Below are 68,816 nucleotides of genomic sequence, written 5' to 3' on the forward strand. Positions count from 1 at the left end.
TTCCCACTCAGCAAACACAGATTTGCCTGCGAGTTTTGTTGAATACTGATTATGTGTGTTAGTCATCTGCCAACAGACAAATCTCATAGTTTGATTGAAACGTATAAACGGGGTGCATGGCTTGAGGAGCGCGCAATGAGAAGAAAGGAGCGTCAGTGCAGAGTGTCGATGCATATGTGGAACTGTCACAGCTTGGAATCGAAGTGAATTTACGTGGAACAGATGTGAGACAATCTCTTTTCCTCAATGGATGCTACAGCTTCGTGTTTGCTTTCAACATTTAGCTGGTAGCAGACGTGCACGCTCCACCATGACGTCCATGATCCAGTGGTAAAAAGGACGCTTTGATCCTCTCTTTTATCTACAACTGCTTCATGTAACAAAGAGGGTACAGAAAGTGCTTAAGAATGCATGACTCTCCGTGTTATATTATTTGTTATTTAGTTTTGTTTGTCCTTTTGACTTCAGGATGGCGCCGCCAGAGTGGCTGACTTTCCAGCAGCTCATATATTTTGTTTTTTTACTTCTTTCATTCCTTTCATCTACCTTTCATAACTTTGCTGCAGTGAAATGTAAATTTCTCCACTGCGAGACTAATAATAATAACAACAACAACAACAACAACAATAATAATACATTACATTTTAAGCGCCTTTCAAAGTTATCAAGGACACTTGACAGTCACAGGCAAGCATAGGTACTATAATAAATAAAATATAATCACAAATACAATGCAATAAATAAAATACAATTATAAATAGAAACAAGAGAGAGGGCTACAAAGAAAATGCAATTTTAAATAGGTGGGTTTTGAGATGGGACTTGAAAGTGGGAAGAGAATCAATGTTACGAATGTTGGGAGGAAGTGAGTTCCAAAGTCTGGGGGCAGAGCAGCTGAAGGCTCTGTCACCCATCGTGCTGAGACGGGCAGGGGGGGCACACAGAGGCGGAGGGAGGAAGGGCATCTGAGGGAACGGGAGGGAATGTAAATTTGAAGGTCAGATAGGTATGGGGGGCAAGGTTATGGATAGCTTTAAATGTATAAAGAAGAATTTTAACGTTGATTCTATATTTGACCGGGAGCCAGTGGAGCTCTTGGAGGACAGGGGTGATGTGGTGAAAGGATGATGATCTGGTGATGATCTGAGCTGAAGAATTCTGGACTAGTTGGAAGTTTGTGGAGAAGTTTCTGAGGGACACCAAAAAGAAGTGAATTGCAATAGTCAATCCGGGAGGTGACAAGACTATGAATGAGGATAGCAGTGGTGGAGGACTGAGAGACGGGTGAAGACGATTGATATTGCGTAGGTGGAAATACGCAGACCGGGTCAAGTTATTCATATGGGAGTGGAAAGATAGTGTGCTGTCAAGAATGACACCTAGTCTTTTCACCTGATGGGAGGAAGAAACAGTCGAATTGTCAATAGTGAGAGAAAAACTGTAAGGTGGATAAAGGTGGATAAAGGTGAATCCAATCTATCCAATCCGATATTTTACGGAACGTCAAATGGGAACTCAAAACTAGAAATTAGAGAGTAAAATGTTCAAGGTGGGTGGGAGGAGTAAGACGACGCAAAAAAACGTTCTGTATGATTTAATTCACGGCTCCATAAATAGGACAAACTGGAGCTTTAAGTGAACAAGTAAATGTATGTGTGTGTGTGTGTATTTTTGGTTTTCTACTTTCATTCCTTTCATCACTTTGCTGCTGTGAAATGTAAATTTCTCCACTGTAAGACTAATAAAGGCATATCCAATATCCAATATCCAAACATTGCATTAGTCTCACGACTGCATTCTTTGTTTTTCAAAAAACGTATGGTTTAATAAATTGATTTCTTGTCCAATTCACAAGAGCAATGGCGGCGTTAACGAAACGAACGGCAACGAAAACGTACTGGAAAATTCGAGCTCACGCATGTTAGCAATAGCTGTAGCTTTGACGCGGCATGGTTTATTTGTCCAGAACAAATCTCGACTACCCCAAGACTAACGTACAAAGCGAACATGTTACAAAACAAATTCATAAACTCGGTGATATTAGCACACTTACAAATTGAAATGATTAGGAAAAAACAAACCTTTGAGGAACTCACCAGTTCGACTGTCGCTTAAATTGAAATTGTGTTAGGGTAACACACGCACAAGATATCTGTCTTTTAAAAAGTAATTGAGAAATATGGAGATGATAAAATGTCGTTTGAGCGTTAAGAGTCTTAAGATAGTTGTCGTGATCGTCTGGCGGTCAAAATATAATCGAGTCCGTAGTGGAACGACGTCTTTTACAGCGCTTCTGGAAAATTCCAATCACGTGATTGTGCTCTATCATGCCCTGTCCTGTAGTTTTGTGTCGTTCGCGAACGAACGGGCTTTTACAGCCGTCTCTTTGCGTCAACATAAATGTAATGAGGAGCCGTTTATTTGAACCGATTCCGCAACCCCTTCGGTTAAAGTCGCACGTGATTGGTCAAAATCCGTGGTAGAGGACACACTTACACAAACACGCGCACACACACAGGAATATAAATAAAGTCAATATCAGATATTATATTATAAAGTGCCCGTTCGGTACACCTTCGAGGGTTGTAGTCATGAGGCTTTATGACTATAAAAAGCTCCATATTATTGTTGGTTTCTTCATAATGAATCAAAACACTCATCGAGCGCATGCGGTTTTTGATCACAAAGCCAACACTACGTGTCAATTCTTCTTTTTGCATTGCGGGTTGTTTATTTATTTTCATGATGTGTTTTTATTTTATTTTGGGTGAATCAACTGGTCTATATATTGGTACCTGGTGGTTGCATCTTCCTGGTTTGCTGTTTGCATTGTGGATTTATTTTTTTAGATGTTTTTTGTTTATTTGTATTTTATTTTGAATTTATTTGTATTGTACTTTTATTTTTACTTTGTGTGTATCAAATTGTCAATATATGTGTACATTTATTTGCATCATTGCTGTTTTCATGTCATCTGCATATTTTTGTTAGTTTTATGATTTGTAAGAAATGACGGTCAAGTTCATTTTTATTTTTTTCATTGAGGGTTTATTTGTTTGTTTATTTTGTTTGTTTATTTCTTTTTTGCTTATTTGTGTATGAAATACCAATGCACACCCTAAAATCAATGGTTCATGATTTGAGCCAATTTCATTCTTCTCCACTGTCTAAACTCTAAACCTATCGATCAAACCTCTCTTGACCACAAATGTGTGGAAACACTTGCCTACATGCTTGGTCACCAAGAAGATCTCCGCCATCTCTTATGGCACATGTGAAGCACAGGCTGTGTTGCTTGTGCACATTTTTCCCCCTCCGTGAGCCGTCACCTTATCGTAGTGAGGGGGTTTGCATGTCCCAATCATCCCAGGAGCTAGGTTGTCGGGGGCTTGATGCCCCGGGCAAACAGGTCAGAGGTGAGGGACCAGACTAAGAACGGCTCAACACACTTCTTATAAAGATAAATTGATCTGAGTTTCTCTTGCCCGGGTGCGGGTCATCTCCCCCCACCCCCACACCATCCCCGTGGACAATAAGAGTGACCTGGTGCAGCAGTCCAGAAAAGTCTTAATGGATGGTAAGTCACAAACAATAACCTGAAAGCAAATTTAATATGATGCATCAAACATCTGTCTCCAAGTTTTCTGGTGTGCTCAACTGTTCTTTCTGTCTTTTCTCTTTTTTACTCCTTTTTTTCTCATCTTTATTCTCTTTTTTTCTCTTATTTTTTTCTGCTTTTCTCTTTTTTTCTTTTCTCTCTTCTCTTTTCTTTCTTTTCTATTTTCTCTATTCACTCTTTTTTCTCTTTCCCCTCTTTCTCTTCTTCTCTTTTCTTCTGTGTTCTTTTTTCTCCCACTCTCTTGGCAATTGCCAAACGAACGTTCGTTTGGCAATTTGCACATGAGGCACAGCAGCCAATCAGAAGCCTGTTTCGTGCTTCGGACTATACCGTGACTAAAATGTACGTGAGAGTATTGAAAGGCGCTTAGAGCAGTCCACGTGGCTTATAGCGGTTTGCTTGTAGCTTTTGCTTTATTGAATAAAACAAATGTTTGATTGAAAAAAAAAAAACATCTTTTTTTTTCTTGAAGAAATTGTCGGCCAACCGGGCCAAGACGTTTTGAAAGTTGTACGCCCGACGAAAAAGTTGTACGCCTCCGGGCAGACGTTATTTCAAACACTGAATACTAGTGATATGTCGTTTGCGAACGAGACGGTTCTTTGAGCCTGATCTCTGAAGTGAACAAATATCAGAAAACAAATATGGCGTCACTCCAAAACAGTTTTGTTTCCACTGCACATAAACATGAGGACGTTTATGAATACATACTTCACCTGTAAACATTCATACATGTTAATTCTCACGATTTAGTCGGGGGACTCACGATTTTGACCACAATACTCACAATAATTTGTAAACCGAAACAAAACAAAATGTGAAAAAACAAAATACATTTTTATACTAATTGAATGTTTAAAGGACAAACGACACCCCCGGACAAGTTGCGTCCATAATTTGTAAAATCGTTTCAAATGACTTCTACTGAGTGCATTTTACAAAGGTTCCACCGCATATAGCTATATTTTACGTTTTAAGACCCACACTGAATATTCATGACGTCTTGTTTTCGAGTTGACGATGCCCGAAGTGATGTCACGGAGGGGACGCCCCTGACCGAGAAAGCGACACACAATGCATTTTGGGTACTTTTTTCGTCTGAAAACACCATGTTGATCGTGAAATTAGAAGGAAAACTACATAAATAACGCGATGGTGAGTCGTTGTGTGTTGCAGCCAATTGCGGTAACGCGCTTCAAGAAGGTGTAAGTTTCAAATCGGCCCATTTCCAACTGAGCTTGTGCGCCATCTTGTGCATTTTCTGGGCGCTACATTGGAGTCCAGATGGCTCGAATTGATACGGAAGGACTCCTTTGATTGATTGCAAACATTTATGCTTTCCTCTTCAGAACTATTTGAATCATATTCATAACTGGATGAAAAACAAGAAAGCATCTTCTCCGGATTTGAACTCTCTGAAGCCATTGTTTTGATTCTGGAGCAAGGCAGTTTGTGAAGGAGTATCCTGGCGTGATGTCACGAACAAGGGGGCTGGACTTTCTGAATCTACCCAGTTTCGAGCTCATTTAGTGGCAGTTTTGGGACACTAGGTCATTTTTATTGGTGTTTTGCATTTGACTAAAAATATCAGCCTGCGTGTTTTGTGTATTTTAGATACTATAAACGTTTTTCTGATGTCAGTTAGGAAACAAAAAAATGGTGTCGGTTGTCCTTTAATCAACAATGAAAGCATGTTTATGTTTTATTTACTTCTAATTCACACTTTTGTCACGCTCACATTGTTTTAACAGGCACCAGAGTCGCGAGTATGAAAATCTCCCGATTGCTGGTCAAGCGGCATCACCACCCGGGACAGAAAAAGACTGGAGCGGCTGGTCAAGAGGGCCTGTTCTGTCCTGGGCTGCTCGCTGGACTCTCTGTCAATAAAAAAAAACAAAACCTGGACTCTCTTGTACAGTGATCCCTCGATATTTCGCAGTTCACTTATCGCGGCTTCAGTGCAGCGCAGATTTTTTTTCAGGGATTTTTTTTATGGAATGCAAATGTATAAACAAAGTAAAAGAAACAACACTGCAAACAAAGCAGAATAAAATCAAACACACTGGCTTTGAGCTGTTCTCTATTCTCAAAAAAAGAGACAAAAAAGAGAGTGCCAACAACTACCGATAACAATGTTCTCTCGGAGAAAGACTCCTTCAGTAAAAAGACGCTACAGCGCAGCGGAGTCAGGACGAATAGGCGCAGCAGCAAAATATTGTTTTACATTATTACATTTACATTATTTTATTTATTTTAAAAAGATGTTTTATTTTTTGTTTCATTCTGCAGTATGTACAGTTTTGCATTGTAAAATAAAAAAAAAGCTGACTACATTGTACTTCGCAGATTTCACCGATCGTGGGCTATTTTTGGAACATATCTCCCGCGATAGACGAGGGTTCACTGTATTGTAAATAGCACAGCCACCTTATGTTGACTATTTTCTTTTCCTTTCGGATTTTCCTTTCAGGGGTCGCCACAGCGAATCAGTGTCCTCCATCTAACCTAGTTTTGTGCATACTCTTCTCTCACACCAGCTACCTCCATGTTCTCTTTGACAACATCCATAAACCTCCTCTTTAGTCTTCCTCTCCGTCTCCAGCCTGGCAGTTCAAGGCTCAGCATCCTTCTCCCGATATAGTCGCTCTCTCTCCTCTGGACACGTCCAAGCCATCTCAGTCTGGCCTCTGACTTTCTCTCCAAAGCCTCTAATATGAGTTGTCCCTCTGATATACTCCTTCCTGATTCTACCATACCCGGTCAGTCCCAAAGAAAACCTCAACATCTTCATCTCTGCTACCTCCAGCTCTGCTTCCTGTCTTTTCTGCAGTGGCAGTGTCTCCAGTCCAAACATCATGGCTAGTCTCACTACCGTTTTATACACCTTTCTTTTCACTTGACCCCAAGTACTTAAATCTTCCACCTTATCTTGACTCAATACATTTTAAAATATTAAATGTTTTTTATAATTGCACTATGTACAGTTCTTTATGAAACATTTTTGCACAGTTATACACTTCGGTCCTCTGACATTTCTATTTTGCTTAGAATAAAGTACTTTGTATTTATCTTTTCACCACCCCACCCCCTTTGAAATTGCTGCTGTGGATTGCAAATGTCCCCATTGTGGGCCTATGAAAGGCTTTCTGATTGTTATTTATTATTTCTGAAACTTAACATGCATGAACATTGCATTTTTACAGTAAAAAAAGTGTGCTGGGTGAACGTAGAAGTTATGAACTGTTCACGTTATTACGGGCAAGCAATAATCATGACGGTGTAATCCTTGAATCCACATAACAATGTAAGGAATATAAACATTACAAGCTGTCTTAAGCAGACAAAATATAAAAAGATGATGCCATAATGTTATCGGTGGAAATCCCGCGACAAGGCAAACAATGTAGATCACTCGCGATTTTTTTTAAGCACAAAGTTCATTGGCACGCTATGTCACAGCCAATCGAAAGGTTATGTCAGCTCTCCCGATTATTTGTATAACCAACTCAGTGAGCGCAATAATTGTTCATTTTTACCTAGTCCTGACGTGATGGGAATTCCGTCTCTTTAGAGAGCCGGTTCTTTTGGATTGGATCTCGAATGGGTCCTCAGTTTTGTTGTTGTGTAAATCAATTAACTTCAAAAATGTAAAAGAAATGACTAATATAAAAAAACATACAATATACCATTTTTGAAATTTGTATGGCTTTATTTACAGTGAAGAAAATAAGTATTTAGAAATCATGGAGGGGTCTGAAATATTAATTGTAGGTGCATGTCCACTGCGAAAGAGATAAACTAAAAAGAAAATCCAGAAATCACAATGCATGATATTTTAACAGTTTATTTGGGTGATACAGTTGCAAATAAGTATTTGAACACCTGAGAAAATGAATGTTAATATTTGGTACGACGGGTCAAAAGTTTCCTGTAGTTTTTCCACCAGGTTTGCACACACTCCAGGAGGGATCTTGGCCCACTCCTCCACATAGGTCTTCTCGATAGATCAGTCAGGTTTATGAGAAACACAGAGTTGGGTTTAGGTCTGGAGACTGGCTAAGCCATGCTAGAACTTTGATATGCTACTTACGGAGCCAATCCTTGGTTTTCCTGGCTGTGTGCTTCAGGTCGTTGTGTTGGAAGACCTAAAGAGCTTGATGTTTCTCTTTATTTGTAAGTAGGTTGGTTGTCAGATCTCCCAGGCAGGTGACACGCAGAGCTTGATCGTGGCGTGGAGTCGAGCAAGTCGTGCTGTGAAACTCCGTGCGATGCTGAGCAGGTCTTTGCGAGCGGTGTGTCTGTCTGGGTCTGAGTCCGAGATGAGTCTGATTCTCTCTGTTCCACGACAGCTGCTTTTATACCATTTTCAAGCGTGTGATATGCACCAGGGTGAGACGCACATCAAGGAGATCAAGGAATTGAAAGACATTAAAGCGGCGGTGCGCACCGGTGACGCCACAGGGCTCCCCTCCTGGATCTGAAGTCGGGGAAAGCGACGCCGGAAAAAAACCGAGCTGGACGCGCTCAGAAGAGCCGGTAGGAGGTGAGACGTTCTGGGAAGTGCACACGTCTGCCGTTCCGGGTCGTTCGGCCACACGGAGAGGCCAGGCACGAAGAAGGTCGATCACCGGACATGGGGGGCGTTGTTGGTGGGGTGGCCGACGTCGGTGTTCGGGAGCACGGCAACGTGGGCTCTACGACTGCCGGTTTGAGTCGGTCGATGGAGACTGTATCCTCGCGGCCATTGATTTGAATCCGGAACATCTTCTCACCACGGGAAAGGACGAGATACGGGCCATCGTAAGGGGGCTGGAGGGGCTTACGCACCCGATCACACCGCAGGAAGGCATGCGTACACGTTAGGAGTGCGGGATCCACGTGCGTCGGCTGGTACGATGTTTGTGGTGACTGGGCCGCAGAGCCAGCGCAAACTGCCGGAGGCGGGTGAGCAGATCATTGACGTCAGCAGTCGTAGGGTCGGCCGGGTTGAGCAGCTCACCAGGCAGGCGTAAACTGGTGACATATACCAGCTCCGCTGGAGTCGAGTTGATGTCGGGCTTTAGCGTGGAACGGATGCCCAGCAACATCAGAGGCAGGTTATCCACCCAGTGTTCGGCATTGTCGGCAGACATTAGGGAGGCCTTCAGTTGGCGATGGAGGCGTTCCACCATGCCGTTCGCAGCTGGGTGGTAGGCAGTCGTCCGGTTTCGTTCACATCCCAGAAAATTACACAGCTTGCCAAATAGTGCAGACTCGAACTGGGCTCCACGAACGGTGGTGATGGTCTTCGGTGACCCAAAGCGGGCAACCCAATGTTGGAGGAAGGCACCGACAACAGCTTCGGACCCGCAGTCGGACAAGGGAAGGACTTCGCACCACCGGGTGAACGCAAGTCAACAAGTACCGAAAGCCATGGGAGGGGGAAAAGGGTCCGACAAGATCTATGTGGACTTGACTGAACCGGGCGTCCGGCGTGTCAAAAATTCCCACGGGTGACTTCGTATGGCGCTGGACCTTTGAGGTCGTAGACAGCCGCGCACCCAGTCTCGCACGTGTCTTTGCAGTCCTCTCCAGGAAAACCTTTTCGCCAGCATCTTGGTCGTGCCACGAATTCCAGGATGAGCGAGACTGTGCAGAGAGTCGAACACCTTTCGCCGGAAGGAGTCGGGAACCAGTGGTCGAGGGACGCCATCGGACTGGACGCACAGGATTGTGCAGCCAGAGTTATGGAGAGGGACCGCGATGATGTTGGAGTCGTTGGCATGGTCGGCCAGACCTTCTCGTACCTGGGCTGCTGCCATCTCATCGTAGTCAAGACCGTCGGGAAACTGGATCGCGTTGATCTCAACTCGAGAAAGGGCGTCTGCGACCTCGTTCTGAGCCCCCTGGACGTGGCGAAACTCAAGGTCAAATTGCGAGAGGTAGTCCAAGTGCCGAACTTCTCGCTCCAGGTACTTCGTCGATACCGAGGGGATGGCGGAGAGGAGTGGCTTGTGGTCGGTATAGATGATGACGCGTCCACCCTCGATGAAGTGCCGGAAGTGCTTCACGCTGAGGTAGACACCAAGAAGTTCCCGGCCAAAGGTGGAGTATCGGCGTTCAGCCGGCTGGAGGGCCTTGGAGAAGAAGGCGATGGGTCGAGAGTCGCCATTGAGGCCGTCGTGGAGAACCGCACCGATTGCAACCGTGGAGGCGTCAACCATGAGAGACAACTGACCATCGGGGCTTGGGTGAGCTAGGAGTGTTGCGTCGGCAACGAGATCCTTCAGCCGTTGAAAAGCCATCAATTGCTCGGAGGAGAGGTCGACGGGAACGTGCTTCTTCCTGTTGCCAGTCAGCGAGTTTAGTGGCAGGGCAACCTCGGCACAGTTCGGGATGAAGAAGTTAGGTAGAAGTTTACCATCCCGAGGAAGCGTTGTAATTGGTTTACCATCTCGGGTGTGGGAAAGTCACGGATGGCCTGCACCTTGCCGGGTAGAGGGCGTACTCCTTTGCCATCAACTAGGTGACCGAGGAACTTGACCTTGGACTGGCCAAAAACGCACTTGTCGGAGTTGACGACCAGGCCGTGCTCATCCAGACGCTTGAAGACCGTTTCCAGGTGCTGCAGGTGCTCGTCTTGGGAGTTGCTGGCGATGAGGATGTCATCGATGTAGGCACAGCAGAAGTCAAGACTGCGGAGGACAGAGTCGATGAAGCATTGAAAAGTCTGAGAGGCGTTCCGGAGGCCGAATGGCATGCGCAAGAACTCCAACGAGCCAAATGGGTTGGTGACGGCCGTCTTCGACACATCCTCTTTCGCGACAGGGATGTGGTGGTAGGCTCTTACCAGATCGACGGTGGAGAACACTGTTTGTCCGTGGAGGAAGGACACACAGTCGTGGATGTGAGGAAGAGGGTAGCGGTCAGGAACTGTGACGAAATTCAGTGCTCGGAAGTCACCGCAGGGACGCCAGTCACGTGCCTTCGCCTTGGGGACCATGTGCAGCGGGGAGGCCCATTTGCTGTCCGATGGACGGATAGTACCAAGCTGAAGCATGTGGTTGAATTCGGCTTCAGCAATCCGTTGTTTTGCCGGGGCAAGGCGGCGAAAACGTTGAAACTTCGCGGGACCAGTGGTCACAATGTGGTGAACAACGTCGGGAGCAGGTAGGGTCGTCCGACTGGGGTTGGTCAGGTCGGGGAATCGTCGAAGGAGCGTGAGAAATGGAAAAGATGAAGGAGATGGTACATGCGAGAGATGAAGAAGCGCAGGGTTGCCCGTCCTACCGTGCACGGACAGGCCGGTCGTCTCATCAGTCAACCTCTTCCTGCGGATGTTGACGGACAGATCAAACTTGTGCAGGAAGTTCGCGCCAAGGATGGGGTGAGGAACATCGGCAATGGTGAAGATAAAAGGGAAGCAGCGACGTAGGCCCAAGTCGAGGTTGAGAAACCGTTGGCCATACGTCTTAATGGTGGTGCGGTTGGCAGCTTGCAGGGACACTCCAGCGTCGGGAAGGTGGCAGAACGCTGATGTCAGCAGCCGAGTCCACCATGAATCGTCTTCTTGATGTGCAGTTGCAGACATAAATGATGTGGCTGGTTGTGGAGGCGCCAGGCAAGTGGGAAGCCGTGTTCACTCCCTGGCTGGGCCGTTTCCCGACTTCTTGCACGGCTCGCTGCATCGTTTGGCCCGGTCGCCCCAATATTGGTGGGACCAGCACAGGTCGGGGTCCGCGCTGGATGGGTTCCGGTTGCGGCTTGGGCTGCGCTCTCGAATGGGGCGGTGTCCGCGACTACGGCGGTGCTCTCGACTGTGGCTGCGTTCCCGGATTTCCGTTCGCAAGGCACGTATCTCGTCGACGAGCAGTTGGAGAGCATCAGTCGAGGGCCCTGGCGTCGGAGGACACTGCATGGCAGAAACGGTAGGCTGCCCCGCGTACGCCTCCGCAACTTTGTCGACAAGGGAGGCCAACTCCTGCAAGGTGGAGTCGGGTGGTGTGGTTGCCAGGATTGCTTGGATCATCGGGGGCAGCTTCTCTATGAAGACATGCCGCAGGAAAGTCTGGTCCTTGAGGCTGTTGCCCGCCACCGTCTCGAGGTGTTGCAGGAGCTGGGAGGGCCGGCTGTCCCCCAGCTCGACGTCATGCCTCAAGGCTGCGTACCTGTGGTGTTCCGTGAGGGTGGTCTGCCTCAGGATTTCCTGTTTCAGGGCAGAGTAAGGATTTTCAGCCGGAGGGTCGAAGATGAGGGCAGCGATCGCATAGTGGAGTTTGGAGTTTCTCCTGGGTGATGCCACGGTTGACGAATTGGGAGTCAACCACTTGGAACCACAGCTCCATGTCGTTGATTGGGCTGAGGAGGAGGGAAAAATGCTCCTGGCTAGCTCGCCAATAAAGAGCTTGATGTTTCTCTTTATTTGTAAGTAGGTTCGTTGTCAGATCTCCCAGGCAGGTGACGCTCAGAGCTTGAACGTGGCGTGGAGTCGAGCAAGTTGTGCTGTGAAACTCCGTGCGATGCTGAGCAGGTCTCTGCGAGCGGTGTGTCTGTCTGGGTCTGAGTCCGAGATGAGTCTGATTCTCTCTGTCCCACAACAGCTGCTTTTATACCATTTTCAAGCGTGTGATATGCGTCAGGGTGAGACGCACATCAAGGAGATCAAGGAATTGAAAAGGAGGTTAATCCCCAAAATCTCACAGTACAGGTAACATCCTACTTACGACCGGCGTGACTTCCGACCACCCATCCTTACGACCACAACCACCAGACCCTAGTTTTTTTTTTACATTTAAATTCTGCGCTGGCACCGCAACGCCCTAGCAGCCCAGCAACGAGTACGACAATTTTGGCCAGCCAGAATCTCACTCTCGCACAGCAATCGTCCGTGTGATGGCACCGGGGGGTGTCCACCGCCCAAGGCGAGAGCCGAAGTGGGTGGGCGTCGGCGCTCGGCACCGTCATGACGAGAACTGGGGGAGGGTCCCCCGGCATTGGCGGCACCACGTCGGCGCGATGTACGTATACGTGTGCGTGCGTGTGCGTGTTGCTCTTTTTCCGGTGTCTGATTTGTCTATTGGGATTTAGTTACGCCACAAAATAGACTTAGCACATACGCATGTTTAGTTTCCAAATTTATATTTACGTGGTCTTGTGTGCTTTTTACAATTTATCATATTTAATTTATGTATTTGTTTTACTTAAACATTCAACTAATTGGAGTTATCCTTTTCCGGTGTCTGAGGAGCGTTGATTTGATTGGTGGAAAATAAACATCTTGTTTTTTTACGTCACAAAAAAGGCGGGGAAAGGGAAATAAGCACATACTCTTTTTGTGTGCGCGTGCGTTCCTGCGTGCGTGTTCGTGTGCGCGCGCCCGTGTGTGTTTCTCCCATCTTTTATTACGGATTTTGACCAACCACGTATGGCTTCAACCGAAGGTGTGCAGGGGATTAAGTCGGCTCCTCAAGCGGCTCCCTTTTAAGAACCGTCTGCAGTTGGTCACTTAAAATAGTCGGTCAATGAAAATAGTCGGCTCCAACCGCCAATTTGTTCGCGAACGACACATCAGACTGTCCCGGATCTTTTCTGCACGACCTGCCAACGAAGCTAACAATTACTCTGAGATGGATATTCTTACTGTTTTGCCCTCCAATTTTGGATATGTCATCTTCACTTACCTTTACAGTTGGATGATGCTTGCTTATCTAGCTGTCAAAGTTGGAGCTGCCAGGAAGAAGTATGGCGTTAAGGTAGTGGTGTTTTCATTTCAACGAAAGCTGTTGATTAGACAAAGCCATAACGATATACTTTGTACTTATTGCTGCTTGTTTTGGAAGAATCGATGTGGGTTTACTTTCTGAGAAAATGATTGTCATGTATATTGTACAGTATCCAACAATGTACAGTGACAAGGAGCAAGTTTTCAACTGCATCCAGAGAGCCCACCAGAACACTCTTGAGGTGTATCCTCAGTGGCTTGTTTTCCAGACCATCGCAGCCCTCGTCTATCCAGTATGTTTTATTTCAATTTATGTTGAAGATATTCGTCAGAATCTTTTCTTAAAACGCCTGTGAGACGGGCAAAAGTTATCTTTGCTCTTTGAGATGAATATAATGATAACAGCACCATACTCGGCACCGAAAAGCACTGTCACAATGACAAAGCACATTTTTAATTACGTGGATTATAAAAAAATGTTTTTGCTGTTTCTTAATCCTCAGTTATCAGCTTCAGTACTAGGAGCCATTTGGGTGACCAGTCGGCTTTCATATGCCTGGGGTTATTATACTGGAGGTAAGACTGACATTTGTTCCTCAAAAAAGGATCAAAAAGAAGGTCCAATATTTCGGTCTTCTACTTCTTCCTTTCATAACTTTGCTGCTGTAAATTTCTCTATTGTGAGACTAACAAAGGTTTTCTTGCTTGATCTTATCTAAATTTGGCTCTGTGATCACAGCAATTGATGCAAGTGCCAAGAAAATTTTAATATCAAGGGAATTTATTTCCATACTTGTTTTCAAAAAATATTACTTTATCACAAAAAAAGTGAACAATTTCAAGCCTTTACTTATTTGTTTATTATAATTATGGCAGGAAAAACACAAACATCAACAGTTTGGTGTTTACAACGTACAGTGAGACCTCAACTTACGAACTTAATTGGTTCCCAGACAGAGTGTGTAAGGCGAAAAGTGTGTATCTCAAAAAATATTTTCCCATAGGAAACCATTAAAATGGGAATAATCCATTCCCGGGTTTCCATAAAATATACTTTTCAACGAAATAAGCCTTAAAACTACACACAACATACCTTATTCTATGTATAATAAATGTGCTATTGTATTGTAATGAAAGAATAAAGTCATAAAGTCACTTTATTTACATTTGTGATTGTCATTGATGGCTTGATCGAATGGCGTTGGAGGTCGAAGGTCAAAGGGAATTGCTGTTTGGAAAGAGAGGCACATTACATGAGGACTGTAATTAAAGAAATAAACTGCTATAAAATAAAGTTTTATTTACCTTTTTGATGGTGAGTCACCTTCCATAAGGACTGTTGGTAACTTAACCTCTGGTGCTGTTCGGCCGTGTGCTTCCGCCGAAGATCACTCCGCCAGCCGTGGTGGGTGTGTATTATGAAAATAGTGCTTATTATAAGGTTTAATTTTCAGAAATGTGATGTTTGTTAGACGAAAAGTTTGTAAGATAAGGTGTTTGTAAGTTGAGGTCTCACTGTAACACTTTAATGGCCATCAAGGCTATAGGCTTGGCTTTACTTTCCCAAACCCCTTCAGTTCGAATTGGTTTCACCACTGGAATCTGAACACTTTAGTGGCCCAACGACTCAATTCGTTCCTTTCTTCATCCATATCACCTTTCATTATTGAAGGGGACTACCCATGCAGCCTTGTTTTTTTTTTTTTTTTTTTTTCAAATGGCATGCAAACATACAAAGCAACAGAAACAAACAAACAACACTGCAAACAAAACACAACAAAAGTAAACAAAACCATTGGTTTTGAATAGCTCATGATCTGAGGTGTGTCTCAGCAAATCTTTCTGTATACTTGATATTTTCCAAATAGTTGGCAAAATACATTAGGTGACATAATCGCGTGTGAGACAGTACCTGATCGCACAGGAAATAGGGGTTCCTGACAGATAATCATTATACAAGAAGAAAAAAGAGGAGAGAAGAAAAAAATAGAAGAGAGAGAGAGTGGGAGGAGGGGGTTGCCAGGGGTTTTAACATTTCATCGAGTCTGCACAACATAGTGAAATTGACAAAAAAGAGGGGGGGGGGGACCCCAGATGAATTCGGCAAGCACATCATCCTATGCCATATTTCATGAAACAAATCATGTGTTTTGATAGCGTTTGGGTCGGCAGATGGTTGAATTGTTTTCTGATATAGTTTCATTTCATTTTGAACTATTACAAATAGGGGTTTCCTCCCACAAAATTTAGATTTATGAATATGATGTTTGGCAAGAAAAACTAATAAATTAATAATAAAATATTTATCGTTGGTCTTGTTGTAATATCCAAACAGCATGTCTTTGTAATGAAATATGAACGGAGAAGTGATTTTACATTGAACGTATTTGACAAAGTGTTTCCAGAAGCGAGTAGTTTCGGGACAAGCCTAGAAGAGGTGAGTTGCAGTTTCAGGCTCAGCTTCACAAAATGTACAACATATATCCTGTAAGGACCGGATCTTATGTTTAACAGGATAGCAACGGTGCAAAAGTTTGTAGGTTATTTCTCTTTGTTTGTTTGAGATGAAAAATTTATATGGAAGGGTCCAAACCTTTTCCCATGGGATATTTGGGACATACGTTCTCCAGTGATGAACAACGTAGGGAACCGTCACAAAAGATTTTTGAAACAAATGTCGAATTGCACGGTTCCGATTTCGAGCAATTGATGAGAAACAGAGTTTCCCCAGGGTAGTTTCTGTCACTGGAATTGGCGGTGGTCTGTCGGGAGTAGCGGAGTGACCCTTGAACAGGCTTATGATACCACTTGGGATGGCATCCATAACGATGGCAAAGTCCTTAGGGGTCACAGGGATTTGATGCGTATTGAGAAACTCAGCATAGTTCATTAAAACATTGTTTGTGTTAAAAAGTTGCTTTACATAAATGATACCCCAGTCAATCCATCTCGACAAAAACAGTGATTTGTTTTTGTACAAAATATGACAGTTATTCCAGATCATACATGAATGCGGAGAGAAAGAATGGTTGTACATTAGGCACCAGGCTAATAAAACTTGTTTATGGAATTTTGATAGGTTAACAGGCAATTTTTCAACCTTATAATTACATTTCAGCAAGAAAGACGGACCACCAAGTCGGGAAAACATGGATTTTGGACTGAAATTCCAGATTGCATCAGGGCTACACAGATAATTACGCAGCCAGTTAATCTTAAACGTATAGATTAGAGAAGTAAAGTCCAAAAAATGTAGGCCTCCCTCCTTTAACGTCCTGGATATGACTGAGTTTCTTATATAATGAGTTTTATTTTTCCATACAAAGTTATATATTATTTTGTCCATTGTCTTACATGTGCTTGGATCCACATTTAAAGCCATTGTAGGATATACAAACCGAGAGATTCCCTCACTTTTTGCTAGCAGTATTCTTCCGTTTAGTGATAGATCCCTTTGTAACCAGTGATTAAAGCGCTTCTTGGTTTTATCAATTATTGGATCGAGGTTCAGATGACAACGCTCTTCGTCTTCTTTGGCTATGACAACACCTAGGTACATCACTTGATTTTTAACAGGTATGTTGTATAGCATAGACTCATTACATGATTTCACAGCTAACAACTCACATTTATTTATATTAAGTGAAAGACCTGACGCTTTGGAAAACTCTTTAACCAGAGCTATGGCCTTTGGAATTTGCTCAGGATTTTTCAGGAAGAGTGTGGTGTCATCTGCCACCTGGCTAATCACAACCTGCCTGCCCGCTACTTCAATCCCTTGGACCTCGCTTTCAGTGACCAACAGTGATAAGATTTGTGCTGAAAGTAAGAATAAATAGGGAGAAATGGGACAACCTTGACGGATGCCACGGGAGACGTTGAAGCGAGGGGATGTACCATATTTAAGCAGTATTGAGGAGTTGCAGTTGGTGTACAGTGTCTTAACAGCCTGAGTAAAGTAGTTTCCAAAACCAAACTTATTAAGTGATTGAAAAATAAAACGGTGTTCCAAAGTGTCAAAAGCTTTGTAAAAATCGAGAAATAAAATAAAACTATTGTGGTTAATAAGTTCCTGATAATCACGAATATACAATACAAGACGAACATTATTGGCAATGTGTCTTTTACTCAAGAAGCCTGACTGTGTTTCGCTAATTATATGCGGTAAGGATTTTCTAATTCGGTTTGCAAGGATGGAGGCCAAAATTTTATAGTCTGTATTTAATAGGCAGATAGGGCTCCAGTTTTCAAGAGATGATGTGTCTTTTTTTTGGTTTTGGAATGAGAGATATAATGTCACGTTCCGACGGCGACAGTGGCAGCTGGCGAGCAGGAACGTGTGGGATTGGCGGTGGATCGCTAAGCAGGACAGAGGCGTAGGTGCAGGCAATGGATTTATTAACATAAAGCGCGGGTCCGAAAAGACGCGGACCCGGTAAAAAGTTCGTGAGACAAAACCAAGAATGACAAACTGACAATGCTAGTGGGTGAGTGGCGGCAATCCACCCAACCACACTAACTAAGAAAATAAAGTGGCACACGGGGGTTCAAAATAACCTACCACGCGGTGCAATAAACAAACGCGTTCGTGGCTAAAATCATTCCTCGGGCGAAGCAAATTATGTACTGGCTTCAAGTTCCAAGTACTGGCATGGCACGAGGCGAAGTATCTTCCGACGCTGGGTGAGTGCCAGCGTCGGGTTTAAATGTCCACAGTCAATGAGGAGGAAATTGACAGCAGCTGGCGAACGGCGGGAGCGGAGGCCCCCGCCCAGCTGTCAACTGGCTCATGACATATAAAACCTTGAGAGAGTGAACAGGGGAGGGAGCCTTTTGAGATGCTTTCAGAAAAAACATTGAGCAGGAAAGGAGCCAAAGGGTCAGAAATGGTTTTATACAATTCTGAAGTAAGCCCATCGTTTCCAGGAGATTTATTCATCTTGAGCTGCTTAATTGCATCCTGCACTTCAATTAGATTGATTGGTTGATCACATCGTTTTTTCTCATTAATACTAATACAGTAAAGTCTCGTTATATCGATATTCAAGGGAGTCCGAAAAAATATCGATATAACCGGGACTATCGATATATCCGACCCTGTTTGCATGTAATTTTCTCCGTGCGTGCATAGAAATAGTATCGATATAACCGGGACTATCGATATATCCGATATCGATATAACGAGACTTTACTGTAGTTTTATTGGACGTAATGGACTCTAAAATTGACACTGGCTCTGCTTGCATATGGTTGGAAGTATATAGGTTACCATAGAATTTTGAGCAGAAACAGGAGATTTTGTGGTAGTCTGAAACAATTTTGTTATCAATTTTTAATGTGTCAATGGTTTGTTTTTTAGATTTAGATTTTTCCAAGTTAAAGAAGTACGATGAGCATTTTTCCCATTCTTCCAGCCAACGCCTCCTGGATCTGATAAATGCTTTTCGTCTATATATACCATCAAGTTTATCTTGGTAGTCTGCTAACTTGGCGTGATCATCCTCAGATAGGGTTGCTGATTGACTGGAGAGAGACATTATTTGAGCACAAAAATTGTCCTCTTCCACTCCTCTGTGTTTCGCTAAATTGCTGCTATATTTCCTCATATATTTACCGATTTCGTATTTTAGAAGTTCCCATTGGAGGCTGAAAGAGTTTTGAAGAAGGGCTGTGTCCCAATGAGACTTTATTAACCTGTTTATATTTTCCTTTACCTCATCATGGGCTAACAAACTATTGTTCAGCTTCCAACATAAAGCCTTTGGAATATTCATAACTGGTGTCAAGGTTACCTTAAGTGTGATTATTTTATGATCAGACAGTGGTGCTGGGTGGTAGTCTACTTCAACGAGGTCCGCAGAGATTGTGTTAGATATCAACCAGTAATCCAGTCTAGATTTTTTTGAAAGGTCCTCAGAGTGCCAAGTATATGTTTTTAGAGAGGGAAACTTTTCTCTGAAAACATCATATAGGTTGTATTTCTCCATGAAGGTGATGAGGTATAGATTAGAGACTGCTTGACTTGGTGGTGGTGGAAGTCGATCTAGTTTGTTATTCATAACTACATTAAAATCACCACCCAGAATTAAATAGGCAGTTGGATATTTGTTTAACCAGTACTCACTGGTACTGTAACCAGCACTTTTTTATCAATTTCTTCTAACAATAATATATTTTTAGGACGTGAATTGTACCCATATATATTAATCATGATAACATTTTTATCTGAGATTGCCAACATAAGTATGATATAGTGACCTTCCGGGTCACTGTCATGACCAATAATTTCCCCAGAGAAATTTTCTTTTAGAACTGTGACACCGGCTGCCTTTTCCGACCTGTGTGCTCCCCATAAGTCTCTTCCCCATTGACTTTTCCAGAGACTGACGTCATTTGTTGTACTATGAGTTTCTTGTAAAAACAAGAAATCACACTTCAATTTTCTGAGAAACAAAAATACAGCTTTGCGTTCCAAGGAGTTCCTTAAACCCCTGGCATTTAGGGAGAGAAGGGAAAGGGACATAGGGATGAGAACAGTAAGAAATAGACAAGGAAAATAGAAGAAGTGAAAAATTAAGCTAGGAAAAGTAAAATATAAAAGAAATTACATTTTTTTTAACAAGAACTAAATATAGAAAACTCAAACAGCAATCCACGGGATCACTTCAAAAACAAAGTGCCCACACCAAAGGTTTGGTGAAGCACAGTCTCTATTGAAAAAGAAATAGAGACTAAGGACTGCTGAATAATCAAAAGTAGTACATTTAAACATAATAAGCCCATAATGTATGATGCCTATCATAACGTGTAAAATATTAAATTTCTATTTCGAGAGCAACTGCTTTATTCATTATTTATTTATTATTCTTTTAATACTATTAGCTTAACAGCCTGGTAAATCAAAAATTATTTACAGGTATTGGAGGATACTTAGAGGTTAAGTCAGTCATCTCTCATCTCATCTCATTTTCCGTACCGCTTATTCCTCATTAGGGTCGCGGGGGTTGCTGGAGCCTATCTCAGCTGTCTTCGGGCACGAGGCGGGGTACACCCTGAATTGGTTGCCAGCCAATCGCAGGGCACACAAAGACATACAACAGTCACTCTCACACTCACACCGTTAAGTCAGTCAGAACTTCCTAAATATCAGGGAGGGAAGATCTCAACCCCATCCACAAAGGCACGGCCTCCCACAAAATGGGCCTGCTTATGTTCCTTTCTGGCCTTGTCCACTTGGGGCCACAACAGAAGCCTCCTCTCACGTACCTCTGGTGGGAAGTCAAGGGACAGCCGAAGACCTTTAGCCTGGAGGAAGGAGATACCCGCTTTCGCTGCTGCCCAGATGGCTTCTTTGTGGATCCTGAAGGCAAACTGGATCATTATAGGGCGACTCCTGGAGCTGTCTGGGCGTCTCGGGCCGAGGCGATGGATGGTGTCCACCACACCAGGGATCTTGTCCTTGGCCTCAGGCAGCACACCCTGAAGTACTTGTATGGTCTCCTGGCGGATATTCTGCTGGTTGTTTTCTTCCAATCCATCGAGGATAAGATTCCAACGTCGATGATAGGTCTCCCACATGGAAATACGGTTTATCATGTCTTTGTTTAAACTGCGTGGGTGAGACTCCAGTTTTCCCAATCTATCCTTTATTGCAAATGTTTCTGTGTGCATCTGGTCCAGAGAAACTTTCAAGCCATTTATTTGTTTTGTATTTTCGCAACTCTCTGCTTGTACTTTTGCAATAGTTCATCTTAATCATAGCCTCTAGGGCATCAGCTCTTGTGTTCATTAGTTGCCGCAGAGACTCGAATTCAGCGAGCACAATTGCCATGAGGTCTTGGGGAACTGGACCTCGGATATTGCGAGCTATTTTGGCTGCTGGTGAAGTAGGGGAGGAAACTGTGGTAGAGGTAGCCGCAGGAGAGAGTGGAAGCGGAGGGAACGAATCTCCCACCACATTCTCATTGGAAGCCACAGTAGGTTCACCCCCCAGGTAATCGTGCATATTAGCAACAATCATGGCGTGACTTTCTTTTGGACGACATACAGAAGGCAAAGAAACAGTATTTTCACTTTCACATCCTGTAGTAGCAGCATTAAGGGGTACAGGGCTGACGTTAGCTTTGGTGTTAGCATCTGTAGCCCTGCCTTTTCTCTTAGTCATTGTAGATCTTATCTGGTCTCAGATCAAGCAGAGACGATTAAATGTTATCTTGCAGTTGCTCACATGTATTCAGGGCTCATTTGGTGTTCAGCAGTCCTAATGAAAGGAAGCACTCAGGAGTGCATGTCCTCCTTCGTCGCACGTGTGTGTCACGGGCACGAGAACTCCTGCCCCCGACTGCAACTTGTCCTCGCCAATGTTGTTGCGCCGCTGCGGTACTGACTTGTGACGCGTTTGCGCAAAAGGAAGTCCGTGCCGCAAAACTGACGAAGAGGAGGATGAAGCTCATGCAGCCTTGTTAGCGCAGCCGGTAGCGCATCAATCTCATAATCTGAAGGTCGTGAGTTCAAACCCCATACAGGGCATGGCTTTGTCTTCAGGAACCTCTTCAGTTCAAATTGGTTTCACCACTTGTGCATGAACGTCCTTGTGGCCCTTTTGACTTCATTCTTTCCCTTCTTCATCCGTATCACCTTTCCTTTCTGAACCGAGCTGCCCATGCGGCCTTGTAAGCGCAGCTGGTATCGCGTCAGTCTCATAATCTGAAGGTCATGAGTTCTAGCCTCATACGGGGCATGCCTTATTATCCCGAACCTCTTCAGTTCGAATTGGTTTCACCACTTATATGTGAACACTTTTGTGGTCCAATCAGTCAATTCTTTCCTTTCTTCATCCATGTCACCTTTCATTATTGAAGGTGACTACCCATGCGGCCTTGTTAGCGCAGCCGGTAGCGCGTCAGTCTCATAATCTGAAGGTCATGAGTTCAAACCTCATACGGGGCATGATTTTATTTTCCCGAACCTCTTCAGTTGAAATTGGTTTCACCACTTGTGCATGAACATTCTTGTCGCCGTTTTCGGTTAATTCTTTCCCTTTTTCATCCATATCACCTTTCATTTGTGAACATAGTTGCCCTTGAGGCCTCGTTAGCGCAGCTGGTAGCGCGTCAGTCTCATAATCTGAAGGTCATGAGTTCAAACCTCATACGGGGCATGGTTTTATTTTCCCGAACCTCTTCAGTTGAAATTGGTTTCACCACTTATGCATGAACATTCTTGTCTCCGTTTTTGGTTAATTCCTTCCCTTTTTCATCCATATCACCTTTCATTTGTGAATTTAGCTGCCCATGAGGCCTCGTTAGCGCACCCGTCGCGTGTCAGTCTCATAATCTGCAGGTCATCTGTTCAAAACTCATACGGTGCATAGCTTTATTTTCCCAAACCTCTTCAGTTGAAATTCGTTTCACCACTTGTGCATGAACATTCTTGTCGCCGTTTTTGGTTAATTATTTCCCTTTTTCATCCATATCGCCTATCATTTCTGAATTTAGCTGCCAATGAGGCCACGTTAGCGCAGCCGGTAGCCCGTCAGTCTCATAATCTGCCGGTCATCTGTTCAAAACTCATACGGTGCATAGCTTTATTTTCCCAAACCTCTTCAGTTGAAATTGGTTTCACCACTTGTGCATGAACATTCTTGTCGCCATTTTCGGTTAAGTCTTTCCCTTTTTCATCCATATCACCTTTCATTTGTGAATTTAGCTGCCAATGAGGCCACGTTAGCGCAGTCGGTAGCCCGTCAGTCTCATAAGGTGAAGGTCAACAGTTCGAACCTCATACGCGGCATGTCTTTACTTTCCCAAACCGCTTCAGTTCGAATTGGTTTCACCACGTATATGTGAATGCTTTTGTGGGCCGATGACTCAATTCTTTCCTTTCTTCATCCATATCACCTTACACTATTGAAGGTGACTACACATGCGGCCTTGTTAGCGCAGCCGGTAGCGCGTCAGTCTCATAATTTGACGATCATGAGTTCAAACCTCATACGGGGCATGATTTTATTTTCCCGAACCTCTTCAGTTGAAATTGGTTTCACCACTTGTGCATGAACATTCTTGTCGCCGTTTTCGGTTAATTCTTTCCCTTTTTCATCCATATCACCTTTCATTTGTGAATTTAGCTGCCAATGAGTCCACGTTAGCGCAGCCGGTCGCGTGTCAGTCTCATAATCTGAAGTTCATGAGTTCAAACCTCATACGGGGCATTGTTTTACTTTCCCAAACCTCTTCAGTTGAAATTGGTTTCAACACTTGTGCATGAACATTCGTGTGGCCGTTTTCAGTTAATTATTTCCCTTCTTCATCTATATCACCTTTCATTTTTGAACGTAGTTGCCCATGAGGCCTTGTTAGCGCAGCTGGTAGCGCGTAAATCTCATGATCTGAAGGTCATGAGTTCAAACCTCATACGGGGCGTGGTTTTATTTTCCCCAACCTCTTCAGTTGAAATTGGTTTCACCACTTGTGCATGAACATTCTTGTGGCCGTTTTCGGTTAATTCTTTCCCTTTTTCATCCATATCACCTTTCATTTGTGAATTTAGCTGCCCATGAGGCCTCGTTAGCACACCCGTCGCGTGTCACTCTCATAATCTGCAGGTCATCTGTTCAAAACTCATACGGTGCATAGCTTTATTTTCCCAAACCTCTTCAGTTGAAATTGGTTTCACCACTTGTGCATGAACATTCTTGTCGCCGTTTTCGGTTAATCCTTTCCCTTTTTCATCCATATCACCTTTCATTTGTGAATTTAGCTGCCAATGAGGCCTCGTTAGCACACCCGTTGCGTGTCAGTCTCATAATCTGCAGGTCATCTGTTCAAAACTCATACGGTGCATAGCTTTATTTTCCCAAACCTCTTCAGTTGAAATTGGTTTCACCACTTGTGCATGAACATTCTTGTCGCCGTTTTTGGTTAAATCTTTCCCTTTTTCATCCATATCACCTTTCGTTTGTGAACGTAGTTGCTCATGAGGCCTCGTTAGCGCAGCTGGTAGCGCGTCAATCTCATACTCTGAAGGTCATGAGTTCAAACCTCATACGGGGCATGCTTTTATTTTATTTTCCCGAAACTCTTCAGTTGAAATTGGTTTCACCACTTGTGCATGAACATTCTTGTCGCCTTTTTCGGTTAATTCTTTCCCTTTTTCATCCATATCACCTTTCATTTGTGAACATGGTTGCCCATGAGGCCTCGTTAGCGCAGCTGGTAGCGCGTCAGTCTCATAATCTGAAGGTCATGAGTTCAAACCTCATACGGGCATGGTTTTATTTTCCCGAACCTCTTCAGTTGAAATTGGTTTCACCACTTGTGCATGAACGTTCTTGTCGGCGTTTTTGGTTAATTCTTTCCCTTTTTCATCCATATCACCTTTCATTTGCGAATTTAGCTGCCCATGAGGCCTCGATAGCACACCCGTCGCGTGTCAGTCTCATAATCTGCAGGTCATCTGTTCAAAACTCATACGGTGCATAACTTTATTTTCCCAAACCTCTTCATTTGAAATCGGTTTCACCACTTGTGCATGAACATTCTTGTCACCGTTTTCGGTTAATTCTTTCCCTTTTTCATCCATATCACGTTTCATTTGTGAACGTAGTTGCCCATGCGGCCTCGTTAGCGCAGCTGGTAGCGCGTCAGTCTCATAATCTGAAGGTCATGAGTTCAAACCTCATACGGGGCATGTCTTTACTTTCCCAAACCGCTTCAGTTGAAATTGGTTTCACCACTTGTGCATGAACATTCTTGTCGCCGTTTTCGGTTAAATCTTTCCCTTTTTCATCCATATCACCTTTCGTTTGTGAACGTAGTTGCTCATGAGGCCTCGATAGCACACCCGTCGCGTGTCAGTCTCATAATCTGCAGGTCATCTGTTCAAAGCTCATACGGTGCATAGCTTTATTTTCCCAAACCTCTTCAGTTGAAATTGGTTTCACCACTTGTGCATGAACATTCTTGTCGCCGTTTTCGGTTAATTCTTTCCCTTTTTCATCCATATCACCTTTCATTTGTGAACATGGTTGCCCATGAGGCCTCGTTAGCGCAGCTGGTAGCGCGTCAGTCTCATAATCTGAAGGTCATGAGTTCAAACCTCATACGGGGCGTGGTTTTATTTTCCCGAACCTCTTCAGTTGAAATTGGTTTCACCACTTGTGCATGAACGTTCTTGTCGCCGTTTTTGGTGAATTCTTTCCCTTTTTCATCCATATCACCTTTCATTTGTGAATTTAGCTGCCCATGAGGCCTCGATAGCACACCCGTCGCGTGTCAATCTCATAATCTGCAGGTCATCTGTTCAAAACTCATACGGTGCATAGCTTTATTTTCCCAAACCTCTTCAGTTGAAATTGGTTTCACCACTTGTGCATGAACATTTTTGTCGCTGTTTTCGGTTAATTCTTTCCCTTTTTCATCCATATCACGTTTCATTTGTGAACGTAGTTGCCCATGCGGCCTCGTTAGCGCAGCTGGTAGCGCGTCAGTCTCATAATCTGAAGGTCATGAGTTCAAACCTCATACGGGGCATGTCTTTACTTTCCCAAACCGCTTCAGTTGAAATTGGTTTCACCACTTGTGCATGAACATTCTTGTCGCCGTTTTCGGTTAATTCTTTCCCTTTTTCATCCATATCACGTTTCATTTGTGAACGTAGTTGCCCATGCGGCCTCGTTAGCGCAGCTGGTAGCGCGTCAGTCTCATAATCTGAAGGTCATGAGTTCAAACCTCATACGGGGCATGTCTTTACTTTCCCAAACCGCTTCAGTTGAAATTGGTTTCACCACTTGTGCATGATCATTCTTGTCGCTGTTTTCGGTGAAATCTTTCCTTTCTTCATCCATATCACCTTACACTATTGAAGGTAACTACCAATGTGGCCTTGTTAGCGCAACCGGTAGCGCGTCAGTCTCATAATCTGAAGGTCATGAGTTCAAACCTCATACGGGGCATGGTTTTATTTTCCCGAACCTCTTCAGTTGAAATTGGTTTCACCACTTGTGCATGAACATTCTTGTCGCCGTTTTTGGTTAATTCTTTCCCTTTTTCATCCATATGACCTTTCATTTCTGAATTTAGCAGCCAATGAGGCCACGTTAGCGCAGCCGGTAGCCCGTCAGTCTCATAATCTGAAGGTCATGAGTTCAAACCTCATACGCGGCATGTCTTTACTTTCCCAAACCACTTCAGTTCGAATTTGTTTCACCACTTGTATGTGAATGCTTTTGTGGCCCGATGACTCAATTCTTTCCTTTCTTCATCCATATCACCTTACACTATTGAAGGTGACTACCCGTGCGGCCTTGTTAGCGCAGCCGGTAGCGCGTCAGTCTCATAATCTGAAGGTCATGAGTTCAAACCTCATACGAGGCATGCTTTTATTTTCCCGAACCTCTTCAGTTGAAATTGGTTTCACCACTTGTGCATGAACGTTCTTGTCGCCGTTTTTGGTTAATTCTTTCCCTTTTTCATCCATATCACCTTTCATTTGTGAACGTAGTTGCTCATGTGGCCTCGTTAGCGCAGCTGGTACCGCGTCAGTCTCATAATCTGAAGGTCATGAGTTCAAACCTCATACGGGCCATGATTTTATTTTCCCGAACCTCTTCAGTTGAAATTGGTTTCACCACTTGTGCATGAACATTCTTGTCGCCGTTTTCGGTTAATTCTTTCCCTTTTTAATCCATATCACCTTTCATTTCTGAATTTAGCTGCCAATGAGGCCACGTTAGCTCAGCCGGTAGCCCGTCAGTCTCATAGTCTGAAGGTCATGAGTTCGAACCTCATACGCTGCATGTCTTTACTTTCCCAAACCGCTTCAGTTCGAATTGGTTTCACCACTTGTATGTGAATGCTTTTGTGGCCCGATGACTCAATTCTTTCCTTTCTTCATCCATATCACTTTACACTATTGAAGGTAACTACCCAAGTGGCCTTGTTAGCGCAGCCGGTAGCGCATCAGTCTCATAATCTGAAGGTCATGAGTTCAAAACTCATACGGGGCATGCTTTTATTTTCCCAAACCGCTTCAGTTCGAATTGGTTTCACCACTTGTGCATGAACATTCTTGTCGCAGTTTTTGGTTAAATCTTTCCCTTTTTCATCCATATCACCTTTCGTTTGTGAACGTAGATGCCAATGAGGCCACGTTAGCGCAGCCGGTAGACCGTCAGTCTCATAATCTGAAGGTCATGAGTTCGAACCTCATACGCGGCATGTCTTTACTTTCCCAAACCGCTTCAGTTCGAATTGGTTTCACCACTTGTATGTGAATGCTTTTGTGGACCGATGACTCAATTCTTTCCTTTCTTCACCCATATCACCTTACACTATTGAAGGTGACTACCCATGCGGCCTTGTTAGCGCAGCCGGTAGCGCGTCAGTCTCATAATCTGAAGGTCATGAGTTCAAACCTCATACGGGGCATAATTTTATTTTCCCGAACCTCTTCAGTTGAAATTGGTTTCACCACTTGTGCATGAACATTCTTGTCGCCGTTTTCGGTTAATTCTTTCCCTTTTTCATCCATATCACCTTTCATTTGTGAATTTAGCTGCCAATGAGTCCACGTTAGCGCAGCCGGTAGCCTGTCAGTCTCTTAATCTGAAGATCATGAGTTCAAACCTCACACGCGGCATGTCTTTACTTTCCCAAACCGCTTCAGTTCGAATTGGTTTCACCACTTGTGCATGAATATTCTTGTCGCCGTTTTCGGTTAAATCTTTCCCTTTTTCATCCATATCACCTTTCGTTTGTGAACGTAGTTCCCCATGAGGCCTCGTTGGCGCAGCCGGTAGCGCGACAATCACATAATCTGAAGTTCATGAGTTCAAACCTCATACGGGGCATGATTTTATTTTCCCGAACCTCTTCAGTTGAAATTGGTTTCACCACTTGTGCATGAACGTTCTTGTCGCCGTTTTTGGTTAATTCTTTCCCTTTTTCATCCATATCACCTTTCATTTGTGAACGTAGTTGCTCATGTGGCCTCGTTAGCGCAGCTGGTAGCGCGTCAGTCTCATAATCTGAAGGTCATGAGTTCAAACCTCATACGGGGCATGATTTTATTTTCCCGAACCTCTTCAGTTGAAATTGGTTTCACCACTTGTGCATGAACATTCTTGTCGCTGTTTCCGTTAATTCTTTCCCTTTTTCATCCATATCACCTTTCATTTGTGAATTTAGCTGCCAATGAGTCCACGTTAGCGCAGCCGGTAGACCGTCAGTCTCATAATCTGAAGGTCATGAGTTTGAACCTCATACGCGGAATGTCTTTACTTTCTCAAACCGCTTCAGTTCGAATTGGTTTCACCACTTGTATGTGAATGCTTTTGTGGCCCGATGACTCAATTCTTTCCTTTCTTCATCCATATCACCTTACACTATTGAAGGTGACTACCCATGCGTCCTTGTTAGCGCAGCCGGTAGCGCGTCAGTCTCATCAAGTCAAAGTCAAAGTCAGCTTTATTGTCAAATATGCTAATATGCATGACATACGGCACAGATGAAATTACTGTCCTCTCGGACCCAGCATGCAAGGCACTTATAATTACTGTAACAAACATAAACATGAAAACGCCAATTTGCTGGGAGAGGGGAGCCGCTGCGTGTTCACGCGCCACCATTTTGGGAAAAAAAATCGAAAAAATAACAAATATGACAACACAAAGACACAGAGTCATTCATTCTTCAGGACTTGCTGTACCCTCTTTGTGATGACATGAAGCAGTTCTAGTTGAAAGAGGAGAGGATCAAAGCATCCATGTCAGCAGTGGATCAGGGACGTCATGGTGGAATTTGTACGTCTACTACAAGCTCATAATCTGAAGGTCATGAGTTCAAACCTCATACGGGGCATGCTTTTATTTTATTTTCCCGAAACTCTTCAGTTGAAATTGGTTTCACCACTTGTGCATGAACATTCTTGTCGCCGTTTTTGGTTAAAGCTTTCCCTTTTTCATCCATATCACCTTTCGTTTGTGAACGTAGTTCCCCATGAGGCCTCGTTGGCGCAGCTGGTAGCGCGTCAATCACATGATCTGAAGGTCATGAGTTCAAACCTCCTACGGGCCATGGTTTTATTTTCCCGAACCTCTTCAGTTGAAATTGGTTTCACCACGTTTATGTGAATGCTTTTGTGTCCCGATGACTCAATTATTTCCTTTCTTCATCCATATCACCTTACACTATTGAAGGTGACTACCCATGCGGCCTTGTTAGTGCAGCCGGTAGCGCGTCAGTCTCGTAATCTGAAGGTCATGAGTTCAAACCTCATACGAGGCATGCTTTTATTTTCCCGAACCTCTTCAGTTGAAATTGGTTTCACCACTTGTGCATGAACATTCTTGTCGCCGTTTTTGGTTAATTCTTGCCCTTATTCATTTCATATCACCTTTCATTTGTGAATTTAGCTGCCCATGAGGCCTCGATAGCACACCCGTCGCGTGTCAGTCTCATAATCTGCAGGTCATCTGTTCAAAACTCATACGGTGCATAGCTTTATTTTCCCAAACCTCTTCAGTTGAAATTGGTTTCACCACTTGTGCATGAACATTCTTGTCGCCGTTTTTGGTTAATTCTTTCCCTTTTTCATCCATATGACCTTTCATTTCTGAATTTAGCAGCCAATGAAGCCACGTTAGCGCAGCCGGTAGCCCGTCAGTCTCATAATCTGAAGGTCATGAGTTCAAACCTCATACGGGGCATGTCTTTACTTTCCCAAACCGCTTCAGTTCGAATTGGTTTCACCACTTGTGCATGAACATTCTTGTCGCCGTTTTCGGTTAATTCTTTCCCTTTTTCATCCATATCACCTTTCATTTGTGAACGTAGTTGCCCATGAGGCCTCGTTAGCACAGCGTGTAGCGCGTCAGTCTCATAATCTGAAAGTAATCACTTCAAACCTCATACGGGGCTTGGCTTTACTTTCCCAAACCTCTTCATTTCGAATTGGTTTCACCACTTGTATGTGAACACTTTTGTGGCCCAATTAGTTAATTCTTTCCTTTCTTCAGCCATACCACCTTTCATTATTGAAGTTGGCTGCCCATGCGGCCTCGTTAGCGCAGCTGGTGGCGCGTCAGTCTCATAATCTGAAGGTCATGAGTTCAAACCTCATACGCGGCACGGTTTTACTTTCCCAAACCTCTTCAGTTCGAATTGGTATCACTACTTGTATGAGAACACTTTTGTGGCCCAATGACTAAATTCTTTCCTTTCTTTATCCATATCACCTTCCATTATTGAAGCTGACTGCCCATGTGGCCTTGTTAGCGCAGCCGGTAGTGCGTCATTCTCATAATCTGAAGGTCATGAGTTCAAACCTCTTAAAGGGCATGGCTTTATTTTACCAAACCTCGTGAGTTCATCTTTTCCCTTCTTCATCCATATCACCTTTCATTTGTGAATCTGGTGCACCATGCAGCCTCGTTAGCGTACCGGGTAGCGCGTTAATCTCATGATCTGAAGGCAATGAGTTCAAACCTCATAAAGGGCATGGCTTTACTTTCCCAAGCCTCTTCAGTTCAAATTGGTTTCATCCCTTGTACATGATAACTCTTCTGGCCCAATCACTTAATTCTTTCCTTTCTTCAGCCATACCACCTTTCATTATCGAAGTTGGCTGCCCATGTGGCCTTGTTAGCGCAGCTGGTGGCGTGTCAATGTTATAATCTGAAGGCCATGAGTTCAAGCCTCATACCGTGCATGGCTTTACTTTCCCAAAGATCTTCAGTCTGAATTGGTTTCACCACTTGTACGTGAACACTTTTGTGCCCCGATGAGTCAATTCTTTCCTCTCTTCTTCCATATCACCTTTGATTATTGAAGTTGGCTGGCCATGCGGCCTCGTTAGCGCAGCCGGTGGCGTGTCTATCTCATAATCTGAGGGTAATGAGTTCAAACCTCTCATGGATCATGACATTATTTTGCCAAACCTCCTCAGTTTAAATTGGTTTCACCACTTGGACATGAACACTCTTGCGGCCCAATGAGTTAATCATTTTCCTTCACTTGTATGTGCACACTTTTGTGGCCCATCAGTTACTTAGTTCCCTTCTTCATTCACATCACCTCTCATTTGTGAAGCATGTTCCACATGTGGCCTCATTGGCGCAGCAGGTAGCGCGTCAGTCTCATAATCTGAAGGTCATGAATTTAAACCTCATACGTGGCATGGCTTTATGTTCCCGAACCTCTTCAGTTTAATTTGGTTTCACCACTCGTGCATGAACATTCTTGTCGCAGTTTTTAGTTAATTCTTTCCCTTTTTCATCCATATCACCTTTCATTTGTGAATTTAGCGGCCCATGACACCTCGTTAGCGCACTCCGTCGTGTGTCAGTCTCATAATCTGCAGTTCATGTGTTCAAAACTCATACGGTGCATAGCTTTATTTTCCCAAACCTCTTCAGTTGAAATTGGTTTCACCACTTGTGCATGAACATTCTTTCCCTTTTTCATCCTTTCTTTGATGAATTTAGCTGCCCATGAGGCCTCGTTAGCGCAGCCGGTAGTGCGTCAGTCTCATAATCTGAAGGTCATGAGTTTGAACCTCCTACGGGGCATGTCTTTACTTTCCCAAACTGCTTCAGTTCCAATTGGTTTCACCACTTGTATGTGAATGCATTTGTGGCCCGATGACTCAATTATTTCCTTTCTTCATCGATATCACCTTACACTATTGAAGGTGAATACCCATGTGGCCTTGTTAGCGCATCTGATAGCGCTTCAGTCTCATAATCTGAAGGTCATCAATTCATGGCTTTATTTTCCCAAACCTCTTCAGTTGAAATTGGTTTCACCACTTGTGCATGAACATTCTTGTGGCCATTTTCAGTTAAGTATTTCCCTTCTTTATCCGTATCACCTTTCATTTGTGAACCGAGCTGCCCATGCGCCCTTGTAAATGCAGCTGGTAGCGCATCAGTCTCATAATTTGAAGGTCATTAGTTCAAACCTCATACGGAGCACGGTTTTACTTTCCCAAACCTCTTCAGTTCGAATTGTTTTCACCACTTGTATGTGAAGACTTTTGTGGCCCAATGAGTCAATTCTGTCCGTTCTGCATCCATATCACCTTTTATCATTGAAGTTGGCCGCCCATGCGGCCTCGTGAGCGCAGCCGGTAGTGCGTCAGTCTCATAATTTGAAAGTCATGAGTTCAAACCTCATACAGGGCATGACTTTATTTTCAGGAACCTCTTCAGTTCAAATTGGTTTCACCACTTGTGCATGAACATCCTTGTGGCCCTTTTTACTTCATTATTTCCCTTCTTTGTCCGTACCACCTTTCATTTGTGAACCGAGCTGCCCATGCGGCCTCGTGAGCGCAGCTGGTAGCGCATCAGTCTCATAATTTCAAGGTCATCACTTCAAACCTCATATGGGGCTTGGCTTTACTTTCCCAAAGCTCTTCATTTCGAATTGTTTTCACCACTTGTATGTGAACACTTTTGTGGCCCAATGAGTCAATTCTTTCCTTTCTTCAGCCATACCGCCTTTCATTATTGACGTTGACTGCCCATGCGGCCTCGTTAGCGCAGCTGGTGGTGCGTCAGTCTCATAATCTGAAGGTCATGAGTTCAAACCTCTTACGCGGCACGGTTTTACTTTCCCAAACCTCTTCAGTTCGAATTTGTATCACTACTTGTATGAGAACACTTTTGTGGCCCAATTACTAAATGCTTTCCTTTCTTTATCCATATCACCTTTCATTATTGAAGGTGACTCCCCATGTGGCCTTGTTAGCGCAGCCCTCATACTCTGAAGGTCATGAGTTCAAACCTCATATGGATCATGACATTATTTTGCCAAACCTCCTCAGTTTAAATTGGGTTCACCACTTGGACATGAACACTCTTGCGGCCCAATGAGTTATTCATTTCCCTTCACTTGTATGTGAACACTTTTGTGGCCCATCAGTTAATTATTTCCCTTCTTCATTCATATTACCTCTCATCATCAAATGGTGAGTATAGTTTTGCCTTTTTGATTGTTGCTGTGCTCATGACCATTTTGTGTTTGGGAGCCTTTTACTGAGCGTGTTGCTTGTTCTGTAGCCACAAAGGGACATAAGTCTTCTTGTGCCGGTCCCAAGCCCGGATAAATACAGAGGGTTGTGTCAGGAAGGGCATCCAACGTAAAAGCTGAAGATGGTGGTTACTGATTCGCTGTGGCGACCCCTTGAAGGGAAAAGCCGAAAGGAAAAGAAGAAGAAGAAGATTTGTGAAGCATGCCCTCCATGTGGCCTTGTTGGCGCAGCAGGTAGCGCGTCAGTCTCATAATCTGAAGGTCCTGAGTTCAAACCTCATACGGGGCATGGGTTTATTTTGCCAAACCTCCTCATCTTAAATTGGTTTCGCCACTTGTACATGAACAGTCTTGCCGCCCAATGAGTGAATTATTTCCCTTCATTCATATCACCTTTCATTTGTGAAACTTGCTACCCATGAGGCCTCGTTAGCGCAGCCAGTAGCGCGTCAATCTCATAATCCGAAGGTCTTGAGTTCAAACCTCATACGGGGCCTGGCTTTATTTTCCCAAACCTCCTCAGTTTAAATTTGTTTCACCGCTTGTGCATGAACATTCTTGTATCTGTTGAGTTAATTCGTTCCCTTTTTCATTCATATCGCCTATAATTTGTGAACCTTGCTGTGCATGCGGCCTCGTCAGAGCAGCAGGTAGTGCGCCAGTCTCATAATCTGGAGGTCATAAATTCAAATTTCATACGGGCCATAGTTTTACTGTTCAGAACCTCTTCAGTTTAAATTGGTTTCACACTTGTGCATTAACATTCTTGAGGCAGTTTGTGTTTATACTTTCCCTTCTTCATCAATATCACCCTTCATTTGTGAACCTGGCTACCCATGTGGCTTTGTTACCGCGGCAAGTCGTGCGTAAATCTCATAATCTGAAGGTCATGTATAGTGCCTCTGAACTGTATCGTGCCTCTTTGCAATTTTTTTGATGATGATACTAGTGCAGCGTGTTCAATGATTCTGATTCTGATGAGTTCAAACCTCATAAAGGGCATTACCAAAACTCCTCAGTTGAAACCTCGTGAGTTCATCTTTTCCCTTCTTCATCCATATCACCTTTCATTTGTGAATCTGGTGCACCATGTGGCCTCGTTAGCGTACTGGGTAGTGTGTCAGTTTCATAATCAGAGGGTCATGAGTTCAAACCTCATACGAGGCATAACGTTATTTTCCCAAACCTCTTCAGTTTGAATTGTTTTTACCACTTGTCCGTGAACAGTTCTGGGGCCCAATGAATCCAGTCTTTCCCTTCTTCATCCATATAACCTTTCATTAGTGAAGCTGGCTAACCATGCGGCCAAGTTAGCGCAGCAGGTCAGCGTCAGTCTCATAATCTGAAGGTCAGCAGTTCAAACCATATATGGTGCATATGTAACCGGCCTCAGGCCTAGGGGATACCTGGGTCGGTCCAAAGACGTCACAGGCAGGTAGCACTGTGAACGACGAGGAAAAGACGACACGAGACAACCGTGTTAATCAGCTTCACACAACGGCATTTATCACAACTGCGCATGCGTGATCTGAGCCTACATCGCCTTCCTCTGTTCCATTCACAGGCGTGTAGCGCCCTCTCCTGACTTGGTAGTCTAATCGACTAACATACAGTAACGGAGGCCGTTTCTAACCCCCTACACTCTCCCCTGTTTAAAAGGTTCAGGTCGCACTAGATAATGAGTCGTGGGGTAAGGCATGCAAGTATACAACACATTTGCCCCAGGTCTCCAGGCCTGGTATGATGGATGACCCAAGTGTTCATATGTGAATATCTCTCTGGGTCTTAGAGTACGAGTAGACCTTCGTGGCAGCGATTCCATTCCACTTTGTGACGCGGTGTCCGATTCCACCAACTCCGCCGGCGCTCCTGCACCACCCTCATTATCATCCATTACAAGTTGTTCCGGGCTTCCCTCAGCAGGCAGGCTGTCAGCTGGTGTTGGTTTTGGTAATGATGCTGGTACGACCAATGGAAACGCTTCCTCTAGCTGCTGCCCATCCTCTGGTTCTGTAGTTTGTGCCTGGGGGTGGAATTCTGATGCCACAGCTCTTAAATTGTGCGGTTCAGGTTGAGACACCTGATGACTGCCTGTCTTCCTTGTATACACAGGTAACCGTCGGAGATTGTATGAACATCAAACCACATACTGGGCATGGTTTTATTTTCCCGAACCTCTTCAGTTGAAATTGGTTTTTGGTTGAAATTGGTCGGCTTTTTACTTCTTCGTCAGCTGTCAGACCAAAAACTAAGTCGATGGGCAACCGGGGAGACCTTCCATAAAGGAGGAAGAACGGTGAATAGCCAGTGGACTCATGTCTTGTACAGTTGTACGCATGAACTACATGAGGCAAATAGTCTTTCCACTCAGCTTTCCTTTCTTCTTGGAGAGTGCGTAGCATCTGTAACAGTGTTCTATTCAGACGTTCTACAGGGTTGCTCTGCGGATGGTATGGGGTGGTTCGGGAATGCGCAATGCCAGACAACTGTTGAAGCCGCTGGAATAGACTGTTTTCAAACTCCCGACCTTGATCATGATGTAGTCTCTCTGGATAAGAGAACTGTGGAATAAAATCACTAAAGATTTTCTCAGCAGCAACCTTGCCTGACTTATTCTTAGTCGGGTAGGCTTGTGCGAAACGAGTAAAGTGGTCTACCAGGACTAGAATATACTCATAGCCTCCTTTACTTGGCTCCAGATGGAGATAATCAATAGAAATGAGCTCAAATGGGGCACTAGTAGTGATGTTGCCCATGGGTGCTTTTTCCGAAATGGTGGGTCGTTTCTGTTTAATGCAGGAACACTGGCGAATTACGTAGTTTTCTATTTTGTGCTGCATGAATGGCCAATAGAACCTCTGCCTTGCAAGGTTGATCACCTTGTCAGCTCCAACATGACCCATGTCATCATGCAGGTGTTTAAGCACCGTCGACTTCATCTTACTAGGGAGAACGAGCTGTTTCCATTTCCCCGCTTGTCTGTATAAAATTCCCTTGTCCAGTTTCAGTCTATTCCATTCGTGTACTAGTCTCCTTGCCTCTGGTCCCATTTGTCTTTTATCTTTGTCATTGGGGTTCCATCCGCTCCTCTTCAGTGTCATTACCTCAGAGATTGATGCATCCTCTTCCTGAGCAGCTCTGATATCATCTGGAGTGATAACGGGGACTGTCACCGGAAGAAAATCCTCACCATCAGAGGTGAGTTGCAACACAGCCATCCAAGGCACATCCTCCTCAGCCACAGCCTTGTCCCCCTGCCATATAGTGGAAACCACGTCTGGGGGCAAAGTTTCAGTGTACTCCTCTGTGTGTCCCTCCAGCTTAACTGGATAACGCGACAGTGTGTCGGCATTAGCATTCGCCTTGCCTGGCCTGTACTTTATTGTGAAGTGGAAATCCGCCAATTCACCCACCCAGCGATGTCCGGCAGCATTGAGTTTGGCCGCGCTTAGGACGTACGCGAGGGGGTTATTGTCCGAGTACACAGTGAATGTGGGTGCATAGTAGAGATAATCTCGAAATTTGTCGCAGATTGCCCACTTCAACGCCAGAAACTCAAGCTTTCCAGAATGGAGATAATTTTTCTCTGAAGGTGAGAGTGTTCTGGATCCATAAGCAACAACGCGAAGTTTATCTCCCTGCTGCTGATAAAGCACAGCCCCCAGACCTTCATTGGATGCGTCCGTATTTAACACAAAGGGCAGATTAAAGTCTGGGTAGGCTAAAATAGGTGGACCGGTCAATACATCTACCAGGCGGGAGACCACAGCACTGTGTTCGGGGCTCCACTGAACAGGGTTACCAGAGGGAAGCTGGCCTAACTTGGTGACTGTCCTTTGGCGTGCAGCGGTGTTGTGAACTGGCCTCTGGTCAGGCTGAGTGGCCCCCTCTACCAGTTTAAACAGCGGCCGTGCAATCCTGGCAAAGTCCTGTACGAAGGCTCTATAGTAGCCCAAGAACCCCAATAGAGCTCTGACTTCCCCTACATTGCGTGGTTCTCTCTCTTTTAACTGCAAAACGGCTTCCAGGTCTTTAGGGTCTATGCGGACACCATCACTTGACACGAGACGACCCAAGTACCTCACTTGTCGTCTGAACAGTTCACATTTATTCGGACGTAGCTTTATGCCATGCTCCCGCAGCCGGTTAAGCACTTTCCTCAGGTCCTCTACGTGTTCATGAAATGATTTTGAAAAGCAGAGCACGTCATCCAGATAAGGAGAGCAGCATTCGTCCCTCAGGCCATCAAGAACATCCTCCATACATCTTTGAAAGGCTGCTGGCGCATTAGTTAGGCCAAATGGGAGGCGGAGCCACTCGTACAGCCCCCAAGGGGTGCTGAAAGCCGTTAGATGCCTGGAACTGTCATCAACAAAGCCCTGGTGGTAAGTGCTGCCTTGGTGAAGTATTGAGAACCAAGAGTAGCCCCCCAGGTTATCTAGCAGATCTTGAATGCGTGGGAGTGGATGACGATCAGGGACAGTTGTGCGATTTAGCTCCCAAAAGTCAACGCACAGGTGCAAGCTTTTATCTTTTTTTCTAACACAGACGACAGGAGATGAGTATGCTGAAGTGGATTTTCTTATCCAACCATGGTGAAGTAGGTTTTGCACATAGTCTTTGACCTCTTGATAAAGGGGTTTTGGAATGGCATTGTAACGCTTTTGCACCGGCGTGTTGTCAGTGAGTTGGATCTTGAGTTACAGGTTTGGAATGCAACCTATATCAGCATCACCTCTTGCAAAGACATCTGACTCTTCATACAACATGTTTCTGGCAATCCCCTGTTCTTCCTCTTTAAGATGTGACAAGTCAACCGGAGGATGCCACTTGTCTGTGGTCAGAGCCGAGCAGATTTGAACGGTGGGACTGTTTAGCGGCTTTGGATTGTCGGAGCACTCCTTAAAGGGCATGACCCCAGTAACTTCCTCAATTGAGCCGAGAACAGTTCTCTGTGGAAGATGAATGTCATGTTTACTAACATTCTGAATGGGAATTTTTACAATTTTTGTCGGCCCACTGGGTACATGTACTAACGAGGAGAACGGCTCTAGCCCCTCAGGGCAGCTGTTCCCTATACTGGGCTCAAATAGCATTTTTCCCCCCTTGGCCCATGCTCTGACTCTGCACTTCACCTCCCATACCTTGCCCGCAGGAATAATGAGTCCCTTCTTCCCAACACACACATGGTACTGGAGGAATGTCTCATCAGGGCCCAATTTCTGAAGCACAGAAATCAAGGTCTCTACTGTGCGTTCACTGACACTCATGGCTTCTTTCAGTATGGCTCCAATGTCCACCTGTTCATTATTCTCTTTGATCATTTCTGCAATCACATTGCTTCCTACGAGAGGACAGTTCACACAACTCGTACTGATTAGTATGGGCATTTGTATGTCAGCATGTCCATGGCTTCCACTCCGTATCTGCAACCCCACATTTACCCATCCATCAAAGGGAACCGCCGTGCCATTCGCTGCAGATACCTCAAACGGTTGGTCCGGAAATAGGGATGAAAGTGGCTGAATGGTTACGTTGGGCAGTGCTTCCTCTACCCACGCCCTACTCACCACGGTCACTTGAGACCCTGAGTCAAGCAGCATTTGGAGTGGAACCCCATTGAGTGCACATGAGACCATACATCGCTTGCCAATTAGTTGTGCTACATGTTTTTTTTATGTTGACTGACACTGCGTCGTCAGACTTATGGATGTTACTGGTTCAACCAAGTTGATTTGTACTGGAGGCTTATCATTGGCATTGATCACTGGAAGCCTCACTCCAGTGACCTTTCCCCGTTTCCCGGTGCCTTTCTTCGCAGACAGCCCACAGCTCTATGTCCTTCCTGACCACAAATGAAACAGTGAGGGCAGCTCTTAATGCTCTTCCGCACACAGGCCTGACACCTGCCCCTAGACTCATTCGTTGGTGTCTGGGGTCGCGTCGAGGATCGAGTCAGGGACGACCATGGATCTACCTGAGGCGCCGATTCTGTAGGTTTAACAACTTGGGCCAAGTGTTTGGTCAGTGCGGTCACTTGTGCAGTCAGCTCGAAAATGGCAGGACGGTTAGCCTGTAATTCAGAGTCAACTTTGGTCTGGTTAATCTGGTCAGTTTGATTAGTTTGAGCAGCATGGACATTCACAGATCGATTTTTTGTCACAGTACTGAGGCGTTTCACCCTCTCAGCCTCTTCACTTGTGGACTTGGTAAGTTGTTCGAACAGGACATCATCACGAACCTGTAAATCGGTAAGGAATGGTTTGAGATCACATCTGACATGATACTTCTTCTCGTTTAGCCCTTGATAGAGTGTGTGCAGAAATGTACCTTGGACAAGTTTTTGATCGTAACCAAAATCTGCACCTGGTTGTTGTGACTCAAACATAATTCTTTGCTTCAAACCCATCAGTCTATATAAAATTGCTGTGGGGACTCACTGTCTCGCTGCTGAGCGGTACTGAGTTCGTTGAAGAGCTCAGAGCTGCTCTTATCTCTGTTATGTGATCGTAAAATTGTTTTTAACTGTGACATTGTAAGACCCTCTGTATCACTTAGCATGTCTCGGAATGTTCCAGGTTTAGTTATCTTCGACACAGTGCGGATAACCTCAGACTCGCTAAACCCTTCTTGTAGTCAGTCCCTCATCCATTTGTCTACACAGGCTACGGTATGACAGTTCAGACCCGGTGTCAGAAATCTGACCACCATAAATTTTGAACTCCCTCCGTGGAAACAGAGCAGCTACATCCGTGTACTTCACCACCTGCTCCCCCATACCGGAGGATAAGCCGGCATGTTCAGGAGGAGCACCACCTGAACTGTTGGCGATGATCCTGAATGGCGATGGAGTGGTGACGTTCCTGCCCGGTGTGTGGATGTCTCTCGGTGGAAGAGATGTGACCTCAACTTCTCCTCTTAGGTCAGCTCCTTCCCCAGTAGGTTCCTCCGGGGCATCTAGGAGCTCGCTGATCATGTCATCGAGGTGAAGGAGTTGAGACATGCCTTCATCTTCTATGTGTCTTGTCACCTCTGACGTAGTCAATAATCACATCAAACAGTTCTGGTTCACTAAGGGCCGCAAGGTCCTCAGTATCACTCTCATCCACTGCGCTGGCAACAGTTAGTAGCTGATTGACATTCAAAGCTAATAGTCTCTTGTGGATCTTGAAAATCAATACCCGTCGTGGAGTTGTGGGAGCCATCGTTAGCCCCTGAAGCCTCTACTCTCTGGAGAACGGACAGCACTACAGTCTTCCCTGAAGCTTTAGGCACAGGTTCTCTTCGTAGCAGCTCCCACTCTGCCCACTAGCGGCACGGATCCCGGATGAGCCCCCAATTGTAACCGGCCTCAGGCCTAGGGGATACCTGGGTCGGTCCAAAGACGTCACAGGCAGGTAGCACTGTGAACGACGAGGAAAAGACGACACGAGACAACCGTGTTAATCAGCTTCACACAACGGCATTTATGACAACTGCGCATGCGTGAGCTGAGCCTACATCGCCTTCCTCTGTTCCATTCACAGGCGCGTAGCGCCCTCTCCTGACTTGGTAGTCTAATCGACTAACATACAGTAACGGAGGCCGTTTCTAACCCCCTACACATATCTTTACTTTCCCGAACCTCTTGAGTTTTAATCGGTTTCATCACTTGGACATGGAACAGTTGTGGTCCGTTAATTCTTTCCCTTCTTCATCCATATCACCTTTCATTTGTTAACCTTGCTCACCACTGGCCTCGTTAGCGCAGTCAGTTGTTTTATTTTCCCAAAACTCTTCTGTATTAATTGGTTCACCACTTGTCTACAAACACTCTTGTGTCCCCTTTAGCAGTGTTTCACCAAACCTCTTCAGTTCCGTTTTTTTTCCCACCTGGACATTAACCTGTGTACGGCTTGCTGAGGCAACCCTCCACTTCACTTTCCCAAACCTCTTCAGTGAACACCCACATGGTCCGTTCAGTCAATCCCCATGACTTTCACTTCAATTTGATTCATATCGCCTTACATTCATTGGGTCACGACTCGCATGGCCTCATTAGCTCAGTAGTTATTCCAGCAGCCTAATAATGTGAATCTAATGAGTTAAAATTTCATATGGGGCATGTTGGCATTTTCCCAAACCTCAACAGTTTATATTGGTTTTCACCAACATGTTGACTTGGAACCCTGGAAAAGAGCTACCGATTGCTCGCGATCGACGTAATGGGCACATCTGTTTTAGTGCATATAGATGCCCCTTCATGCTTTCTAGTAGTCATTGTTCAAAGGAGTAAAGTTTTGAAAACAGCCCAAAAAAAGGAAATTAAAATGTGAAATTCTATGTGTTCTATTACAGATCCAGCTAAGAGAATGAATGGTGCGTATGGCTACATCGGATACCTTGGAGTCATCGGTCTGTCCATAAGTGTTGCATTGCAATTACTTCAAGTTTTTTAGGATCATTGTCCAAAACAAGGATTGCACACATCTGCAATACACATATTCTCAGTTATATATTGGCAAGACTCTCTGATTTGAGTTGGCAGCATTAAATGAACGACAATTGTGGTGGAAATTACATTTCATATTCAATTCAGTATGCAATGTTTTGGTTGTCTATCACCATGAATTACACATTATACAATAAAAAATTTAAGTAGTTCCCTTGTTGGTACTGAATATGCTCATGTCGTTGAATTATCTGGCTCCTGAATCCATTGCAATGTGTCTGCTCATGTTTTTATAAGCCATTTTGGCTCTCTTACAGGCTTCATCAGTTCATGTTCAAATATTACGAGTGATTATTTGTTCTATATCAACATGTTTCATGAAAGAAAGAAGAATGAAAGGTTCTACATGATGGCAGACCATGCAGAGTGGACAATAAACATGTATGTACATGTTGACATTCATACCACAGAACAGAAGTAATGGTTTTGTGATTATATCAGTTTTGAGTTCAGTTTAGTCATTCAGTGGCAGCATCCAAGTGAAAATGAATTTTTGACAAATAGTTGTTAATGACAGTCAATAAAATTAAACAAGATAAGGAAATTTTCATCAGTCTCACAATGAATAAATTTCCCATTCACAGCAGCAAAGTTATGAAAGGAAGAAGTAGTAGAAGAACAAAATATAGGAGCTGATGTGAAAGCAGCCAGTGTTACGGCGCCATTTTGAAGTGAAGTAACAAAATAATACAACAACTTATTGAACTCATTCACAATCAGACGAGTAAAATGGATCTGATATCTACCGATGAGAAGGTATCTTCAGCCGTCATCTGTACAAATTTGAAGGTTTCGGACGTTTCGCCTCCTATCCAAGAGGCTTTGTCAGCGAACTAAAGTCTGACCTGTCGTATCGGCCCTATTTATATGTCCCTAATGTCCAGGCATGGCGGCTCTGGACACAGCTTTGATAGGTCCCTACTCTCAGGTTGGGGGGAGCAGAGGACCACTCCCTGTGGCCCCACTGATTGTTCCTACATTCCTGACTAACGACTGGCCTATGTCCCCCACACCCACCGGTATCACCTCATCAGCATTACGAATGTTGACTAACCTGTTTTGCCTAAGCAGGATATAGTATGAACGATCCAAATTGAACCTCACCCCACCAGACCGGTTTAATGAAGGATTTTGTTGTTTTATAAGAATCGCTTCTTTTACCCCCCTTTCAAACCATCTATGTTCTTTCGCTAAGATTTTAACCTCATTGTCGTCAAATGAGTGTTTGCTAGCTTTTAGGTGCAAATGTACTGCCGATTGAGGCCCACTTGTATTATCCCTGCGATGTTAATGAAGTCTTTTGTTGAGAATTTGTTGAGTCTCCCCAATGTACTGCTCTTTACAATTTTCATTCTTACAATGTATTGAATAAACTACATTACTTTGTTTTTCGTTTGGTAGCCTATCTTTTGGATGCACTAATTTTTGCCTTAACGTGTTTATCGGTTTGAAATAAGTAGGAATTTTGTGTTGCCAAAGGACTCTTTGTAATTTTTCAGAAACTCCTGCAATGTAAGGCACTGCTACTCCTCTCCTTTTTGTATCTTGAGATTTTTTTGTTTCATTCCCTGTTCTTTCTTTCTGACATTTGTTGAATGACCACTGAGGGTACCCACAGTTAGTGAGTGCTCTCCTGATATGTTTTGACTCCTTTCCTCTACCTTCAATGCTAGTTGGTATTAGTTTAGCCCTAATCTGGAGGGTTCTGATAACTCCTAGTTTGTGTTGTAAAGGGTGGTTAGAGTCAAAAAGTAAGTATTGGTCAGTGTGCATAGCCTTCCGAAAGACTCCTGTTTTTAGCGTTCTGTCCTCTTTTATAATTACTTTACAATCCAAGAAGGCTAGTTGATTCTCTTTAATGTCCTCACAAGTAAATTTAATGTTCCCCCCAACCTGATAGTAGGGACCTATCATAGCTGTGTCCGGCGCCGCCATGCCTGGACATTAGGGATATATAAATAGGGCCGATACGACTAGTCAGACTTTAGTTCGCTGACGAAACCTCTTGGATAGGAGGCGAAACGTCCGAAACCTTCAAATTTGTACAGATGACGGCTGAAGAAACCTTCTCATCGATGGACCACTCCTGTACGACTGAGAGCTTACACAGACGTATTGCTGCCAACTTTGGGAGAGACATCCATCTGATATCTACAGCTTTTGCTGTCAGTGAATTCATTAGAGAAGGCCAAATTACACACAGGTAGGTTTTTATTGGTTTATTGATGGATTGATATTGTCTTGCACATTTTGCAAATATAAGACAAATTAAGGTTATCTCATCTAAATTCAGAAAGTTGGGAACACTGGTCTCTCTCTTACCTCTGACCTACAATGCCATTCCATCAAGCCTACAACCATCACAAAGGTAAATAAAGGGACTTTTTTATACAGTACAGTGTATTTCTTTCATTACAATACAATAGCACATTTATTATACATAGAATAAGGTATGTTGTGTGTAGTTTTAAGGTGTATTTAGTTCAAAAATATATTTTATGGGTGTCACGGTTTGCAAGGTGGTGATGGCGGGTGCGGATCCCAAAAAGCAGGCAGGAGGGAGCAGGAGGTTGTTTGACAAATTGTATTAAAATAAAGTCAGCAGGAACAAAATGTAAAACATCAAAATCATCTGAATGGAAAAAATACAAAGTAGCAAAAGAAGACCAAAAGTAAAAGTCCGCCAAGGTTAAACAAACACATACACAATGCATGCAGCCAACAAGCAGCAAACAATGAACCGACACCGGATGGTCGTGCCGGGTGTCCTTTTAAGTGTCAGTGATTAAACGACCAGCACCTGCGAGGCTGCAGGCAGGGCTGACGTCGCTACCCGTTGGTCGCCAATCTGATCGGGACGACCAGCACCTGCGAGGCTGCAGGCGGGCCCGACAGCGCCCCCCGTTGGTCACCAACCAGATCATGACAGTACCCCCCCCCCCCTTCAAGGGGCTGCTTCCAGAAGTCCCAACAGTCTCCCAAAAGGTCCACTCGCCAGGGAACGATCGGCGGAGAAGGCAACCGCTGCATCTCCAACATACGACGGGCGGTGGCCTGATGGGAACGGCCTGATGGGGTAGACGAAGACGCGGCACGGATCGTCGTCGGCGTAAGTGCGATCCCTCTCGCACGTTCACGCGACGGCGCATGGCTCAACGTGGACGTCGAACTGCCAGGCGCAGAATGGCACCCCGTACGGCCGTATGGGACCAGGTCTCGGCCGGACGCCGACGTGGGCGTGAACTGCCCGGCACCGGGGAAACGAGACCAGTCCAGAGCCGCTCCGGGATCCAGCGGTGAGTGGGGTCTCGGACTGACGTTGACGCGGACGTTGCACGGCTCGTCATGGATGAGACTCAATTCGTCATGCATGACGACAGCGTGGCTGGACTTGGGCGTGCACTGCCAGTCACCCAGTGTCACCCTGGACAGCCACCTGGAAGGAGGTCTCGGCCGGACGTTTACGTGGACGTTACGGCTCGTCGAGTGACGCAATTGAAACTCGACGAGGCTCGGGCTAACGTGGACGCAGCATTGCCAGGCACAGGGTGGAAATGAGACGGGTCCGATGTACCTGCGGGATCCGATGGTTGGTCGGTTCATTCTGTCACGGTTTGCAAGGTGGTGATGGCGGATGCGGATCCCAAAAAGCAGGCAGGAGGGAGCAGGAGGTTGTTTGACAAATTGTATTAAAATAAAGTCAGCAGGAACAAAATGTAAAACATCTAAATCATCTGAATGGAAAAAATACAAAGTAGCAAACGAAGACCAAAAGTAAAAGTCCGCCAAGGTTAAACAAACACATACACAATGCATGCAGCCAACAAGCAGCAAACAATGAACCGACACCGGATGGTCGTGCCGGGTGTCCTCTTAAGTGTCAGTGATTAAACGACCAGCACCTGCGAGGCTGCAGGCAGGGCTGACGTCGCTACCCGTTGGTCGCCAATCTGATCGGAATGACCAGCACCTGTGCAGGTGCAGGCGGGGCCGACAGCGCCCTCCGTTGGTCGCCAACCAGATCATGACAATGGGGATCTGGGAACGGATTATTCTTATTTTAATGGTTTCCGATGGGAAATTAATTTTTGGGACACACACTTTTTGCCTTACACACTCTGTCTGGGAACCAATTAAGTTCGTAAGCCAAGGTCTCACTGTACAGTATAGTACTGTAGAGTACTTGGGCACTCCTCGAAACTACAGTAATGCATTTTATATTATTTTAAACCTAGCATGAAACCAGAAATGAAACATTGGTTGTGATAGATTAAAGATTTTAATGATCATGGAAATGTGCCTAGTAATAGCGTGGTAATAATAGCTCTTACATCCAATTAAAGCTGTAAAAAAATACGTCCTTTGCGTTGAAGCAACAAATTCAATTTTGTCCCATAACCCGTGAACGCATCGATATCAATCGCTGCTTGTGTTCCGCTCAACCGTGTAGGCTCGAATTTGCGCATGCGCGTGATCGAGCTCTCGGAAGCAAAGTCGGCCTGATCCAAAGGGTCCACATCAAGAATCGAAATAAGCGCCACTTACGCCATTGAAAACGGCATTAGGGTGTGTAAACTTCACGGTTGTGTGCATTTTACGGTAGTATCGTCGTTGTCGTCTGGGTTTTGCAATCGTTTTCAGCGGCGTCTGTTGTGACGAGAAAATGTTTGCTATGATCAAAGCTACGAACAAAAGAATGCTACGACACATAACTAATTATTCCACTCTGTCACCGATAGTTTTGCATCATATCCGTATTATTATTAATCTTAAGTCATTGTTATGAAATGTGCGTTTAATAGTTGCCAAATTCTGTTTTACAATTAAGGATCACGCAGTTAGTTCCGACAAGTTGAGCATCATCTCCATGTAGCAGTTACGTACTAACGTTGCTTGTTTTTGTTTTGTTTTGATTTCACGTGGTCCAAATCCAAAATTGTACAATATAAATATTGTTTAAATTAAGGGTTTTCTACAATATGTTTTGAGATAAGTTGTTTAGCGTACCGTCCTTCCTTCTTCAGAGCCATGTCGGGATTGTTGGACGGGATTCGATGCGGAGAATGCGACTGCAGTGTGGACTGGAGTGAAAAAAGAAACACCGTCGCATCTATCGCTGCTGGGGTTTTGGTATTTCTCGTTTTTAGTTGAATGCACCATCTACCTAATTTTTATTATTGGATTGGATTTGCCTTTATTAGTCTCGCAGTGTTGAAATGTACATTTTACAGCAACAAAGTTATGAAAGGAAAGAAAGTAGAAAAACAAATATCCAGATTATCCAGATCGTTGCAAACTATAAAAAACTATTTGACCACAATCTGCTGAGTAGGCATGGGAGTACCATGTTGCAATATATTAATGTCGGTGTTGTTTTCAGGACTCCGTTACACTGACTGAATCCTAGTGTGTTTTGGTCAGCGCATTTTATTGTGCCATTTCATTGTCTTGATATGGTCTCACGATGTGTCAAAGTTTTCAGGATGGACAAGTATCAAAAGACAATGTTTTCCTCAACTATTGGGCAGGGGGAGATTACAGCCCAGACAAATGAGTGGCAGATCATGGTCTTCGATCAGTTTTCCCAACCATTATTGAGCAAAAGTGCATCAGGAAAAAATATTAGAACACCACTTCACAAAACAATTCAGGTTAATTATGTACATAATTTCATGAATCATTAAATGCATCATATTAGGCACAATATCAGTGACATCGTCTAGTTTTAATAATACATTTAATTTCAAGCGCCTTTCGAAACACCCAAGGACACTTCACAATAAAAACAATAAAACAAAGCACATAACAATAAAACCATAAAGTAAAATGATAACAATCTAGATATTGAAAGCAATTTTAAACAGATGGTGAGGTGGGACTTGAAAATAGGGAGTCAATATTCCGGATGTTGGGTAGAAGTGAATTCCAGAGTTTGGGGGCAGAGTGGCTGAAAGCTCTGCCTCCCATCGTGGTGAGACGGGCAGAGGGCACATAGAGGTGAAGGGAGGATGAGGATCTGAGTGACCGAGAGGGAACGGAGATTTGAAGCAGGTCAGAAAGATAGGGAGGGGCAAGGTTATGGATGGCTTTGAATGTAAACAAGTATTTTTAATTCGATTCGATGTTTAAGAGGAAGCCAGTGGAGCTGCTGGAGGACTGGGGTGACGTGGTGAAAGGAGGGGGTTCCAGTGATGAAGAATTTTGGACGAGTTGGAGTTTATGGAGAAATTTCTGATTGACACCGAACATTTAAACATTTTCATACATTGGGTCTCAGGGGTCTTACTTGTGAAGTATGTAAAGGGGGTTATTATTGTTAAGTATTGTATGTTTAATAGTTTATTCAATTTGTATCACGTTTGATAGATTTTGTGTTCTTATGCTAAAGACCCAAAACAAAATGATGGGTCGTGTGTCTTTCCTGCTTTTGTTCGCCATGCAATGACGCACAGATTGTTTTGAGTTTAAGAGAGTATTCTCCAATAACTGACAGAAAAAGCTTGAACATAGTCAACATTTGTAAACGGTGGTTGTGTTGTTTCAAGGCCTGATTGTAAATGCTACATTGGTTGATAGTTCCATTTATTTTTGTCACTATTTATGCTTGTTCCGAAAATTATTGCAAAATGGCTGTTTTTTACCATTGCGCCAGTCCCGTCACACGTTTTAAAGTTGAAAATCTCCTACCTAACAAAAATCAGTTTATGATGACCAGATCATGAGCCCAGTGCGACTATGTTTCTCATGATGCACAGACATGAAATCGGAAAGTAATCTGAGTTCTCGTCATGAAGAAAACATACCTGGCAGTGATCTGGATGTTTATGAAAATGCAAACATGAATGTGAAAATGAATAAGAAGGGAATTTAACTTTGCGTGTACTACTCACTCCTGCAGACCAGAAGGTTTTTATCCCACATTGTAACAGTGGGAACGGGCAATCAGAAACACTCAACAAATCACAGTATTAGGCTAGAAGGAGTATCTTATCTCATCTCTCATTTTCCGTACCGCTTATTCCTCATTAGGGTCGCGGGGGTTGCTGGAGCCTATCTCAGCTGTCTTCGGGCACAAGGCGGGGGACACCCTGAATTGGTTGCCAGCCAATCGCAGGGCACATAAAGACGTACAACAGTCACTCTCACACTCACACCTAGGGACAATTTGGAATGGTCAATCTGCCTGCCATGCATGTTTTTGGAGTGTGGGAGGAAGCCGGAGGACGCGGAGAAAACCCACGCGGATCCGGGAAGAACATGCAAACTCCACACAGGGAGGCCGGACCGGGACGCGAACCGGCGACCTCTGCACTGTGAAGCTGGTGTGCTAACCACTCGACTACCGGGCTGTCCTAGAAGGAGTATATTTCCCATAATTATTTTGACAGAAGAAGAAAGTTCTGGTACTCCCTGTTCCAGTATGGTGAAAACTTAAAGAGTAAGAATGAGAACGCAAACCTAATTGGGGGAATTTGAATTAAAGATGTCGAACTGGAAAGCCAACATCAACCCCAATTTCGGGCGCACCGAATTACAAACCACACCATTTGAATTTTAAGTGCACCCTATGGTCCGAAAAATACCAATGTATTCTCTCATTGAGTGGATTAACATTTTGTTGTTTTGCCTTATGTTATATTTGGTTGGCATATATACAAAAATATATATATATTTTAGAGTAGAACATATTTATTATTTAGAAGAAGAAGAATATTTATTACCTCCCACACTCCAAAAACATGCATGGCAGGCAGATTGACCACTCCAAATTGTCCCTAGGTGTGAGTGTGAGAGTGACTGTTGTATGTCTTTGTGTGCCCTGCGATTGGCTGGCAACCAATTCAGGGTGTCCCCCGCCTCGTGCCCGAAGACAGCTGAGATAGGCTCCAGCAACCCCCGCGACCCTAATGAGGAATAAGCGGTACGGAAAATGAGATGAGATGAGATATTTATTATTTGTCGAAGTGACATTGTATAGTTTCTGATGATCTCTCACAGCACGCAAATTGTGTCATGGCACCCCGTTTAATCACTGACTTAAATAGGTGCCCGCCTCTTTCTAGCACATCTGCAATGCATTGCACTGTGGTGTATACTGTATTTAATATCAAGCCAAAAATTGTTGCGACACTAACAAACCCACAATTCAATTACACAAGAAACAAAAAGCACTGTTGAAAGTTTTGAATGTTACCGCCAGTGATCAACCAATAAGTAAACCCTGGTCCAAGCTTTGGGAAAAAAATGCTATTTTGATTAGATCAAAAGAAAAAAGGTTCTAGCCATTTGAATCTACTTACGGTTCATGTTTGCTGCGCTGATGATGCATTTGTTGTCGTTACTGGCAAACCTCATGGATCAACCTCAAACCTCTGGGATTTTAACTGATTAAGTTACTATTTCCATCATTGTTTTCCTGAAGAAAAGCAAATGTTGGTCTTATTTTGACATGTGAGACAATCGGGGAGTAATTTCCGCTTAGTCTGAAATTTGAGCATTTTGACAAGTTACTCGAGTTGGCTCAAATCGATTCCTCAATTAAAATATCAGTTTTTAAAAATTTGATAGTATTAGTTGATGTAATGATTACGTTTGACACCGCTAGTTTGTGTTGATATTGAATTCTATATTTTGAACACCAGTCCTGACGCACCTCATCTTTCATGATGTCTTTTTTTGATCTTGTACCAGTTCTTCACTGGCTGGTGGATCATCATCGACGCAGCAGTGAAGTATCCTGCTCAAGAGGAATTTCCCCATTCTTATCACACATGTGGAGTCATCGCAACGCTGGCTTTTCTGATGTAAGTGTTGCTTTACAAACACTAGTCAGATTGCTTATGTATTACAGTGGGGCCTCGGTTTACGAACGCCTTGCCTTATGAACTTTTCAGTTTATGAACATTAAATTTATGAAAATTAAACCTTGGATTACGCACTACTTTTCACGATATACCCCCCCACCACGGCTGGCGGAGTAATCTTCCGCGGAAGAACACCAAAGCATATGACTGAACAGCACCCCAGCCGGCCTGCCTTTCCACACCCCCTTTCTCTGAATGCACACGTCGATCCAGAGCGAGCGAGTTTTTTACAGATACTTTTGCTTTTTTGGGACCACCGAAAAAGACACCACAGGCTCATGTTCAGCCGAATAAGACACAAAACAAAATTACAGTCGAGAAGAAGGAGATCATTGAGAAACACGAACCAGGTGTGCGTTTGTCTGATTTAGCCGCTTAGCGTATATGCTAAGCCCATTTCAACGTGTATCATTGTGTTCAGTTGATAGAAAAGGATTGGCATGATGTTACCCTTCGATCCTTGAAAGCAGCATGGAAGAATTTGTGGCCCGCATGCATCCTTGAGAGGGACTTTGAAGGAGCCTCATGACTTGTTTTGGACGACATTGTTTCCATTGGACAGAACATGGGACGCGAAGCGGATGCAGATTACATCGAGGAGCTTGTTGCTGACCATAATGAGGTCCTCAACACACAGGATTTGATTTGCTAAGTGGAATGATGTGCAGGCTTTTATTGAACAGTTCCATCCAGAAAAGACTGTGGCTATGAGAATCATCAACATAATGAATGATAATGTGATGCCTCAGTTTCGTAAGACCTTACAAGTCAGAAAGCAACAGGTGTCAATTAAGAGCCATCAACGACCATCACAAATGTAAATAAAGTGACTTTATTATACAGTGCATTTCTTTCATTACAATACAATAGCACATTTATTATACAAAGATTAAGGTATGTTGTGTGTAGTTTTAAGGCGTATTTAGTTGAAAATTATATTTTATGGAGACCTGGGAACGGATTATTCTCATTCTAATGGTTTCCAAAGGGATTTTTTTGGGGATACACACTTTTCGCCTTACACATCTGGGAACCAATTAAGTTTGTAAGCCAAGGTCTCACTGTATTAGCTCATCTATACAATTTGGTAAAATTGAATATTTTTTTCAGCAATTCCAAAGTTGGTCACCTCCAAAATGAATGCAAATTCTCCGAACATGCATGCCAAACCCTCATTTATGTCGCTATTGATACTACTCTTCATGTGGAGCCGACACTCCTGGGCGTCAATGTAGTGGATTTTATCCCTTGCTGCGTCAAATAATCGTGTCAGTGAAGTCAAATCTGGTTCTTTAACAGCGTACACAGACTCAACATATTGTATTACTATTTTATTGCAAGAGGACGATATCAGTCATATAACTTGCCATGCTTCTGAGGCATGCAAGTCTCACTTCAACCCACCCAGGGATCCCAGACGTTGGCTCTTTAGCGGAATTTCGCTATTTTTTTCCCGCCAAAATGATATTTTCTATTCTCATACCAAAGTTATTTTATTTCCGTACACAACAGATCAACATTTGTTTTGAAGGGTGATAGTATGATCAGAATGCTTCAGTGCTGGAGTCGTCATGCTTTCGTGTGTTTTGGTCGATGTCGGTTGCTTCCGTTGACATTCAGGACCGCTCGGGAGTAAAATACCGCTGGGTGCGCGGTGAAATGAGAAAACAAATATTGCAGCTCCCTTACAGCGCTTTTCGCCAGTGAACTTGCATCACAACAACATCATCACATTTTTGTTCCTTTATGTTTCATGTGTTAATAGTATAGACAGTGTAGGTTTTATATATATATATATATATATATATTATGTAAAGCTTCCGTTCATGTGTCCCGTGAGATTGCTCACTCGGGAGCGCACACGACTTTTCACATTGTAAAGATGTTGTGGAAGAGAGATATCCTACACAAGAGTGATAGTGGAACGGTGACATGTCTGGATGGAGGGATAAATAATTAGAAAAACAAGTCTATGGATGCCCGCTTTTAGATTTTTCATATTCAAACATAAAAATCCGGGGAAAGCCCTTTGCAGTCTTTGCGATGGAAAAGTGATGAACTATGGTGGCCAAGGTTGGCTGTAATTCAAACAGCATTATGAGGGAAGCAAACATGCAGAGAAAAAAAAGATTTAGAAAGCAGAATTACAAACTACCTGCATGGTGAGTCATTCAAATTCATAAGTTATTATTCTAATTAAGGAAATTATGATAGGGCATGTTTATTACTGTTGACCTGTAGTATACTACAATTTTGATTAATAATACTAAACTACTTGAGTAACACCTAATGGGAGGGTGACCAAAGTTGGTGAAAAACCTCTGTAAACACAAATAGTATTTGTTTAATTATGTAGCAGATATTTGACATGCAATCTTGTATTCATAAATTTACAGCCCCCTTAACACCCGGCTAATCTGTTTCACTTTCCTCTATTTTCATTTCCCTTGGTGAGGATCCCCGACCACCACATTCTTCGAGCCACATTAAACATAGATTGGCATTTTAAAACGGCAGATAAACATCTTTGCGGAGGGCGAGAGATGGGCAAGAGGGACACATGCATTTGCAGCCCCATAGACAGCACACATGCAAGAAATGCACTCCCTTGTTCGCGAGCACACATTGCAAAATTACCAGTGGATAAAATTGCAGTGAATGTTGTAAAAAGAATACAATACTGAAGTGAATGAGCTAGATTCCAAGCTATTTAAAAGACTAAATTAAGTGTTGAGACATGCCGCTCGCAGTCGTCCATTCTGCGGTTTAGTTTCATATAAAATGTCAGTCACATGATGCGTGTGTCTGTCTCGAAAAAAAAAAAAGAATAAATAAATACAACTATTGAGCTGTTGTTGCTAACACTGTCGTGGAATTGGCTTTGTTTCAGGATAAATGCTGTGTCTAATGGCCAAGTGAGAGGTGACAGCTACAGTGAAGGCTGCATGGGGCAGACAGGTATGCACATGGCCATCTCATACACAAAACTTCATTAAGTACACCGGCTCGGTCAAAGAAATCCAGTACAAGAGCTTTATCAAAATATGAGAATGACATTGCTTGTCACTGACTTTACGTGAGCGGTAATTATTTTGGGAAAAGAAAATATGAACCTTTCAGTGTATTCCTGGGTGGTTCTGTGCCGCTTTAGTGTCGTTCATGAAAGAACATTTTCTAAACCAGTTTTGTTCTTGTACAACTATTTCAGCAATTGTAGTAAAACTCATGCCATGATGCATGTTTAACACAACAGTTCTGGATCTCATGGAATCATGCAGCAGCCGTTGATTTGATGACAATCCGCATGTTCCTGTACAACCTAATACAGACCAGTCAAGCTGAAGCCAAGCCTTTCTTATCTCTCTTTGCAGGCTCTCGTGTGTGGCTCTTCATTGGCTTCATGCTGTCTTTTGGATCCCTCATTGCCTCCATGTGGATCCTTTTTGGAGGTTTTGTAGTGCCTCGTAAGTAACTGCTAAATTTTGTTCTGAGAGTCATTTGGAACTTTTTAGGAAACAAGATTTGTTTGCAGTGTGCTATGTTTCTGAATTTTTGGCACAATGTTAAAAAAGCAGGTATACAAATAAATGTAATCAAAATAATTAAGCTGTTTGCGGCGGTTGTTTTTTTTTCTGTCTCCCTAGAGAATCCTATCGTGTACCCTGGAATTGCCATTTTCTTCCAGAATGCATTCATTTTCTTCGCGTAAGTGAAGAGGCCGAAATGACTTTTTGTCTTGTGTTTGGCAAACTCACTGACGTCACACTCCTTTATTTGTATTCAGGGCTTTGGTGTTCAAGTTTGGGCGTACAGAGGATCTGTGGCAATAACTGACTCCCAAGAGTGTCAGTCCATCTTTGTTAGACTGCTTTCTTTGTTGTTTCGGACAATATGCTTCAGGCTTCAATGGTTCTTCCATCACCTCATTTGTAGCCTTTGCAGGATTTACTTGTTTTAATTTATATTTTTGTTGCTGTTTTAAAAGGCTAACGCTTAAACAAGCACAAATTGTAGAATCATTCACAGATGGACCGTTTTGGAATGTGGCACATTTTGACAATGTGTATCTGCCCCTGGGCAGCTGTGTTGTTGAAGATAAGTGTAAAACTTGTGTGTGTTACATTTACTTTTGGAAGTCTACTTCAAAGTCTGTGGGCATGCTTATATTCCTCCATCATTTTATGTACAGTGATCTGTTAGCAGAGTGAAAAGAAAACAGTTTGTGACAATGGATAAAAAGATCAACTGAGGCAATTACCATGAAAATGCATTCTAGAGAACTCACTATCTGAAAATTGTCTACGAAATAACAGTGAGTTCTGAATCTTATCATACAGATTTATTGAAAAAAAAATCATGGTTCAGCATAGCTTGACTGAGGTCAACATTTTTCACATCTGTCTGGTAGATTTACTTACTATGTGCAACCATTTCTTACGTTTGTCAAATGGGGCCAGTTTTTGGCTTCCACAGCATAATTAAACAAGTCACTCTGAGCAGGAAACATTTGGCTTTTGTCTTTTGTAAATCTTGTGTCCGACTCCAGGGCCAACCCCTCAGATTATTTGCGAACTGCAAGATGCTCAAACTGCAAAACATGTTTTATATTTGTCTGAGTTTATACAAATGAAACATTTTTATAGCAGACCTGTCTTGTTAATGTTGTTAAAGACATTTTCATACCTTCCAGAAAGCTTGATCATCAAAACATTTTTTATCCTGGGGTGGTTTCCAAATGTCCCACTTTAGTAGTACTCCTTGAACTCATTCAGAGGGACACTAATTTAGAACTGACTTACATTCGGGGACTGCATTTATTGTTTGAATATTCCCATTTTTGCTCAATGCTCACCAAACAAACTTTTTTTACCTGTTAGGAACCCCATGCTCAGGCTTGTAGCGAGGGTGATGAGGAGGGCATAGATGTGAAATACGGCGAACCGGATCGCCCTGTAAATGAAAGACTAATTACACAGTGGCATGCATGCTGATTAAAAAATAACAATCTGCAATTTTGACAAAGCATCCTTACATTGTGTGATCATCACACTGTTGGAACTGCAGGAACAGATGTATCAGCCATCCCAGTAGACCAGGGAGTCCATGTGTGCTCAGAACACTGCAGGTGTCATGGCACTCGAAAGCGAACAACATGTGGTTCTGGTTGGTCAGACACAGGTTGGTGTGTAGACTGATGATAAACTGACGTGAATGCGTTGACCACCACCTTGAGATACTGGAATCCAATGGTTGACACAGCAGCTGCTGCCAGTCCAGTTGTCATGGCCTCCCACGGGTGGCGTATTGCAGGCATGGAAACCCCGATAGCGACACCCCCAGCAAGTATGCATGACTGAAAATGTGCCTAATTGGAGAGTGGCCCCATAAGCCCAATGCTTCTGAAATTAATTGGTCCGAACAATCGCTTTAACGTACTGGGTTGACTTTTCCCTTTGGATTGGAGAGCACAGATAGCGCAACAGATGCTACAGCGCTAACAGCCAATGCCAGGTAGGTGCTGCACATTGCTGACAACCTTCTGTCTTCCATCAAGACAGAGTTAAAATTGGGCCAAAACATCCAGAGAAACACAGTACCTGTAGAAACGGGTGGGGTTAGAGGAAGAAAAAGTGACAACCGTTGACTCTTGTGGGTGTGACCAACATGTTTTTTTTTCCTTGTATACATCGACATTTCACCCAAACTCAGGCATCTAATTTCTAAATTGTGGACGTTTCAGAGAAATGTTGACTGAATAGCAAATCACCTGAGAGATCGTCAGGTGTGCTGTGAGAAACTATCCAATTTTTTAAAATTTAAAATTTTACAAACATTTATCAATCAATTTTCTCCCAATATTATGTAATTGTCCGGTGTCCGTGCTGAAAAGATTGGGAGGGTCATTTAATATTTGTCCGTGTGGCAACACATCTCTGCTTGCCTCCTTCTTGCGAGATAGTTAGTGGTGTGCCGCAAAAAAACATTCCAATGTAAAGAAATGTGCCCTGATTCAAAAAAAGGTTGAAAAACACTGACCTAGGTTAATCATGCTCCCCAACATAAAAGGGAAAAAAAAAGCAGACAAAGTTCTCTCGGGTCTGCCTCATGAGCCTCAACAACATCCTGCACCAATTTGTACAAATTCTGTGTGACCGATGATTGCTGGCTAATTGACTTTGAAATAGAGGCGCTTTTTTGTTGTATTAGCCGAGGTCGTGTATGTCTATACTTTCTATTCGCGGTTCGAATCAGGTATGCAATGGAAATGTGTGTATGTTTATGAGCAGCCGTGCAATATTCTATTGCCCTAATAGTGCTGCATTAATCTGTGTACTGTGTGCATTGTAAACTACAGTAGAAACAAGTGAATGCGTTAACACGCTTATGTTGCAAGATGTGTTTTAAGTGTTGTGTTTTATAACCGACTGATTTTGCAAGTATGTAAATTGTGTTAATTAATGTAGAAACTATATTTGTTTGATAATTGCAGGAGGTTTGTATCATGTGAAATTCAACTCAGTAATTTGCTCAAACGCCAAAGGCCCTTCAGCCAGAATTTGGGATTGTACACCACGAGGCAACAGTGTCTTCATGAATTTATGAATACAGTGGATATGTACTTAAACCAGCATTTGAAGGCAGAAATTAAAGTCACTCACGACTCACCACACACCTAACATGGAGAACAATCCTGTTTTGGGGTTGAGTTTTTCCTTCTCAAATCCTTGAAATGATTCTTTCCGGTAGAGGATCCATGTCAGGACAAGTCCAAAGAAAGCTCCAAATATGTGAAGCACCACGATGGAGCTCAATGGCCGTACCTATGATCAACAAACATCAATCAATTCCAAAAAGTTGATAAACCGATACCAATTCACTATGGCCCATTTTAAAGGTCTCGTCATTAAGTCAATAAATCAGCTTACTAACCGGTAGCAAACTCTGCAGGAGCCACTCATTCAGGACAATGCCAAATACCTCCAGCAGGGCCATGAGAATTAAATGGACAGGATTTGTTTTCCCTTGCACAGCACCAATTGATATGAGAACCGAGGCTGTGTACATCTCAGCAACCACCAAGCTACGTTCAAATGCTCATTATGTTATGTTTCTCAAGCAGGAAGTATATATGAAGAGATGCAGAAATAAAATATCGTACAGTACCTTCTCAGGCCAATCCGAATCTTGCCTCTATAATACCAGGACTCAAAGCCATTGAGTAGGAGTGCCCACTGGGTGGCAATGACAGCGATAAGCAGGTTGAACCCTGAGCCGCTGAACCCATAGCGTACTAAAAAAGTGCTCAAGAAGCCAAAGCCGAAAAAGACAAAAACATTCACGTCTTGGAACACTGGGGGAGAAAGACAAACCTTTTTGAAATACTTTTTGAAGAATGGCCACTTTGCAACACAGCCAGAAAATACATAGCCTACTACAGGGACCACATTCTGAGTGCCCCCTTCATTGATCCAAAAAGAACATTTAGAATCTGTCATACATGCAGTGAAAAATATATCATCAAAATTTAAATACAGCATATTAAGAGAATGTATTTTGCACATACGCATTTATTTTTTTCAAATTATATGGAGCTTTTTTGTGTCGTACATCTGGATAGGAAGTGCACGGTCCTGTGTCCTCACTCCCAATGGCACGGAGTAAAAATGATGGTCTCCTCCATTTATGAAGTTGCCAACAATGGTCTCGAGCTCAAGGTAAAGGCCACAAGGGCAAGGTCATCTTTACATTAAAATAATGAATATGCAGTCACTCTGTGCAGTGATGTGCAATGAAGAAGTTAATGTTTTTAATCAGCAACAACTTCATTGTTCATGTATTTTTCTTTGGTGATGTGGCCTGCAAATCATTGTGTCAAATTCAGAAAAGGTCTGACTCTTTAGTGAAGAAGCACTGGAGCTTCAACAGCAAGTGATTGCATCATGTTTGCTTGAGTGAGTCATCTAAAATAAAGCTTATGATTGCTGTGTTTCCACTTCTTCACTGGTTTAATTTAATATCACAATATTTTACAAGATGTGACTTACCTGGATAAAAACGGTTGAATTTAATCCCAATCACATTGCTTTCAATCTCAATGTAGAAGTAACACACAACCACAAAACTTATCTGGAAAAAAAGCAAAAAAGGAGCCAAACAAGAGCGCAAACTTGGTGCATACTTGGGAGCCATAGTAGATTACTTTGTTCCGGTAGACACATGCTTCACTCTGATTATATGAAACAGGGCGCAGCCCACTCTGCAGTTTTTCTTATCTGATAGATGCGCCTAGAATTAAAAAATATATATCTCTACCCTTTGAAAGAAGAAAGAAAATGCTGAAATTTGAATCATCTTCACTTGACCATTCTGAAAACACCATACACGTGCACACACACAAACACACTCACACTTTTTGATGTGCATATTACTAATGGGAATTCCAGCTCTTTTAAAAGAGCCGGTCTTTTGGCTCAGCTCACCAAAAGGAGTCGGCTCGTTCGGCTCCCAAATGGTTCCTCAGGTTGTTTGTTGCTTAAATTAATTTACGAAAAAAAGGTACAAGGAATCACTAATGAAAAAACATACACGATATATATTTTTAAATTTCTATAGCCTTATTTATATTCTTCTGAACATGAAGTACAACATAGAGTACTACAAAAAAAATATGGAAAGTACAAAGAAAAGACCAATCTCAAAACGAGTTCACAAAAATTTCCGATCTCTGAATGTGTATATTTGTAAGCTTTTAACTATTTACAGTAAAACAACCAAACTAAACTTTCATGACCACACAACAAATTATATATTAAAATTAGTAAAAAAAAAAAAAAAGGAAAAAAAGCAGAATTCAGGTTAGTGTTATTTACAAGCACACATATACAGACATATACAGTGAGACCTCAACTTACGAACTTAATTGGTTCCCAGACAGAGTGTGTAAGGCGAAAAGTGTGTATCTAAAAAAAATTCCCATAGGAAACCATTAAAATTGGAATAATCCGTTCCCGGGTTTCCATAAAATATAGTTTTTAACTAAATAAGCCTTAAAACTACACACAACATACCTTATTCTATGTATAATAAATGTGCTATTGTATTGCAATGAAAGAAATACACTGCATTGTATCATAAAGTCACAAAGAGAGGCACATTACATGAGGACTGTAATTAAAGAAATAAACTGTGCTGTAAAATAATTTTTTTTTTCAACTTCTTCGATTGCCCGAGACCGTCGCTTTGAGAGCACGGAAACACCTTTTGCAACAGACGCACCTTTGATGGCTTCTGTGTTCCGGAGAATGGGAGTGAGTAATGGTTGATTTAGCATAGCCGTGCTTCTTCTCAGCGACTGTGATTTTATTTTGTGTCTTCCTGAGCTGAACACGAGCCTGTGGTGGGTGTTTTTTTTCGTTCCCATCATAGTAAAATTATCAGCAAAAAGCTCCAAGTAGGTGATCGACGTGTGCATTCAATGAGAGGGGGTGTGCAAAGTAGCGCCGGCTGGAGCGCTGTTCGGTCGCGCGCTTCCGCCGAAGATCACTCCGCCAGCCGTGGTGGGTGTGTATTATGAAAATAGTGCTTATTATAAGGTTTAATTTTCATAAATTAGAGGTTCTTAAGATGAAAACTTTTTAAGATAAGGTGTTTGTAAGTTGAGGTCTCACTGTACACACACTGTCAGAGAGAGGGAGAAAAAAAGGATAAAAGAGGGGGAGAGGGAAGAGAGGAGGAAGAGGGACTAGAGAAAATAGAGAATAGACAGGAGAAAAGAAAGGGAAAAGAAAGAGAAAAAAAAGAAAAAACAGAAAAAATAAGATCATAAAGAAGAGAATAAAGAACAGAAAAGAAGAAGAGAGAAAGAAAGAGAAATTCTAAACAGTTGAGCACACCCAAAAACTTCGAGACAGCCGTTGGATGCATCTTATTAAATTAGCTTTCAGGTCACTGTTTGTGACTAACCATCGTCTGGACTGCTGGGGGTGGGGGGAGATGACCCGCATCCGGGCAAGAGAAACGCAGATCAATTTATCTTCATAAGAAGTGTGTTGAGCCGTTCTTAGTCTGGACCCTCACCCTGGACCCGTTTGCCAGGGGCATCAAGCATTGGGACACGCAAACCCCTCCACCACGGTAAGGTGACGGCTCACGGAGGGGGTAAAAAAAGAAGGGGGGGGGGGGAGATGTGCGATAAGAGATTGCCGGAGACCGTCATGGCGGACAAGGATGAAGGTGTCACGGTTTGCAAGGTGGTGATGGCGGGTGCGGATCCCAAAAAGCAGGCAGGAGGGAGCAGGAGGTTGTTTGACAAATTGTATTAAAATAAAGGTCAGCAGGAACAAAATGTAAAACATCAAAATCATCTGAACAGAAAAATACAAAGTATCAAAAGAAGACCAAAAGTAAAAGTCCGCCAAGGTTAAACAAACACAGACAAAGCATGCAACAAACATGCAGCAAACAATGAACCGGCACCGGATGGTCGTGCCGGGTGTCCTTTTAAGTGTCAGTGATTAAAACGACCAGCACCTGCGAGGCTGCAGGCAGGGCTGACGTCGCTACCCGTTGGTCGCCAATCTGATCGGGACGACCAGCACCTGTGCAGGTGCAGGCGGGGCCGACAGCACCACCCGTTGGTTGCCAACCAGATCATGACCGAAGGCAAGTGTTTCCACACATTTGTGGACAAGAGAGGTTTGATCGATAGGTTTAGAGCAGGGGTGTCAAAGTCATTTTTTGCCGCGGGCCACATTGTAGTTATAGTTTCCTCTCGAGGGCCGTTTGGGGAATTTGGGGAACCTATTAGAATGTTTAAATCCCTTCAAATATTACATATAGAGCACACAGCAAATTAATGAATAACTCGTTTTCAAATCTGAAGTCAAGAAGAATGACTTTTATTGTGGTTGACATCCAAAAATATGAAATTTTGGCTCAGATTTTAGCAATCATCATGGAATTTAACAAGTTTGATTTGCTTTCGCGGGCCGAAAAAAAATGATGTGGCGGGCCAGATTTGGCCCGCGGGCCTTGACTTTGACACCTGTGGTTTAGAGTAACTTTAGACAGTGGAGAACAATGAAATTGGCTCAAATCATGAACCACATTGACACTTGTACATCTTTGGGTTTGTAGGTGCTTACCCATAACTCATGGGCTCACCAAAAAGTTTCACTTACCGTAGAGTCCATTGTGGGTTTTTTTTAGATGGTATTTTAAAGTGGGAAAGGGGCATTATGGATGACTTTAAATGTATACAGAAGGGGTCTGGGAGGGGAAGGGGACAATGATATTATGTTGCAGGGGTATACACAAATAAAAAATAAATAAATAAAAGAACAAATAACCCCTCAATGCAAAAAATAAAAAATTACATATCATATCATGAAAACAAAAATAACATTCAGAATATTATTTTAACACACACCAGAGTCGCGAGTCCTAAATCCTCCTGATTTATGAAACTTAACATGTATGCACTTGATTCACATAAAGACATAAAAATACATAAAATAAAAATACAGAATAAAAATAAACAGATAAACCCTCAATGAAAAAAAAGCAAATCATGAAGAAAGCAACAATATATGCACAACATGCGTCAAACCCAGTACAAATATATTGACCAGTTGAGTCACTAAATAAAAAAAATAAAAGCAAAAATAAAAATACATGAAAACAAAAAATAACCAAAGAAACCTCCAATACAACAAATAAACCCTCAATGTAAACAGCAAATCATGGAGAAACCAAGATTATTAAGGGATCGGGCAGCTCGGTTTTAATTTACCTTTGCTGATGCACCACCTAGACTGGAGTGTGGAAAAAGCAAGTTTGGGATAGGCAAAAAGTAAAATTAAAAACATAATACACTAAGAAATAAACAATTATTAAGGGATGGGGCAGCTCAGTTTAACTTACCTTGGCTGATGCACCACCTAGAGAGCGTGGAAAAGGCATCCTATTTGGGATAAGCAATTAGTTAAATTAAAAAAGGATACACTGTGGTGGGCACTAGGACCAGACATCTCACCCAGCAGGTGTACGGGAGGGGGCGGGGTTATATCACATATATTTCACTGCAGTTTCCGTTTTGGTTCTCTTTCTACTTGTTAGCAGTTGGAATAAAGACGTACTCCAATCGACCGTGTGTTCTCATTCCTCAACTGCTACACTGGTGACCCCGACGTTCGAAATGTTCATGGCAGCAGACGAAGAGATATCTTCCACGGCCATGCCGCCACGACCGGCGCCTCAGCTCGCAGCTGCCGCCTACGCCGCGAAGCTGCCCGAGTTTTGGAATAGCGACCCGGCTTCGTGGTTCCAACATGTGGAAGCGCTTTCCACCTACGGGGCGTCACGACAGATGAGCCGAAATTATATCTGGTCGTGGCGTCTCTCAACGAACAGACGACTCGTCGTGTGCTGCCTCTCTTGCGTGCACCTCCACCGAGCGAAAAATACGCAGCGCTCAAACACCTGCTGCTCCGACGGTTCACGTTATCGGCCTCTGAGAGAGCAGACAGGCTTCTTTCTCTTCCCGGACTCGGCGACGGAACAGCAGTGGACCTGATGGACAAAATGTTGTCGCTACTGGGTTCGGATGACGGCGGATTCCTGTTCCCCCACGTGTTGCTTCGCCAGCTACCGGCCTCTGTGCGCGCCGTGCTAGCCAACTCGACGTGCCTAGCCACCAGCGACTACCGAGGTTTGGCTGAAGAAGCGGACCGGGTGCTTCTGGCGACACGGAGGTTCGCCGTGCGAAGCGTGACGGCCGAACCCCTCGGCGGAGCGGCAGCGAACATCGACCTGACCCTAGTAGCCGGAGTGGTCACGCGGAAGCGACACGAGAAAGCCCTCTGTTTTTTCCACCAGCGGTTTGGCGCCAAGGCCCGACGCTGCACACCACCCTGCACCTACGAGGCTCCGGGAAACGCCAGCGCCGGCACCCAATAGCGGCCGTGGGTGCCGGCAACGAAAGCGAGCTGCTTTTTATCACAGACTCCTCGTCAGGTAGATGTTTTCTGGTGGACAGCGGGGCACAAGTAAGCCTGCTGACGCCCACGGCCTCGGACAAGACGGCAGGTGGATGTGGGCCTCCCCTGCGCGCAGCTAACGGCTCGCCCATCGCCAGCTTTGGCACCAGGTCGGTAACTGTGTGTTTCCACGAACGAAAATTCGAGTGGGACTTTATTGTGGCCTCGATTACAGTTCCGATAATCGGCGCGGATTTTTTGTGCGCTTAAAGAGTTTGATGGTTCTCTTTATTTGTAAGTAGGTTCGTTGTCAGATCTCCCAGGCAGGTGACGCGCAGAGCTTGATCGTGGCGTGGAGTTGAGCAAGTCGTGCCGTGATGTCTGTCCGACGCCCGGCGCGAGCCGGGCGCCTGAGCGGGTCCGTGCAAGTCTCTTTGGGTCTGTGAGTCCGAGATGATTCTGCCCAATCTCTCTGTCCCACGACAGCTCCTTTTATACAATTTACAAGCGTGTGCTATGCGTCAGGGTGATACGCACATCAAGGAGATCAAGAAATTGAAAGACATGAAAGTGTTGAAAGGCGCACTTCAAAATCATACACTCGTGTGACGCAACAGGGCTCCCCTCCTGGATCCGAAGTCGGTCAAAGTGATGAAGGAAAAACAAATAAAAACAAAAGTCATTCTGCGACATGGTGAGGCCAGGCAAGATGACGGTCACCGGGCATGGCAGGCGTCGGTGGGGAGGTTGCCGAGGAGGTTTCGTGGTGCCTGAAGTCGTTGTACGGGAGCACGGCAAAGAGTGCTCTACGACTGCCAGTTTGAGTCGATCGATGGAAACTTTCCTCGCGGCCGTCGAGTCGATGCCGGAAGGTCTTCTCACCGTGAGTTGTTCGGCTGGGATCGGTCAAGTCGGAGAATCGATGAGGGATTGTGAGGACGAAGGTGCGTGGGGTTGGCCATGCTGCCGGGCTCGGACAGGCCGGTCATCGGCGACGGTGGCGATGATCGCGCTGCCATGGCGCTCTGCAGGACGCTGAGGAAGAACGCTGACGTCGGCGGCCGTGTCGGCCATGAAGCGTCTTCCCGAAGTCCGATCGTGGACATAAGCGATGTCCGACGATGTCCGATCGTGGACATATATGATGTCCGATCGTGGACATAAGCGATGTCCGACGATGTGCGATCGTGGACATATACGATGCAGCTAGTTGCAGAGTCGCCAGGCGAATTGGACGATGTCGGCCATCAGGGTGCGGCAGGTTTCACGGTGGGGTCGGGGCGCCCACGGGTGGTGGCGGTCCATCGGGAGCTCGGCTTGAGGGGTCTTGCTGTGAAGATGCCGGGTTCACGGGCGGCTGGGAAATCTGGGTGTTTCCATTTGGAGAGTTGATTGGGCTGAGGAGGAGGGAAAAAATGCTCCTGGCTGGCTCGCCAATAAAGAGTTTGATGTTTCTCTTTATTTGTAAGTAGGTTCGATGTCAGATCTTCCAGGCAGATGATGCGCAGAGCTTGATCGTGGCGTAGAGTCGAGCAAGTCGTGCCGTGATGTCCGTCCGACGCCCGGCGCGAGCCGGGCGCCTGAGCGGGTCCGTGCAAGTCTCTTTGGGTCTGTGAGTCCGAGATGATTCTGCCCCGTGGTTCGCCCAATCTCTCTGTCCCACGACAGCTCCTTTTATACAATTTACAAGCGTGTGCTATGCGTCAGGGTGATACGCACATCAAGGAGATCAAGAAATTGAAAGACATGAAAGTGTTGAAAGGCGCACTTCAAAATCATACACTCGTGTGACGCAACACGCTCATGGACTGCTTGTGGACATTGCTAACCGTCGTTTGATCGACGCCATCTCTTTCGCCACTTTCCCATGTGAGGCTGGAGGGCTTGGAGCGTTGACGCACGCAAATTATTTAACGTCAGGTAACGTTTATGAACACCTGCTGACCGATTATCCGTCGTTAACCACACCCGCCTTTTCCAATGCCGATACAAAACACGGGGTACAACATTTCATTCCCACAGTTGGCCCGCCAGTTTTCGCCCGCGCTCGTCGCCTCGACGCGGCAAAATTGGCAACGGCGAAAGGGGTGTTCGCGACGATGGAGCGTTTGGGCATCGTGAGGCGTTCCAACAGCCCGTGGGCCTCACCATTGCACATGGTCCCCAAAAGTGACGGTTCTTGGCGGCCGTGCGGTGATTTTCGTCGGCTTAATAATGTAACCACACACGACCGTTACCCAATTCCGCACATCCAGGACTTTTCCGCACGTTTGGCCGGAGCCGTGATCTTTTCCAAAGTTGACCTCGTTCGCGGTTATCACCAGGTTCCGGTACGGGCAGAAGATGTGCCAAAAACTGCAGTAATAACCCCTTTTGGCCTTTTTGAATTCCTCCGTATGCCTTTTGGCCTGAAGGGGGCGGCACAGACCTTTCAGAGACTGATGGACTCAGTCTTGCGAGGCCTAGATTTTGTGTTCGTCTACCTCGACGACATTCTTGTGGCCAGCCCTTCACCAGAGGAACACCTGTCGCACTTAAGGATGGTCTTCAAGCGTCTTGATGCGCATGGCCTTATCATTAACCCTGTGAAGTGCCAATTTGGTTTGCCCAAGATCGATTTCTTGGGGCACCGCATTTCTCCACAGGGTGCCATCCCCTTACCCGCCAAAGTGCAGGCTGTGGTGAATTTCCCCCGCCCAGCCACAGTTAAAGCTTTGCAGGAGTTTTTGGGCATGATAAATTTTTACAACCGGTTTCTTCTTCACGCAGCTGACCTCCTACAACCCCTCTACGGCGCCTTGAGAAAAAAGAAGGCTAATGACCCCGTCGAGTGGGCCCCGCAACGAGTGCAGTCCTTTGAACGAGCCAAGGAGGCTCTTGCGGGTGCAACTCTTCTGGTCCACCCGATCTCAACCGCACAGGTGGCCTTGACTAACGACGTGTCTGATGTTGCCGTAGGGGCGGTGGTTGAGCAGCTTGTGGAGAACGAATGGCAGCCCCTTGCATTTTTCAGTCGGAAGCTGCAAGATAACGAACGCAAGTAGTGTTTTCGACAGAGAGTTGTTAGCACTCTATCTTGCAACGCGCCATTTTCGTTTCCTCCTCGAGGGGCGCCGGTTCACCGCCTACGTAGATCATAAACCCCTTACATTCGCCATGTCCAAGGTGGTCGGCCCGACAGCAACGGCATCTAGCGGCTATTTCCGAATTCACAACAGACATTCGGCATGTGGCCGGCAAATGTAACCCTGTGGCCGATTGCCTGTCACGCACAATCGTTTGTCCAGTCCAGCTCGGGGTGGATTTCTCAGAGATGGCCACGGCCCAATCTGAGGATCCGGACATCCACGAACTCAAGGCAGCAGGCACGGCCCTGAAACTGGAGGAGGTGGCAGTGTGTGAAGGGGGTCCCGCTCTCCTCTGCGATGTGTCTACGGGTCGCACTCGTCCCGTGGTTCCGCAGGAGTGGCGTCGGCAAATTTTTGATTCAATTCATTCCCTTTCACACCCTGGCGTCCGGGCGTCAGTCAAACTACTTGGGGCCAAGTTTGTCTGGCCTGGGTTAAGAAAGGACGTCAGGAAGTGGGCAGCTGCATGCGTGGCATGTCAGCGCGCCGAAGTCCACAGGCACACCCGGGCGAACCTAGAAACTTTTCCGATTCCGGCCAGGAGATTTGACCACGTCCATGTGGACCTGGTCGGGCCCCTCCCTCCTTCGCAGGGTTGCACACATCTCCTCACTATGGTCGATCGGACCACTAGGTGGCCGGAAGCTGTCCCCCACAACCTCGACAGACATTGCCCGCGCATTTCTGTCATCCTGGGTCGCACGTTTCGGCACGCCGTCCGATATCACTTTGGACAGAGGCCCCCAGTTTGTGTCCGAGCTCTGGTCGGCCATGGCGCAGTCCTTGGGTGTGCAGGTACACTGCACTATGGCCTAACACCCACAGGCTAACGGGATGTGTGAACGTTTCCACCGGTCACTTAAAGCCGCGCTACGGGCCGCACTATCGGACGGTAACTGGGTTGACCGGCTTCCGTGGGTCCTGCTCGGGTTACGTTCAGCTCCTAAAGAAGACCTTAACGCCGCTCCGGCAGAGTTAGTACTCGGTCAGCCACTCCGCATCCCTGGTGAATTCCTGCCTGAAGCTTCGGGTGCACCTTCTTTCCCCCTTTTGCCAGGGGAGCCCCTGGCTCCAGCACCATTTCACCACGGCGTCCCCAAAATATTCGTTCCGTCTGCTCTCAGGTCAGCCCGTTTCGTCTTCGTGCGTCATGATGCCCACCGCTCTCCCCTCCGGCCGCCGTATGATGGCCCGTTTAGAGTGCTCGAACACGGGGAAAAGAGTTTTGTGCTCGATATGGGTGGGAGAAGGGAGGGCGTTTCTATAGACAGACTCAAGCCGGCTCACATAATTGCAGGCGAGGACGTTTCGCCGGCCCAGGTCCCACGTCGCGGACGCCCTCCAAAACCTCCAGCCTCTCCGCGGCATGCCAGGGTTGAGTGTCGTTCCCCCACTCAGTTCTCACCCGGATCACCTGCCCGAGCAATTTCACCTTTACCACCGAACGACGGACTGCATAGTCGTTGTGGCAGGCTGGTCAAGCCCCCTGCAAGATTTTCGCCTTGACTGTCCTTCTGGGTGTTCTGGGGGGGGCTGTGTGGCGGGCACTAGGACCAGACATCTCACGCAGCAGGTGTACGGGAGGGGGCGGGGTTATATCACATATATTTCACTGCAGTTTCCGTTTTGGTTCTCTTTCTACTTGTTAGCAGTTGGAATAAAGACGTACTCCAATCGACCGTGTGTTCTCATTCCTCAACTGCTACAACACAAATAAATAAGCAAACAAACATTAACACTCTCAGATTAACGTCTGTGTAAACTCTCAGTCGTACAGGAGTGGTCCATCGATGAGAAGGTTTCTTCAGCCGTCATCTGTACAAAAGTGAAGGTTTCGGACATTTCGCCTCCTATCCAAGGGGCTTCGTCAGCGAACTAAAGTCTGACTGGTCGTATCGGCCCCATTTATATATCCCTAATGTCCAGACATTGTGGCGCCGGACACAGCTATGATAGGTCCCTATTCTCAGGTTGGGGGGGCAGAGGACCCCTCCCTGTGGCCAC

The 68,816-nt window shown here is 44.5% G+C and overlaps 4 protein-coding genes, 1 long non-coding RNA gene and 20 other non-coding genes across 32 annotated transcripts in view; 23 read left to right on the forward strand and 2 right to left on the reverse strand.

The window, feature by feature from the left end:
- rsrp1 (arginine/serine-rich protein 1) overlaps positions 1–2,316 on the reverse strand; it is a 6,922-nt gene extending 4,606 nt beyond the window's left edge. For both annotated transcript variants that reach the window (XM_089004799.1, XM_089004798.1), the window contains exon 1: positions 2,097–2,316. The gene's annotated coding sequence lies outside the window, so the exon portion shown is untranslated. The remainder of the gene's footprint in view (positions 1–2,096) is intronic.
- A 10,653-nt stretch (positions 2,317–12,969) lies between these two features.
- mgst3b (microsomal glutathione S-transferase 3b) lies at positions 12,970–41,994 on the forward strand. The gene is made up of 4 exons (XM_089004569.1): positions 12,970–13,350; positions 13,490–13,612; positions 13,823–13,895; positions 41,690–41,994. The coding sequence occupies exons 1-4, from the start codon at positions 13,120–13,122 to the stop codon at positions 41,788–41,790; spliced, it is 528 nt and encodes a 175-aa protein (XP_088860695.1). The 5' UTR covers positions 12,970–13,119; the 3' UTR covers positions 41,791–41,994.
- Positions 21,776–21,848, forward strand: trnam-cau (transfer RNA methionine (anticodon CAU)). Its single transcript has one exon. It is a non-coding gene; the product is annotated as a tRNA-Met (tRNA).
- On the forward strand, positions 22,196–22,268 carry trnam-cau (transfer RNA methionine (anticodon CAU)). Its single transcript has one exon. It is a non-coding gene; the product is annotated as a tRNA-Met (tRNA).
- On the forward strand, positions 22,407–22,479 carry trnam-cau (transfer RNA methionine (anticodon CAU)). Its single transcript has one exon. It is a non-coding gene; the product is annotated as a tRNA-Met (tRNA).
- On the forward strand, positions 23,249–23,321 carry trnam-cau (transfer RNA methionine (anticodon CAU)). The gene has a single exon. It is a non-coding gene; the product is annotated as a tRNA-Met (tRNA).
- Positions 24,302–24,374, forward strand: trnam-cau (transfer RNA methionine (anticodon CAU)). Its single transcript has one exon. It is a non-coding gene; the product is annotated as a tRNA-Met (tRNA).
- On the forward strand, positions 24,518–24,589 carry trnam-cau (transfer RNA methionine (anticodon CAU)). Its single transcript has one exon. It is a non-coding gene; the product is annotated as a tRNA-Met (tRNA).
- trnam-cau (transfer RNA methionine (anticodon CAU)) lies at positions 24,938–25,010 on the forward strand. The gene has a single exon. It is a non-coding gene; the product is annotated as a tRNA-Met (tRNA).
- trnam-cau (transfer RNA methionine (anticodon CAU)) lies at positions 25,359–25,431 on the forward strand. Its single transcript has one exon. It is a non-coding gene; the product is annotated as a tRNA-Met (tRNA).
- On the forward strand, positions 25,780–25,852 carry trnam-cau (transfer RNA methionine (anticodon CAU)). Its single transcript has one exon. It is a non-coding gene; the product is annotated as a tRNA-Met (tRNA).
- Positions 25,991–26,063, forward strand: trnam-cau (transfer RNA methionine (anticodon CAU)). Its single transcript has one exon. It is a non-coding gene; the product is annotated as a tRNA-Met (tRNA).
- On the forward strand, positions 26,202–26,274 carry trnam-cau (transfer RNA methionine (anticodon CAU)). The gene has a single exon. It is a non-coding gene; the product is annotated as a tRNA-Met (tRNA).
- On the forward strand, positions 26,413–26,485 carry trnam-cau (transfer RNA methionine (anticodon CAU)). Its single transcript has one exon. It is a non-coding gene; the product is annotated as a tRNA-Met (tRNA).
- trnam-cau (transfer RNA methionine (anticodon CAU)) lies at positions 26,623–26,695 on the forward strand. Its single transcript has one exon. It is a non-coding gene; the product is annotated as a tRNA-Met (tRNA).
- On the forward strand, positions 26,833–26,906 carry trnam-cau (transfer RNA methionine (anticodon CAU)). Its single transcript has one exon. It is a non-coding gene; the product is annotated as a tRNA-Met (tRNA).
- Positions 27,255–27,327, forward strand: trnam-cau (transfer RNA methionine (anticodon CAU)). Its single transcript has one exon. It is a non-coding gene; the product is annotated as a tRNA-Met (tRNA).
- Positions 27,676–27,748, forward strand: trnam-cau (transfer RNA methionine (anticodon CAU)). Its single transcript has one exon. It is a non-coding gene; the product is annotated as a tRNA-Met (tRNA).
- On the forward strand, positions 28,309–28,381 carry trnam-cau (transfer RNA methionine (anticodon CAU)). Its single transcript has one exon. It is a non-coding gene; the product is annotated as a tRNA-Met (tRNA).
- Positions 29,533–29,605, forward strand: trnat-cgu (transfer RNA threonine (anticodon CGU)). Its single transcript has one exon. It is a non-coding gene; the product is annotated as a tRNA-Thr (tRNA).
- Positions 30,376–30,448, forward strand: trnam-cau (transfer RNA methionine (anticodon CAU)). Its single transcript has one exon. It is a non-coding gene; the product is annotated as a tRNA-Met (tRNA).
- On the forward strand, positions 33,569–33,641 carry trnam-cau (transfer RNA methionine (anticodon CAU)). The gene has a single exon. It is a non-coding gene; the product is annotated as a tRNA-Met (tRNA).
- Positions 41,995–46,275: 4,281 nt separating the features above from the next.
- tmem50a (transmembrane protein 50A) lies at positions 46,276–54,679 on the forward strand. The gene is made up of 7 exons (XM_089004025.1): positions 46,276–46,409; positions 46,868–46,973; positions 50,535–50,647; positions 53,598–53,665; positions 54,079–54,171; positions 54,352–54,412; positions 54,492–54,679. The coding sequence occupies exons 2-7, from the start codon at positions 46,872–46,874 to the stop codon at positions 54,535–54,537; spliced, it is 483 nt and encodes a 160-aa protein (XP_088860151.1). The 5' UTR covers positions 46,276–46,409; positions 46,868–46,871; the 3' UTR covers positions 54,538–54,679.
- Positions 50,654–51,549, forward strand: LOC148893827 (uncharacterized). Its single transcript, XR_016115943.1, has 2 exons — positions 50,654–51,057; positions 51,129–51,549. It is a non-coding gene; the product is annotated as an uncharacterized LOC148893827 (long non-coding RNA).
- On the reverse strand, positions 54,676–58,921 carry rhd (Rh blood group, D antigen). Of its 7 annotated transcripts, none has more exons than XM_089004024.1 (10): positions 58,753–58,921; positions 57,872–57,998; positions 57,638–57,788; positions 57,381–57,528; positions 56,144–56,304; positions 55,935–56,072; positions 55,740–55,867; positions 55,578–55,657; positions 55,391–55,470; positions 54,676–55,295 (listed from the first exon to the last, which is right to left on the reverse strand). In XM_089004024.1, exons 1-10 carry the CDS (start codon positions 58,895–58,897, stop codon positions 55,269–55,271), a joined length of 1,185 nt encoding a protein of 394 aa, XP_088860150.1. In that variant the 5' UTR covers positions 58,898–58,921; the 3' UTR covers positions 54,676–55,268. The 7 variants fall into 7 exon arrangements, 6 of the variants coding, with proteins under 6 accessions (XP_088860150.1, XP_088860148.1, XP_088860147.1 ...); XM_089004022.1 differs by having other exon boundaries at positions 55,391–55,464; positions 57,872–58,058; XM_089004021.1 differs by having other exon boundaries at positions 57,872–58,058.
- Between the last annotated feature and the right edge of the window lie 9,895 nt (positions 58,922–68,816).

The sequence above is a fragment of the Hippocampus bargibanti genome, linkage group LG09 (assembly GCF_051943395.1).
Source record: "Hippocampus bargibanti isolate YZ-2025 linkage group LG09, ASM5194339v1, whole genome shotgun sequence".
NCBI lineage: Eukaryota > Metazoa > Chordata > Actinopteri > Syngnathiformes > Syngnathidae > Hippocampus > Hippocampus bargibanti.

What these genes read in the sequence shown, in the direction of transcription:
- mgst3b (XM_089004569.1), top strand. Translation starts at nt 13,120, where the DNA reads ATGAAAATAGTCGGCTCCAACCGCCAATTTGTTCGCGAACGACACATC. An exon ending in TCGCAGCCCTCGTCTATCCA is followed by an intron (nt 13,613 to 13,822) that starts GTATGTTTTATT and finishes CTTAATCCTCAG; the next exon opens with TTATCAGCTTCAGTACTAGG. An exon ending in CTGGGGTTATTATACTGGAG is followed by an intron (nt 13,896 to 41,689) that starts GTAAGACTGACA and finishes GTTCTATTACAG; the next exon opens with ATCCAGCTAAGAGAATGAAT.
- tmem50a (XM_089004025.1), top strand. Translation starts at nt 46,872, where the DNA reads ATGTCGGGATTGTTGGACGGGATTCGATGCGGAGAATGCGACTGCAGT. An exon ending in CTATCGCTGCTGGGGTTTTG is followed by an intron (nt 46,974 to 50,534) that starts GTATTTCTCGTT and finishes ATCTTGTACCAG; the next exon opens with TTCTTCACTGGCTGGTGGAT. An exon ending in AATGCATTCATTTTCTTCGC is followed by an intron (nt 54,413 to 54,491) that starts GTAAGTGAAGAG and finishes ATTTGTATTCAG; the next exon opens with GGCTTTGGTGTTCAAGTTTG.
- rhd (XM_089004019.1), bottom strand. Translation starts at nt 58,275, where the DNA reads ATGCGTATGTGCAAAATACATTCTCTTAATATGCTGTATTTAAATTTT. An exon ending in AGGATTGTTCTCCATGTTAG is followed by an intron (nt 56,305 to 57,380) that starts GTGTGTGGTGAG and finishes CCGTTTCTACAG; the next exon opens with GTACTGTGTTTCTCTGGATG. An exon ending in CAGTGTGATGATCACACAAT is followed by an intron (nt 55,658 to 55,739) that starts GTAAGGATGCTT and finishes TTTCATTTACAG; the next exon opens with GGCGATCCGGTTCGCCGTAT.